Genomic DNA, 72,089 nt, shown 5'->3' with positions numbered 1-72,089 from the left:
TCTTCCGTTTATCCCAATAAACTCCTTTGTCAGGTCCTTAGATCTATCAATAACAATTACCAAAGTAATTGTCAAGATTTTGCAATCAATACTGTTAATCACAAAGAATTGTATTGATGTCGATCTACTCAACTAATCAATCAAATCTATCATAAACCAATTATAGTTGGATCTTTTTCCAGCCGAAACAAGTATTGTGCACACCAAAGATTATGAACCCAAATCAGAAATCTTCTTCATCTTCTTAGATCTTCAATAAGCACCTGCACACAATCAACTTCAATCTCTTGTGATCAATCACACATAGAACGGAGTCTGCTAACAATGGATTATTACAAGACGTCTTTAGATCTACAAACAGTCTAAAGATCCCCGTCAAAACTTCGATCTAGTTTGAGCGAATCTTATATTAGAAGAGAAGATTCTCAAGCACAAAAAAATTAGGTGAAATCAAAGTTCAACAACCGTTAGTCAATCAAATCAATCGAAAAATAATAATAAACCGCAATTATCTAGTTTCCCACCAACAGTACTAATAGAGCTTCTCAATCCCAAAGAAGTCTTTAAACCGATTGATCGTAAGAGATTTCGCATAATTAGATTACTTTCCTCTCCGAATAGGCGGCTCCACTAGTAACAACACGACTAGGTAGTTTTGCTATCCCTGAAGATTAGTTTGCTTGAAATGCAAACTTCAATATTTATAGACCAACGAAGTTTGGACAACAAGGAATTTCTAAAACCGAAAATATTCTCAAGATATACAATATATTTCCAAATTCGGTTTCCATAATTCCTGGAAATGCTTTGTCCAAATATTGACCGAAAATCTCATTAGAAAATCTCCAATTAGTAATTTCACATTACCAGTTTTTTTTCTTCTAAAGATATGCATTTTAATTGCTGGAAATTAAAAGCATATAAAACTAAAAACCTTAATTAAAAGATTCTCAATTTATTTCGATCTGGGATTCTCCTTTAGCTATTAAGGAATATCTTTGAACAATAAAAGATAAGCGTTACTGCACATGTTCAAAGTATGTCGACATCTTTACTTAGTAAATCCTCTTTTATATTTACTATCTTGGAATCGATTTGCCACACTTCCAAAACGAGTTTAAAATTGGTTCATCTGACTTCCAAGAACTATGTGATTGAGTATCCTATCAAATCACCAAACATGGGTTTCACGGTTCTACCAAAACAAGTTTCGGTTCTACCTCCATGTGGGTACTAGAATTAGTCATGCTAGTTAACAAAACTTGGTTGACTAGGTACTAGGATCGTTTCCCACATATATATGGTATCTAACTTGTATTTGTTGCACATGTCCATAGGATCAGTTCCCAATAACTAAAAACATGTTGCACATGTTCATAGGATCGGTTCCCAATAACTAGAAACTTGTTGCACCTCTTACAAGGATCGATTCCCCTTTTGTGATCGGTTGCACCTCTTACTAGGATCGGTTCCCCAATGACTAGAGTTGGTCATACCAATTACAATAAATCGATTATACCATCTCAGGTGATTACTTAGATCTGTTTCACTAATAAAATTCATACCAATACAAAAGGCAGGCCTTGCGAATAGTTTTACCAAGAACATAAGCAAGTCATGAGCGGTTATAGTAAACACACATATTGGTAATTCAAAAGATTTGCAACGAATAACAAATACCAATAAGCCTAGCGATTTCCTTTTCGATTCACAAACAAGTTTATGAATGTACTTCCTTTAAACGAATGTAAAACATTGTTTCCTAGAATGAAATATTCACCTCATACCCATACATAATCACAATAGCATTCAAACGATTATGTCGATGTCTTATATACGAAGTTCAAAAGATAAGCGTTATACTTCGTATTGTATTCCTTAATACTACGTCTAACTAGAGTGTAATCATTCATAGCTTCGCAGTTATGTTTTCAATATGCATGACTTGAAAGATACGTTAGAGAATGAACAGTTCAAGTCAAATATTACTAACCTCAAGTGGAAGGATGATGTCGTCATTGTAGCTCCTTACTTCTTCACATTATTCAAGTTTTCACGTAATACTTGTAATGCCTCATATCCTAATACTTTCAAGCTAACCTATACGAAGTTGAATCTAGTAAATAATCAAGCGACTCTTTAAATGAGTTTTGGTTCACTAAAATATGACAACTAAACTTGACATACCAATGCTTGGTGGGTTCAACCAAGCTATGCTCTAACAATCTCCCCCTTTGTCAATTTTAATGACAAAATTCTTACATCATATGGATAAACAAATTACAAGAGTTCATTACACATACGCTTGATTCCCAAATTCAACATCACAATAACCTGTATACATTCAATCCATAAATGTCGTTGTTGACATTATAATAACAAAGCTAATACTCCCCTAAAGGTAAGATATGTATATTTTCAATCCGCATGTCTTTGTTATTCTCTTATCAATATGATATGCTACTCCCCCTTAGTTTATGCTTTACTCTTTCGTTAGATATAACGTTTAAGCACCAATGTCCTTTCCCTTAGTGTTACCGAATCAATATAAATCAATATCAATATCACTTGTTTACTCCATATATTTCTCCGCCTTTTTATTCACAAAATGACAAAGGTACGAGCAAATAAATGACAAACCGAAAGGATCTTTCAAATATCACAAGACTTGCAACCTATAAGAGTTAAGCACGAGGGTTCCACACGCCATTTTTGATAATCAATATCAAAACCAAAACTACAAAGTAATTTTATTTTGATATGTTACCAAGGAAACAATTGCCCGATGCAATTTTCCATAACTGTTTAGCAAACCAAAAATCGACTAAGCACCTTAGTTCTTTTGCTAAACCGATTGCACAAATACAATCGCTTGTTCGATAAGACCAAAATAAAGATCAGAATTAACTCTATTTTTCTCATCAGGTTCTATTTATCCATATAACTTAGACTTTTCATTTTTAAACAAGACAAGTACTAGGTTAGTTAACTAGCATTTCTTATTAAAGCATTCGATTAGACTTGAATAACCGAAACCTCCACTTTGATAAGTCTAACTAAGATCATAATTAACTTAGTTTCTCTTATCCAGAATCAAATTGGACTAAACAATTCATCCCTAAAACCTTTTCTTTTGTTAAGCCATAAATAATTCATACAAACCAAATAAATCAACTTGCATAATTATTTACCTCAACCGGAAGCAATTGAAACAACATAGACATTAAAGCACCGCAATTGCACCGAAATTTTGTAAGCCTAAACGATTGATACCAAACAATAAATCAAGATAACAATAGTTTTTTTTAACCGAAAACAATTGAATCACATACACATCCATACACAAACAATGGAATAGAACATCAATTGTACCGAAATTTTGTTAAGCAAAAGCAATAAATATATGCAATAAAATCAGGCTTTTCTTAAACAGGAAAACGATTAACTAACAAAGTCGTTACCTTAATTTCCGCATCCTCTTCTCCATTAATGTTTTGCATCTTCTTCTTCCTAGGGAGAATTGATACTAAAATATCACTATGTTGTCATCCTCTTGCAAGAAAAAAGAATAACAACAACCAACCTTTACCAGAGAAAGGTTGAAAACCGGTTTTAACTTATGCAATGCAAAAGTTGAAACCCCGAAACACATATGCTTTTATGCTAAACCAAACGATTCAACATATTGTGACTTTTTCACATATTGTTTCAATCAGAACCCCTCATGATCCTTTGACAAAGCCTACCAACATGGACTAGAACTTAATCCTGCTAAACCAAAAAGACACCCAAACCATAAGGGTTTATGGTTCACATCATATGAGATAGAGTATTAAGGTCATGAAAACCAAAATCAAACATCCCATAAACATACATAACAATGATAATTTTTATAGTACTGAAATTAAAATACTAAAACTACTATTACACATAAAACCAGAACACGATTTTAAAGTTTTACAATACTAAAAACAAAATGTTCAAAAGATAACGCAGTCTTATGGTTACAACAAGGACCAAACAGATATATATAAAAGTCTAAGAACTTGAACTGGTGTCACTCAAGCCAAAGTATTCTTCAGATTCCGTATCCTTATAATCTTCAACAATCAGGGAGAGGTTTGAAGCAACTTCTGGATGCTTGAGAGATGCAAAGCTGACTTGGCGCTCCAAACAATCATTCCTCCTACTAAGACTTCGATAGAAGGTTTCAAGATCAGTATCTTGCACAGGAGTACTATGAGCAGCACTTGTGCTTGGTCCAGCACGAATTTTTCCCCTCATTCTATTGATAATAGTGTGATTATGAGGTTTAGGTACAAGTTTTTGAGAATCATTAGCACCAATTATAAAAACACTACAAATTCTTGTGATAAGACATGAAAAACCGATTCTCTTGCCACTACTCCAGACTCTTATCATTTGCATGATAATAAAACCATAAAAATTAAAATTAGGGGTACAGATTACCATATGGTAAATTAGTTCAGCCACATCTCCACTCCACGTTACCTTGTGCATATTGCTAGGTGCCAGATTGAGAACAACAAATTTTCCAAAGAACTTGAGATGTTTTGAGATCCCCTTGATACAAAGACTGTTTCCACTCCAGGAATTTCCACCAAGAAACTCAGCAATATGTTCTTTGTTGAAATCAATGCCTTGAGGAAGAAATGTATTTCCTGGATTGCAGCCCAGAAGATAGCCAATAACATTTCTATTAACATCGAAGCATCGTCTCCGAACCATGGTGAATAATCTACATCTCTTAGCATCCATAGCATACATGTTGCCATAAAATTCTGCAAAGAGACTGGGTGACCCAGTACAGTTCCCAGTGTGAATATCACCCCAGTCATTCCTGCTGTGATACAAACTCATATATTCTCGAAGTTCAACATATAACTTAGTCTCTAGTGGTGCTTCCATTATTTACCGACGATTCCTCGGTGTTTTGATTCTTGAGTCTTCTTTTCTCTTTCAAATGATTGAGTCTTTGTTTCAGAAGATTCAATTCCACAATCGATTTCGAGAGGTTTGACTCGAGCAGTTTTTCATTCACTACTGCAGTTTCCAAAAGATCACGAGCGATTTCAAAATCTCTCATTAACATAAGCATAAGCTCAAAAGAAATATGATTCATTTTATGTTCGTCTGAGAAGTAGCATTTGAACTCAAATGGAAAGGTTTCAAGTTTTCGAAGTTGAGATTCAATGTCAATAGTAGTTTCACCCATATATTACCGTGGACAGAAGAAGGATCGGTCATATAGATGGTTTATATAATAATCCAAACTTGGTTACCAAGATTGAAATACCTAATCACGATATTTTTATAAGTGAAAATATAAACTTTAGGAAACATCATAGAGTTTTTCCGAACCAGTATGACCTAGGAGTTCTGAAAATATTTTTCCCAGCTTTTCTCATGGACTTTCCAAAGATCGAAAGTATTTTTCTAAAAATAGAAAAGATATTCCAAGTATAGAAAAATAATTTAGATATTCAAGAGTATAATATTATACGTTTTTCATATTTGTGTGCTCTTTTAAAGAATTTCCCTTTTTATTTGAATTGAGCACATCTAGGGAAATTCCAAAGACCAACATCAGTTGTTGGAGTGAGCTAGCGATAGCTCAGAATTTATGGAACATGATCCCTCATGATATTTTTGAATATCTATCTCTTTGGGATTCTTCCAAGAGTAAACTTCTTTCACTGTGCCACAGCTGGAGTGATCTGATTTAACAGAATGATTAGATTGATGATCAAAATCATAAGCGTGACTTGAAGTTTTTTGAGTTGTGAAATAACCAGAACTCTTATATCGACCCAGGAATACCTTGGAATATGACATCATCATTTGATGAGATTGTTTCCTGGATTCTATTTTAGACAGTTGATCAACAACAAAACAGCATGATCTGAAATCATTTGTTTTTGTATACATGAGTTGATCTTTTTCTTTGTTTGAGAGATAATCATTGTCAGACGATCTTGACCGGATACTAGTCAACTGATTATCCCTTAAAAGACATATATCTTGATTCTTGTAAGTGGTTAGACTATTAGAATCACGATGTTGTATATTAGTTAAGAGATTCCGGGGATTAGAATCACTTATCCTTGTTTTAACTAATATACCTCTTTTGGCTTGAACAAAATCAAGTCCATATTCAACATCTTCATGAATCAATGATTCTCTGACGATCTTCTCGGCAGATGGATAATATTCATTATCCCTTAGATTATATTTTTCAGCAAGCTTTATGAAAAATTTAATCTCATTACTATCTTCTGAATCTGACTTGTTTGTCACAAGCATTTGTTTTCGTATTAACTTATCATGGTTAATATTTCCTTAGATGTGTTCTGAAAATGCGGGGGTCAAACAACCTCACCCAATATTTCGATTAGCAATCTGTATGGACTAACTCTAATATACTTTTAAGAGAATCAACTAGACAGTCAGACTCAGTCTTAATAACAAGTATATCAGCGAGTTAATATCTTTATCTCTTGATTTTAATCTGTAGATGGTGGATTTTCGACAAAGGCTAAAATCGTAAACCCATAATTATACGAACTCCTGATCCAGCAATCAGATGTGAGTATTGAGACACGGGTCTCTCATCGAATCCTCTGACTGAGAATACTGTCTCTCAGAGTACATGCAGATATGTAGTCTCTCGGCTGGACAACAACATATCTCATGAATACTGAACACTTCAATAATTATTTCTATATAGAATCACGAGATTGACGGCTCCTAGACAGCTTGCTATGCTAGTATAGAGCGATAACGTCTTCAGGATACAAACAACAAGTTTTCATTACTATATAAAGGATATGAAGCTCCAGCAAGCTCATGTCAGAATAATTAATGCTCCTAGACAGCTTTCACTGCTAGTATAGAGCCATAAGTTAATTATTCCTAAATTCTTGGATTCATCCATTGAATTTCCGAAAATATTCAAATATTTTCGCAATATTTCGGTACTTAAATCTATGGTTCTTCCCAGCAGAATTCCATGGGTTAGTAATAAATATTCAACGCACGGGTGTCTGAGCTACCTCCGAGTAAGCCCCGGCTCAAAAGGTGCAAGTGTACTCAACGATAATGCACTAACAATCACCGCACGAACGAGTATTTCAAAATACGACGAAAAGATGAACTTAGACAAAATAGGAAGGAAAATAATAAATAATTAAAAATTTGACCAAGGCGCCATGAGATTGGGCTCACCGAACGGCCGGTTGTGCCGTGGCCAATCCCACGCCAGTTTTATATTTTATCATATTTTTTGTTATTTTTCTTGATCTTATGAAAATCCTTTCATTTGAACAAATATCCTTCGTTTTGAGGAAACTCCTCAGTTTCATGGTGTTTCCTCTGCACCAAGAAAATAATATAAAATTGGAAAAAACATTGTGGGGCCGTGATTATTGGCCAATCGGCCATGCCTTGATCCCGGCCGGCCCCACACCTCATGGTTCCTCATTATTTTATTATTATTTCTCTAATCTCATGAAAACTCCTTAATCTCATGGTATTTTCACAAAACCATGAAAATATAATATAAAATTAGGGAAACTCGTGGGACCGGGCCCAGCCGATCGTCCATGCCTCAGCCGGTCCCACATGCCCCTTATTTTATTATTATTATTTTAAGGTTTCCTTGATCCCATGAAATTCCTTGATTTCATGGTATTTCTTTCAAATTATGAAAATTCCTTCAAATCATGGAAAATAATACACAAAAATTACATAAAATTAGGGAAACTTGTGGGACCGGGCCCAAGACGGCCGGCCATGCCCTGGTCGGCCCCACACGCCCTTATTTTATTATTTTAATATTATTTGCTTCCTTGATCCCATGGAAACTCTTTCACTTTAAGGAAACTCCTTAATTTCAACAAAATTCCTTGATTTCATGATATTTTCATAAAAGCATGAAAAATATTACAAAATTAGGAAAAGGCACCATGGGACCGTGGTCACTGGCCGGCCGGCCATGCCTTGGCTCCAGCTGTCCCACGCCTCATATTCCTTCATTTTATAATTATTTTCCTTCATCTCATGAAGTTTCCTCAGTTTCAGCAAAACCCTGGTTTTGTCATATTTTCTCAAATGGTTGCTCAAACGCACGCCAGAAAATATCAAGATTCTCAGGACTGAGACACGGACGTGTTGACGACGTGAGCATGTTACCTTGACCGACCAGGGTTGGATCTTTGGCTCGCAATGAGGCGGTCCCACGTATTTTCATGATTTGACCTAATTTGCGCAATTGCACGTATTAGGTCCAAAACTCTTCCAAATAATTTTGGAATTTCATAGAATGATCGTCAGTCGATCCCGTGACCACCCAGTGCCGGTTTCATGACCCCTTGGTAGGGATCTCACCCCTTCATAATTAATTAGGTTTTATCACCTAAGGCTCAGACGAGCATTTTTCGAATAAATGATTAAACCAGCATTTAATCATTCTTTCATCAACAAATAACCAACTCTTCAAGATACCTTGGTGTTTACTCACATGAGCACATGTGCGCTACATGGTCGATCTATGGTCTCATGTAGCCGATCCCTCTTTTATTTCATGGTTGATTTTGAAATAAACCATTAATTGGTCATCAATTGATCAAATTAGGGTTTCTGAGTCCAATGATCATAAGTCCAGATTCGAACACTAATAATTTTACGACGATCTCATGATCAGTATTCTTATTAATTATGCTCGGTTCAACTACCAGTATTCTAATTAATGTTTTATTTTGGTCACGCTATCAATAATTCATCAGACGAGCAACACTTGATCAGATAAGCAATATTTGCTCAAATCAAGGAATATTGGTTCAACTATCAATATTCAACAATTCATCGAATGAGCAATACTTGATCGCCTCAACTATCAACGTGATAATTATACCTCTGTCTCAACTGACACGTTCAATTCATGAGTTTCAGAACATTTTGCAAAATCATGTTCAACTCCGCAAATACATGGACTCATCGTCCCATAAAGTCATGAAGTCAATAACTGACTAATTAACCACGAGACGTCAATCGTGTCACATGGGGTATATTAACTAGGGTTTTGGTATGGCGGTCTACGGCATGTGTGTTCATACACACGATGGAATGTGAGCAAGTCGTGCAATCAGTTAAAGGAGTTAACAAAGTAGTGGATGGAAAATCGACCAAGTTTCCGCACGATGAGCAACTGGTTTCAAACACGATTTCCATTTCCCCACTCTTTGATTCCATCAACTGTCACACTTCATGGGATTATGGTGTCTACAATTCCAGCAATATAAATAAGTCTCTAAAATCATGATTGAATATACAACGATCTCACGTCTCACAGACAACACGAGATTAACTCAACATCTGAGTAATTACTCTCAACAGAGATTCAATCATTCAGAACTTATCTTATTCAGAATTCAGAACACACCCATAATCTTTGATTACCATTGATTCCATACATTTCTCAGCTTCCCTCCTACAGATCAACCCATCCTCTCTTGTGACCGAATTTACTCTGGAACGACCATTGTCTTGGTTTAGGCCGGAGTACTACATATTGATCTCTCGAATTCAAAGCACTCCCTTCTTGCGGTGCATCTGTGTGAGGTTGAAAATTTCGCTGGGTTCAAGGAGTCTCCTCCGTACGGTCGTTTCCTCAATCCCGTGAAAACCAGCAAATCGTTTTGCCCCATCTACAAAATCTTACTCAAGCAATCTGCGAGTCTCGATTAAATACAAGAGAGATAAACTTGTATGGTACCAAAGACCAATATCCAAGGATCAATCAATTATCCAATCAACAACCAAAGGTTGGATTTCACAATTGATCGATACAACGACAACCTGTGATATTTCAATAATATAAAAAATATAATGCGGAATAGAAATAACACAGAAACCAGAAGTTTTGTTAACGAGGAAACTGCAAATGCAGAAAAACTCCGGGACCTAGTCCAGATTGAACACCACACTGTATTAAGCCGCTACAGACACTAGCATAAAAGGTTTGTTCTGTCTTTTGATAAAAATCAAGGTGAAGAAGAACCAATTGATAAACCAGACTTATATTCCCGAAGAACAGCCTAGTATTATCAATCACCTCCCAATAATCTAAATCGTGTGTTAGTGAAACTAGATATTGCGGAATCACAAACGACGAGACGAAGATGTTTGTGATTTCTTTTTATCTTACCCTATCGGAGATATAATCTCAAGTCAATTATTCAATTGAACTCGTACGATACAAAATGGCAAGATCAGATCGCTCAACTACAAAAGAAGTAGTTTCGTCTGGCTTCACAGTCCCAATGAAGTCTTTAAGTCGTTAATCGACAGGGTCTCAAGAAGAAACCTACGATTAAAGGAGAATCGACTCTAGCAAACCAACTAGTATCACACAGGAGGTGTGGGGATTAGTTTTGCATAGTTGTTAGACGTCTCCTTATTTAGTTTTCAAATCAGGGTTTGCAATCTAAGTTACCTTGGTAACAAAGCATTCAATAATCACCGTTAGATGAAAAACCTGATTTATCCAAGCTAATATCTTTCAAGCGTTAGATCGCAACTTAGCTTGTCACACACAAATGAAATGTATTCATTTAGGTTTGAGTAACCGTACCTAAACGTGTACATTGGTTGGTTCACAAATGGTTGACCGATGGTTTTCCATATGAGTGCTTTCGTATTAACCATATTCATGTTTCTCATAACTAGTTCAAATGACTCATAAGAACTAATTCAAGAGTTGTTCAATTGCTTAGTCTTTATACATAGACACAATTGAAACAAAATAGGGTTGATTCATTTGAATCAATTCATGAACAATATACCCACGGTTTGCATAGATTGCATTCCTTATAATTTATTGTTTTAAGTCCGTGAACTACCGATTTGAGAAATAACTAGCTTGGGTACGCGTACGGGTATGCATACCTTAGCTACCGGATTTGAGTTGGCTTTAGTTTCCAAACTCAGCAAACTTTTTCGGGTGAAAAAGTTCCGCCAGTACGCGTACCTAAGGTGACTGGTTTTTGAGTTCGTAAACTTCAAACTCAGCAGAATTTCACGGACGTGAACATCCGCCAGTACGGGTATGCGTACCCAACCTGTCTCCTTCACCAATACTGCATGCACACATATGCACGCACTTGGTTTCCGACACATGAATTTATACACTAATGTGCGAACACACTATATGCTTACATCCATAGGTGGTTACATATACTCAACTCTACATTTCAATCATTGAAACATTCTTCTATAATGTTATAACAGTCGTTAGACATAAAGAATCGACTATCGCCATCAGAGCTATTTTCAATATTGAAACGTCATCATGACTTTCGTCACGCGTAAAGATGAAGATGGTTAAAGCAAAAGCTTACCAACACGTATTTCGAGAAAAATATAGGCTGAGTAAATTCGGCTCGAAATAACAAATGTGTATGTTGAAAACTATCATACTTATACGACTTTTGTCTCAAGAGTAGGAGATAGAGTAGATAGACTTTTGAGTGACAAGATGAGTTCAAGTCTCCACATACATTTTGGTCGAATGAAGTTCCACCGGTTCCTTGAGTAGTTCTTCGTCTTTGCAAGATAATCGCCATGGAGTCTGGAGCGCACCTATTCCTAACTATCCTAAACCGAGACTTAGTCATAAGTATATTAGAAATCAAGACATATAGTTTTGATCACTAACATTGACAAACATGCTTGAGATAGCAACGCATGAGAGTTCGACCGAGCAATGCTCTAACAATCTCCCCCTTTGTCAATTTTAGTGACAAAACTATCGATACATATGGATTACAAAATAAATAAAACTTTGTAGCTTCTCGTCCACATGCTTGATCTCCTTGGTGCTTCAACGTTACTTGAAAACTTCGTCTTTTCCAAGTACTCCCATGATTCCATAGATATTCAATTCAACATCATAGTTGTTGAAGTTCCGTAGCCATAACAATGAGAAAACAAAAGCTCTCGATCATTGCTATGCAATGTCATAGTATTATTACACAACATCAAAGTTCTCATATCACAACTTCGACAACAATACAATGGTGATATGTATCACTCCCCTTACTTTCGTCTCAACATGAAAAGCACTCCCCCTTACATAATGACCCGTAAAGCACGTAAATCATATGTATATTGTAGTGTGAACTACACATTAATTCTCCCCCTTTTTGTCAATAAAATTGGCAAAAGTACGAAAACGGGATCCTAATGAAATTTCCACGAAGACGCTTCAAGACCAAAGAAAAGTACATATCAACTTGTTTAGATGCAATCATAAAGCCGAGGATAAATGCATTCATCAAGGAGTTTATAAAGATACAAGATAACCCCTAAATAATTCTACATCCGGACTCCCCACAAAGATATGGAAATTAAGCGCAAGTTCAAAAGAACTCTTCCCCATTTGATGTCATTCCCAGGAGAACAACAAGAGCGACCTTACTTTTACAAGAAAATAAGGATTTTATTGGAACCAAAAATCATAAAGAAATGAATTTCTATATCCAAAAATTTCAATTAAACTAACTACAAGAAAACCCATGATTAATTTAATCGGAATACACAACCAAAATAACCACAAACGAATCTATGATTAATCTAGTTGGAAATGCTCGACATAAGAGAGCTTACGGAGCTACAACTAAGTTCACCGTAAAAGAATGATTAATTCAATCGCCTTATGCTCAATCACAAGAAAAACTTATGGAGCATTGCCGTATACACATAAAATATGGATCAGAAATGATCAATACTGCGGCATATACAAGGATTCATTCTATTTTCCATCACTATTTGCATAATGACATACAATAGACATAATCCTTCTAAACAAAAGATTTTAACCTATCTTCCATCAATAATTGACATAATAGGATTAACTTTTGTTTTTCAAAAGTTCATCGATCTTGTATCAATACTTGCATATCGACATATGAAAGAGATAATTTTTGACAACATATGGGACAATAGTAGTTCACGGACGCAAACATACATATCCCATAACATATTGCAATATATAAAACCATAAAGATTAATACTGCAAAAATCATCTTCCAAATAATTTTTCGAATTTAAATAAATAAACCTAAAAAATAAAGATGAAGAAAAAAAAAGATGGACATAGCTATGTGTACTCACAATAATGGCTATTCCAAACTCTAGTTATTCTTCCTAAAACATAAGAAATAAATTCTCATAAGAAGACTTTCTAGATATTAATAAAGTAAAACATCTACTTTAAAACCGATCACAAGCTAAATCAAAGTTCGCGTTCGAAAGCTTCGCGGGTTTCAAGGTTTTTGAGCTTGTGATTCATATTATCAACTGCGTCTTCGGAGAAGATATCCTTGTTGATAATTTCTTTAGCCTGTGACTTTATGAGACCAAGGTCAGTAGTAACCTTTTTCACCTCAGTTCTGATCACATCAAGATCCTTCATTGTATCAACAAGTTGCAGTTTTGCTTCCTCAAAATACTTAAGAAAGTCATGAACCACTTCAGCCGAAACCATATCCACATTCTCAACATCTTGGTGTGAGTACGTAGGCATAGTAGCACGAAGCATTAGGTGCACCTTCTTCTACAAGAGTTCTTTTCTTCCTCCCTTTCGATTCAATACCAAAACCTTTTTCAAGAAATCCCTTTGCAAAATCACCATAGATAGATGAAGAACAAGACATTCTTGATAACCCAGAGAATAACCTAGAGTATGCTACGTGATGCATAACTCAATAGGTCGGGCATTTAAAGGGTTTCTTAGGGAAGGGATTTTTAGGGTTACCTTAATTGACTCGTGCCAGTTACATGGGAACCTGTACGAGAACAATCTCAACCCAAGACAAAAAGGCGTGCGTACACAACCTTGTTGAAGGCTCTTGCAATCAAAATAACTCAAAAAAAGTCTCATAGAGAAGCAACTTTTTAGAGTACAAGAGTAGCACCTTGTTTAACCAATCAAACAATTAGAAATTTTGATCATAACAAACAAATACTTGTGCAAGCATTTTTGCAGGATACACATGGTAAAGACGATAAGAAGTCAGCATGGGAATCCGAAAAACACCATTGACAACAAGTATACCTGAACATATCTCTCAACCAGGATTTTTGTGTGAGAGATTTCAACCTTGTGACTAATTGGCACAAGTATGAGTCTCCCGCTCATTAAATGAAAAATTGTCTTTGGTTATCCTTCTTTCTTCGAGACTTTAGAGGGAACCCATTATGATGTGAACGGTTGTCATTACTTCTATCAAGACAAGACTCATAGTATTGATTCTTACCGGAATATTTTCGGCTGGAGAAGGTTGACATCCTGTTGACGATTTCTTTATAACCTTTAATAAACAACTTTAGGTTGTCATCCATGTGCACTCTTCACATGAAACATGAATCACTTCATTCAAACTTCCCGAAGAACATACTGGAAACACATGATTTAAGAAGAGGAGTAGTAGATGAAAACTACAAAACATTTTACTGAAATATATTATAGATTACCCTGGATACACATCATATCAACACATTACTTGCCCCATTTCAGGTTATATACACATGGAGCCTTTCTTTAATCAAGTGGCAGGGTATGCAGAGAAATTCTCATGCATTTATCCGGGTTGATATTTATGCCATGTACCAGATATATAATCATAGTAATGATGATACTTAGGGTTACTATAATTATTTCGTATCCTTTTCTTAAGGAGTGACCTTTTTTGACACTTAGAGTCTACATTTAACTCACTAGAAATTTTGTTATCAGCTTCTAATGAGTTGGTAGAGGAGCAAGTACGTAAATCATGTGCACATGATTTGATGGGTACATAACTTTTGTCAGAAAAATTCTTTTCCTCAATCGAATGGAGTTTTTCTAAGAGTTTAAAACACTTTAAAACGCTCTAGATAGATCTTTGTCAGTTGATCCATTCAGAAAATATTCCTCAAAAGACTAAGAGTAAATCTAGTGAGATTCTGTTCCTTTGACCGTTGACTACGTTTTTTTAACCATCTTTTATTAGAAGAACATGTAGTTTTTCCTTTGGACTGTTTTTCACTATCTAGGATTTTAGATGGAATATGATTATTATGAGTGACCATAGGTCTAGAAAATAATAATATCTGAACAGTCTTTAAGGGACTCTGGTTTGCATTACAGATGCCATGAGCAAGTCTCCCAAAAAGGTTTCCCATAGGAATAGACTTTTGAGGATCGGACAAACACAAACTTATAAGGTTTAAGGTTTTTGCCTTCTCTGATACCAATTGAAAATGCGGGGGTCAAACAACCTCATCCAATATTTCGATTAGCAATCTGTATGGACTAACTCTAATATACTTTTAAGAGAATCAACTAGACAGTCAGACTCAATCTTAATAACAAGTATATCAACGAGTTAATATCTCTATCTCTTGATTTAAATCTGTAGATGGTGGATTTTCGACAAAGGCTAAAATCATAAACCCATAAAATTATACGAACTCCTGATCCAGCAATCAGATGTGAGTATTGAGACACGGGTCTCTCATCGAATCCTATAACTGAGAATACTGTCTCTCAGAGTACATACATATATGTAGTCTCTCGGCTGGACAACGACATATCTCATGAATACTGAACACTTCAGTAATTATTTCTATATATAATCATGAGATTGACGGCTCCTAGACAGCTTGCTCTGCTAGTATAGAGCGATAACGTCTTCAGGATACAAACAACAAGTTTCCCTGACTATATAAAGGATATGAAGCTCCAGCAAGCTCATGTCAGAATAATTAATGCTCATAGACAACTTGCTCTGCTAGTATAGATCCATAAGTTAATTATTCCTAAATTCTTGGATTCATCCATTGAATTTACGAAAATATTCAAATATTTTCGCAATATTTCGTTACTTCAATCTATGGTTCTTCCCAGCAGAATTCCATGGGTTAGTAATAAATATTCAATGCACGGGCATCTGAGCTACCTCCGAGTAAGCCCCGTCTCAAAAGGTGCAAGTGTACTCAACGATGATGCACTAACAATCACCGCACGAACGAGTATTTCAAAATACAATGAAACGATGAACCTATGCAAAATAAGAAGGAAAATAATAAATAATTAAAAAATTGACCAAGGCGCCATGGGATTGGGCTCACCGACCGGCCGGTTGTGTCGTGGCCAATCCCACGCCAGTTTTATATTTTATCATATTTTTTGTTATTTTCCTTGATCTTATGAAAATCCTTTCATTTGAACAAATATCCTTCGTTTTGAGGAAACTCCTCAGTTCATGGTGTTTCCTTCGCACCAAGGAAATAATATAAAATTGGGAAAAACATTGTGGGGCCGTGGTTATTGGCCAACCGGCCATGCCTTGATCCCGTCCGGCCCCACACCTCATGGTTCCTCATTATTTTATTATTATTTCCCTAATCTCATGAAAACTCCTTAATCTCATGGTATTTTCACAAAACTATGAAAATATAATATAAAATTAGGAAAACTCGTGGGACCGGGCCCAGCCGACCGGCCAAGCCTCAGCGGGTCCCACACGCCCCTTATTTTATTATTACTCCCTCCGTTTCATAAAGACAGTTCGCTTTGACTTTCTCAAAATATTAAGGAGACCATACTATTTTACTTGACTACCCTTAGTTACTTACCTATTTTATTTTAATAAAAATGCTAGCAATAAAGACTATCCAAAATAGGTGTGAGAATTATAAATACGAAATTTAAAAGGGAAATTTAAAAGATATTGAATTTAAGAAGTATAAACTTTATAAGGAATCTAATTTTTAGAGTTAAATGTATATTTCCTTAAAAGGAATTAAAGATATATTTGTTTCCTCAATTATACTAATTTCTTTAATATTTTAGATTGGGTTACGTTAAAAATGGATTTATGAATATAAAGAATTCAATGGTATATTAGAGAGTTCATTGAAAAAGTATGACTATAAACAGAAGCTGGACACAATTTTGAAACTGACGAAAAATGAATACAGGACGGTCTTTCAGAAACAGAGGGAGTATTATTTTAAGGTTTCCTTGATCCCATGAAATTCCTTGATTTCATGGTATTTCTTTCAAATTATGAAAATTCTCTCAAATCATGGAAAATAATACACAAAAATTACATAGAATTAGGGAAACTTGTGGGACCGGGCCCAAGCCAGTCGGCTATGCCCTAGCCGGCCCCACACGCCCTTATTTTATTATTTTAATATTATTTGCTTCCTTGATCCCATGTAAACTCTTTCACTTTAAGGGAACTCCTTAATTTCAACAAAATTCCTTGATTTCATGATATTTTCATAAAATCATGAAAAATATTATAAAATTAGGAAAAGGCACCATGGGACCGTGGTCACTGGACGGCCGGTCATGCCTTGGCTCCATCGGTCCCACGCCTCATATTCCTTCATTTTATAATTATTTTCCTTCATCTCATGAAGTTTCCTCGGTTTCAGCAAAACCCTGATTTTGTCATATTTTCTCAAATGGTTGCTCAAACGCACGCCAGAAAATATCAAGATTCTCAGGACTGAGACACGGACGTGAGCATGTTACCTTGACCGACCAGGGTTGGCTCTTTGGCTCGCAATGAGCCGGTCCCACGTATTTTCATGATTTGACCTAATTTGCGCAATTGCACGTCCAAAACTCTTCCAAATAATTTTGGAATTTCATAGAATGATCGTCAGTCGATCCCTTGACCACCCAGGGCCGGTTTCATGACCCCTTGGTCGGGCCCTCACCCCTTCATAATTAATTAGGTTTTATCACCTAAGGCTCAGACGAGCATTTTTCGAATAAATGATTAAACCAGCATTTAATCATTCTTTCATCAACAAATCACCAACTCTTCAAGATACCTTGGTGTTTACTCACATGAGCATATGTGCGCTACATGGTTGATCCATGGTCTCATGTAGCCGATCCCTCTTTCATTTCATGGTTGATTTTGAAATAAACCATCAATTGGTCATCAATTGATCAAATTAAGGTTTCTGAGTCCAATGATCATAATTCCAGATTCGAACACTAATAACTTTACGACGATCTCATGATCAGTATTCTTATTAATTATGCTCGATTCAACTACGGCACGTGTGTTCATACACACGATGGAATGTGAGTAAGTCGTGCAATCAGTTAAAGGAGTTAACAAAGTAGTGGATGGAAAATCGACCAAGTCTCCGACGATGAGCAACTGGTTTCAAACACGATTTCCATTTCCCCACTCTTTGATTCCATCAACTGTCACACTTCATGGGATCATGGTTTCTACAATTCCATCAATATAAATAAGTCTCTGAAATCATGATTGAATATACAACGATCTCACGTCTCACAGACAACACGAGATTAAATCAATATCTGAGTAATTACTCTCAACAGAGATTCAATCATTCAGAACTTATCTTATTCAGAATTCACAACACACCCACAATCTTTGATTACCATTCATTCCACACATTTATCATCTTCCCTCTTTTAGATCAACCCATCCTCTCTTGTGACCGAATTTACTCTGGAACGACCATTGTCTTGGTTTAGGCCGGAGTACTACAGATTGATCTCTCGAATTCAAAGCACTCCCTTCTTGAAGTTCATCTGTGTGAGGTTGAACATTTCGCTCGGTTCAAGGAGTCTCCTCCGTACGGTCGTTTCCTCAATCCCGTGAAAACCAGCAAATCATTTTGCCCCATCTACAAAATCTTACTCAAGCAATCTGCGAGTCTCGATTAAATACAAGAGAGATAAACTTGGGATGGTACCAAAGACCAATATCCAAGGATAAATCAATTATCCAATCAACAACCAAAGGTTGTATTTCACAATTGATCGATACAACGCACAACCTGTGATATTTCAATTATATAAAAAAATATAATGCAGAATAGAAATAACACAGACACCATAAGTTTTGTTAACGAGGAAACTGCAAATGCAGAAAAACCCCGGGACCTAGTCCAGATCGAACACCACACTATATTAAGCCGCTACAGACACTAGCCTACTACAAACTAACTTCGGTCTGGATTGTAGTTGAACCCTAATCAATCTAACACTGATTCAAGGTACAGTTGCGCTCCTTACATCTCTGATCCCAACAGGATACTACACACTTGATTCCCTTAGGTGATCTCACCCACAACCAAGAGTTGCTAGGACCCAAAGTCGAAGACTTTAGTAAACAAATCTGTATCACACAGAAAAGTCTCCAAGGATAGATAAATCTGTCTCCCACTGATAAACCTAAAAGTTTCGTTCTGTCTTTTGATAAAAATCAAGGTGAACAAGAACCAATTGATAAACCGGACTTATATTCCCGAAGAGCAGCCTAGGATTATCAATCACCTCACAATAATCAAAATCGTATGGTAGCGAAACTAGATATTGCAGAATCACAAACGATGAGGCGAAGATGTTTGTGATTTTTTTTTATCTTGCCCTATCAGAGATATAATCTCAAGTAAATTATTAAATTGAACTCATATGATAGAAAATGGCAAGATCAGATTGCTCAACTACAAGAGAAGTAGTTTCGTCTAGCTTCACAATCCCAATGAAGTCTTTAAGTCGTAATCGACAGGATCTCGAGAAGAAACCTACGATTAAAGGAGAATCGACTCTAGCAAACCAACTAGTATCATACAGGAGGTGTGGGGATTAGTTTTTCACAGTTGCTAGACGTCTCCTTATATAGTTTTCAAATCAGGGTTTGCAATCTAAGTTACCTTGGTAAAAAAGAATTCAATAATCATCGTTAGATGAAAAACCTGATTTATCCAAGCTAATATCTTTCAACCGTTAGATCGAAACTTAGATTGTCACACACAAATGAAATGCATTCATTTAGGTTTGAGTAACTGTACCTAAACGTGTACATTGGTTGGTTCACAAATGGTTGACCAATGGTTAGCCATATGAGTGCTTCCATATTAACCGTATTCATATTTCTCATAACTAGTTCAAATGACTCATAAGAACTAGTTCAAGAGTTGTTCAATTGCTTAGGTCTTTATACATAGACACAATTGAAACAAAATCGGTTTGATTCATTTGAATCAATTCATGAACAATATACCCACGGTTTGCAACGATTGCATTCCTTATAATTTATTGTTTTAAGTCCATGAACTACCGATTTGAGAAATAACTAGCTTGGGTACGCGTACGGGTATGCGTACCTTAGCTACCGGATTTGAGTTGGTTTTAGTTTCCAAACTCAGCAGACTTTTTCGGGTGAAAAAGTTCCGCCAGTACGCGTACGGGTATGCGTACCTAAGGTGACTGGTTTTTGAGTTCGTAAACTTCAAACTCAGCAGAATTTCACGGACGTGAACTTCCGCCAGTACGCGTACCCAACCTGTCTCCTTCACCAATACCGCATGCACACATATGCACGCACTTGGTTTCCGACACATGGATTTATACACTAATGTGCGAACACACTATATGCTTACATCCATAGGTGGTTACATATTCTCAAATCCACATTTCAATCATTGAAACATTGTTCTATAATGTTATAACAGTCGTTAGCCATAAAGAATCGACTATCGTCATTAAAGCTATTTTCAAGATTGAAACGTCATCATGACTTTTGTCACGGGTAAAGATGAAGATGGTTAAAGAAAAAGCTTACCAACACGTATTTCGAGAAAAAGATAGGCGAGTAAACTCGTCTCGAAATAGCAAATGTGTATGTATGAAAACTATCATACTTATACGACTTTTGAGTGATAAGATGAGTTCAAGTCTCCACATACCTTTTGATCGGTTAAAGTTCCACCGGTTCCTTGAGAAGTTCTTCGTATTTGCAAGATAATCGCCATGGAGTCTGGAGCTCAACTATTCCTAACTATCCTAGACCGAGACTTAGTCATAAGTATACTAGAAATCAAGACATATATTTTGATCACTAACATTGACAAACATGCTTGAGATATCAACGCATGCGAGTTCGACCGAGCAATGCTATAACATGTTCCACCAGAGAACTAACAGTGCTGAGCTATTTATCATGTTTAGAAAACAAACATTCTTTCTGAAGTATATCATCTTCTTTCTCTATGTTAATTTAACCAGACATGGATTGAATTTCTTATAGGTTGGATCGCACAAAACAAAGATTGTTAGATCTTTTTCGTGTTTGCCTTCTTTGATACCAATTGAAAGGGCGAGGGTACCTAAATATACCTCAAGCTAAAACTTTTCCACATATAAGTCCTTTCTACGAAAGTGATTGTCTATGGACTGAGTCGAGAGAACACAACTAATCGGTTCACACTTCGTGTGATCGTCTATAGATACGAGATCGAGACAATACAACAACGAAGTATGTTTACTTGATAAGAGGTTCAGACTTAACCAAACACAATAGGATTACTATCAAGTAAATAAGAATTAACGTTTGTGTAATTTACTTTGAATTATAATAACAAACAATTATAATTGCGGAAAATAAAAGTAAATGACACAGCAAGATTTTGTTAACGAGGAAACCGCAAATGCAGAAAAACCCCGGGACCTTGTCCATAATTGAATACTCTCAGGATTAAGCCGCTATACAAAATCAAACCAACTTCGTATAGTTGAGACCAAGCAACTAAACCTATAGTTCACCTAGTTCCGTCTGTATTCCCACGCCTCCAACTTATGAATAAGTCACGTACTTGGAAAAATTCTGTTGGTTCGTATTCCAAACAGTAAAGGAACAACAAATCTGTTTGGTAGCAACTCTTTTCAACCAAATGATGTGAGTTCGACAAAGGCTCTTCTGTTCATCTCAATAAACTCCTTCGTCAGGTTCTTAGATCTATCTTATTATCAACTACCAAAGTAAATGTTAAGATTTTGCAATCAATACTTTTAATCACAAAGAATTGTATTGATGCCGATCTACACAACTAATCAATCTAATCTACCACAAGGATAAACCGATAATAGTTGGATCCTCTTATACCGAAACAAGTATTGTGCACACGAAAGATTATGAACCCAAATCAGAAATCTACAATATCTTCTTTGTCTTTAAATCTTTGTAGATCTTCAATAAACACATGCACATAACAACTTGAATCTCTTGTGATCAATCACGCACAGAACGGAGTCTGTTAACAATGGATTAGCACAAGACGTCTTTAGATCTACAAATAGTCTAAAGATCCCTGTCGAAACTTCGATCTAGTTTGAGTGAATCTTATATCAGAAGAGAATATTCTCAAGCGTAAACAAACTAGGTGCAATCAAAGTTCAACCACCGTTAGTCAATCAAATCAATCGAAAACAAAAGATAAACCGCAATGATCTAGTTTCCCACAACGGTACTAATAGTGCTTCTCAATACCAAAGAAGACTTTAAACTGATCGGCCGTAAGAGATTTCGCCTAATTAGGTTACTCTCCTCTCTGAATAGGCAGCTTCACCAGTAACAACACAACCGAGGAAGTTTGCTGTCACGAAGGATTAGTTTGGTCGAAATTCAAACTTCAAGTATTTATAGACAAGGAAGTTTGGACAGCAAGAAATTTCCAAAACCGAAAATATTCTCAAGATATGCAATATATTCCAAATTCGGTTTCCATAATTCTTGGAAATGCTCTATCCAAAATATTGACCGAAACTTTCTTTGGAAAATCTTCAACTAGTAAATGCACATCACTAATTCTTATTTTCCTAAAATAAAATTAAAAACTTTAAATAAAAGATTCTTAACTTATTTATGTTTCGATACTGGGATTTTCTTCCTTTAGCTAATAAGGAATAACTTTGAACAATTAAGGATAAGCGTTACTGCACATGTTCAAAATATGTCGACATCCTTACTTTGTAAGTCCTCTTTCATACTTACAATCTTGAGACCGATTTGCCACACTTCCAAACAAGTTTACAATTGGTTCATCTGACTTTCAAGAACTATGTTATTGATCAAAAACACTCAATCACCAATCATGGGTTTAACGGTTCTATCAAAACAAGTTTCGGTTGTACCTCCATGTGAGTACTGTGCATAGTCACACAAGTTTTCCAAAATTTGGTTGACTAGGTACTAGGATCGGTTCCCTACATATATATGCTATCTAGCTTGAATATGTTGCACATGTCCATAGGATCGGTTCCCCTTTGCCTAGAAACGTGTTGCACATGTCCATAAGATCGGTTCCCCTTTCTGCTAAAACATGTTGCACCTCATACAAGGATAGATTCCCCTTTGTGATAGATTGCACCTCTTACTAGGATCGGTTCCCCTTTACGCAGAGTCGGTCTTACCAATAACACAAAATCGATCATACCATCTCAGGTGATTACTTAAGATCGGTTTCACTAATAAAAGTCATATCAATACAAAAATCAGGCCTTTGTGAATAGTTTTACCAAGAACACAAACAAGTCATGAGCGGTTATAATAATCACACATATTGGTTGTTCACAAGATATGCAATGAATAACAATACCAATAATGCCTGGCGATTCCTTTTCGATTCACAAAATAAGTTCATGAATTTACTTCCTTAAAACACATGTAAAACATTGTTTCCTAGGATGAAATCCTCACCTCAAACACATACATAATCACAGTAGCATTCAAACGATTATGTCGATGTCTTATCTACAAAGTTTAATCGTTAAGCAATAAACCTCGTATTGTATTCCTTAAACTATGTCTAACTAGAGTGTTCATCCTTCACGTTTTGTTTTCAATATGCAAGACTTGAAAGATATGTTAGGGAATGAAACAGTTCAAGTCAAATATCACTAACCTCAAGTGGAAGGATGATGTTATCGTTGTAGCTTCTTACTTCTTCACTTCTTCTAGTCTTCGCGATACTTTTAATGTCTCATATACGAAGTTGACTCTAGTACATAATCAAGCGACTCTTTAAATGAGTTTTGATTCACTAAAATATGGAAACCAAACTTGACATACCAACACTTGGTGGGTTCAACCGAGCTATGCTCTAACAATTAACTAAATAAAGTCATGTACTAACATCGAAAATCATTGTTGATAGAGTATCAACGGTTTCATCAGAGAAGGTGAAATTTGGAGTACCTCTTCTATAGTTTTCTTTCGAACCATCTCCACTAGTGAAATTCCTATTATGCACGTTGTTATGATTGTTATAGGAACTCGTAAATTCGAACAAGAGAAGAAGAAACTTACAATCGAAATTCCCTGTTGATGTTCGAACTCTCCTTTCCGAAGTGTAGTTGAGGAAGATCGCAAGTACCCTTTGAGATATGAAGGAAGAGAAACCAAAAACTTGTTTTGAATTCAAGAGACAATCAAAAACATGAATTTTTTAGTTCGGATTGAACTGCTCTCTTTCATTCGGTTTATACGAAGAAGATGATGAAAAGAAAACTTTCTTTCTTCGTATATATCACCGAACCACGTGTCGTTGCATATTCGATTTCCCGTGAATTGGTTCTAGGGTCTAACCATGGATCCGAACCTCTTTCCTCAAGTGGGCTAACCAGTTTGAGTCCGACGGACTTTGTGGGCTTGGAGTATGTTGAATTTTCAACGATACTTCTATGAATTTCGACAATATTAGTCATTTGTTCCTCTTTAGAAACAATATTTGTATGTGGTATGTTGACACAAATATCTGACTTGTTTTCAATAGAGTTTGGACACAAATCCATGTTGATATTATCTAGAGAAAAATTCATGCAGTAGTCATGAAGATATTGGCTTCTTTAAGACATTGGTTCTCTAGAAGCTTGTTTTATGGACCCCAGTTCCAAAACAAAAGTATCCACTTCATCCTGTAATTGTTGACTATCACTAAGGATTTTACAGGTCTTTTTGAAAGACTCGTCCTCCTTTAACTCGTAAAGTTCGAGTTGACAGATTACTGATATGTTTTTCTATTTCAACGAACTCAATGAGTTTTCGACTCATTTTGTCTTTGGGATCTTCAGTGATTCTCAGATACAATTGACATTCTTCTACAAACCAAATTTTTTTGGAACGTAGAGACTCAGCAATTTCATTGTTTGATATTTCTTCAAACAATTTTGAGTCATCTAATCTTGGTCTTGCATTAACTGAATCCGTCATAGATTCAAATATTATAGGATGGATCGCACCAAACACAGATTGTTAGATCTTTTCATGTTTTCCTGCTCTGATACCAATTGAAAAGACGAGGGTACCCAAATATACCTCAATCTTAAACTTTTACACCTATAATTCCTTTTTCCAAAAGTGATTGTCTATGGACTGAGTCGAGACAATACAACTAATCGGTTCACACTTCGTGTGATCGTCTATGGATACGAGATCGAGACAATACAACAACAGAATAACTTGTGTGATTGACTATGGATACAAGATCGAGACAATACAACAACGAAGTATGTTTACTTGATAACAGGTTCGGACTTAACCAAACATAATAGGATTGCTATCAAGTAAATATGAATTAACGTTTGTGTATTTTACTTCTAATTATAAAAAAACAACTATAATTGCGGAAATAGAAAAGTAAAAGAAACAACAAGATTTTGTTAACGAGGAAACCGCAAATGCAGAAAAACCCCGGGACCTTGTCCAGAATTGAATACTCTCAGGATTAAGACGCTATACGAAATATAAACCAACTTCGTATAGTTGATATCAAGCAACTAAACCTATAGACCACCTAGTTCCGTCTGTATCCCAGCGCCTCCAACTTGTTAATAAGTCACGCACTTGGAACAATTCTTTTGGTTCGTATTCCAAAAAGGAAAAGAACAACAAATTTGTTCGGTAAAAACTCTTTTCAATAAAGTGATATGAGTTCGACAAAAGGCTCTTTCGTTTATCCCAATAAACTCCTTTGTTAGGTCCTTAGATCTATCCAATAACAACTACCGAAGTAATTGTCAAGATTTTGCAATCAATACTTTTAATCACAAAGAATTGTATTGATGCCGATCTACTCAACTAATAAATCAAATCTATCACAAAGATAAACCGATTATAGTTGGATCCTTTTCCAGCCGAAACAAGTATTGTGCACGCCAAAGATTATGAACCCAAATCAGAAATCTTCTTCGTTTTCAAATCTTCTTAGATCTTCAATAAACGCCTGCACACAATCAACTTGAATCTCTTGTAATCAATCACACACATAACAGAGTCTGTTGACAATGGATTATCACAAGACGTCTTTAGATCTACAAACAGTCTAAAGATCCCCGTCAAAACTTCGATCTAGTTTGAGTGAATCTTATATCAGAAGAGAGGATTCTCAAGCATAAACAAACTAGGTGCAATCAAAGTTCAACAACCGTTAGTCAATCAAATCAATCGAAAACTAATAATAAACAACAATTATCTAGTTTCCCACCAACGGTACTAATAGAGCTTCTCAATCCCAAAGAAGTCTTTAAACCGAGCGGTCGTAAGAGATTTCGCCTAATTAGGTTACTTTCCTCTCCGAATAGGCGGCTCCACCAGTAACAACACAACTAGGTAGTTTCGCTGGCTCTGAGGATTAGTTTGCTTGGAATGCAAACTTCGATATTTATAGACCAAGAAAGTTTGGACACTAAGGAATTTCCAAAACCAAAAATATTTTCAAGATATGCAATATATTTCCAAATTCGGTTTCCGTAATTCCTGGAAATGCTTTGTCCAAATATTGACCGAAAATCTAATTAGAAAATCTCCAATTAGTAAATGCACATTACCAATTTTTATTTTCTGAAGATATGCATTTTAATTGCTGGAAATTAAAAACATATAAAACTAAAAATCTTAATTAAAAGATTCTCAATTTATTTCGATCTGGGATTCTCCTTTAGCTATTAAGGAATATCTTTGAACAATAAAAGATAAGCGTTACTGCACATGTTCAGAGTATGTCGACATCTTTACTTAGTAAATCCTCTTTCATATTTACTATCTTGGAATCGATTTGCCACACTTCCAAAACGAGTTTAGAATTGGTTCATCTGACTTCCAAGAATTATGTGATTGATTATCCTATCAAATCACCAAACATGGGTTTTACGGTTCCACCAAAACAAGTTTCAGTTCTACCTCCCTGTGGGTACTAGAATTAGTCACGCTATTTACCAAAACTTGGTTGACTAGGTACTAGGATCGGTTCCCACATATATATGGTATCTAACTTGTATTTGTTGCACCTGTCCATAGGATCAGTTCCCAATAACTAAAAACGTGTTGCACATGTTCATAGGATCGGTTCCCCATAACTAGAAACTTGTTGCACCTCTTACAAGGACCGATTCCCCTTTTGTGATCGGTTGCACCTCTTACTATGATCGGGTCCCCAATGACTAGAGTTGGTCATACCAATTACAATAAATCGATCATACCATCTCAGGTGATTACTTAAGATCGGTTTCACTAATAAAAGTCATACCAATATAAAAGTCAGGCTTTGTGAATAGTTTAACCAAGAACATAAGCAAGTCATAAGCGGTTATACTAAACACACATATTGGTAATTCAAAAGATTTGCCATGAATAACAAATACCAATAAGCCTAGCGATTTCCCTTTCGATTCACAAACAAGTTTATGAATGTACTTCCTTTAAACGAATGTAAAACATTTTTTCCTAGGATGAAATCTTCACCTTATACCCATACATAATCACAATAGCATTCAAACGATTATGTCGATGTCTTATATATGAAGATCAAAAGATAAGCGTTATACTTCGTATTGTATTCCTTAATACTACGTCTAACTAGAGTATAATAATTTATAGCTTCGTAGTTATGTTTTCATATGCACGACTTGAAAGATATGTTAGGGAATGAGACAGTTCAAGTCAAATATTACTAACCTCAAGTGGAAGGATGATGTTGTCGTTGTAGCTTCTTACTTCTTCACATTGTTCAAGTCTTCACGTAATACTTGTAATGTCTCATATCCTTATACTTTCAAGCTAACCTGTACGAAGTTGACTCTAGTAAACAATCAAGCGACTCTTAAAATGAGTTTTGGTTCACTAAAATATGACAATCAAACTTGACATACCAACGCTTAGTGGGTTCAACCAAGATATGCTCTAACACTCTTCTTCTCTTTTCCTTTATTTGTAGGTTGAACAAACGAAGGAACACCATTTGTATTTGCTTCTTGAATTTCATTTATTTTTTGGGAAACCACAAGTGTGTGTTCACTCACTTCTTCCCTTGGCCCACCAATGCCGAGTGCACCTTTTTTTCTTTGCTTTGAACCCGATGAAAGCTTTTTATAACAGGTTAGAGTCCCCCCATGACTTGGTTGTCGATTCCTAAAACATGTCAACAACTATGTTTAATACATATATAAAGTAAGCAAAGATCAAAATATTAAAAAATTGGGATGCATAAGGCAGACTCAGAAATACCTACGGTTGGAAAAAGGTTCAAGTATAACTACCTACGGTTAGGGCTATATTTCTTAGAAAACTAAACCTACGATTTGGAACACAAACCGTAGAAAAATTCAGGGCTACCTATGTTGGGATGTCTATTCAAATTATAATTACCTACAGTGGGGAAATTCTTGCTAAATTTTTCACATACAATTGGAACATCAACCTTAGGCAAATTCAAGGGTCACCTACGATTGGGATTCTTTTGCAAAATCACTACCTACGGTTGGGATCATAATTTCTTGGGAAATTTGCATACGGCCAGGAACCCCACCATATACCTACTCGATCTCGGGGAAGTTCTCTACAATGAGAAATTTGTCAAAATATTAATTTTCCAACCATATGCAGTTCTGAACTAAATTTTGAAAACTTAATTTCGTCGAACTAATCTATACACGTGAAACTCTTACTTGATTGAAGTCATTTCTGGTGGATTAACTGGTGTTTGAATCTCTTGATTATTCAATTCTTCTTCGTCGTTATTTGGTAGTGGATTATTTGAACAAAGTGATCCAAAATTTGGATCCTTAGTTTTGTTTGTATTTGTCTCTTTCGCTCTGATCATCTTCTTATGTAGAGGTTTAATCAACGATGAATAATAATTTTGAGAATCGACGATTATTCCTCGTTTGGAAAGAAGAAAAGGAAAAAAAGGCGATGAGAGAAGAAAAGAAAAACTGTTTTTTCTTTCAATTTGAATTTAGGTTTAGGAATTTAATTAAATTCATATTGGATATTAAAATGTGAAGGGTTTTTTTGATATTTTTGTTATATATTAAGGAAAAAGGAAATCACATGTACGATGATAAAAGAAAAATAATTGGCAAGTCTAATACAGAAAATGGAAGGTTATTTGTTGCCGGTCAGAAAGTCAAATCAGGAGTCAACTCTTCCATACAAGTAGGGCAGACCGTATCTGCCCGACTTTTGTTTATCCATTTGATTATGCACTCACTGTGAAATAGATGCTCACAAGGAAACCTTATAACCTTATTTCCTTTCTTAAATTCATCCAAGCAAATCACGCACCCCTCCGCATAGCCACCATCATCAACCATGTTCTCATCCAACTTCTTTATACGAATGGTCTGGAAGATAGAAATCATACGTGATTGAGTCTCTTCTTGATCTTCATTATTTCTGCGTTTCAGCTTACAAAACTCCATATGGAATCCAGCGAGTTCCTCTTCTACTTCGTTGTTCCAGTAGTGATGTGCTACGATTAAGTGTTCTACTCTTACGACTATGTTTAGCACGCTCTTCTTAGACTTAATATTGCGTCTGGCAAGTTTATTACCAAACCTTGATACAACCCGCTTAAAGAAATTCCAAAACCTAGCCTTAGAGGGCAGATTATCTAATATATCCATAGATGAAAGTGGCCCGACACTACAATTACGAAAGATATCGGAGGCTAATAAGTCGACGAAGCTAATCTGAAATAGTTTTACAATCGTTGGCGTAAACAGTTCACGGGCTTCCACTGTTTCTCTAGAACCAAGGTCGAATAGTAAATTTTTTCTCGTGAGATATACAATTTGAGCTCTTGTTCTAAATTGAACTTCAACAAAAACTTGTGTCTCATCATATGGATTCTCCACCCTAGTTCTCGAACATACCGTGGTTAAAGGTTTTATACGGACACACGAAAAAGTGCTAATTGCATCATTCTCTTTAGATGTATCTTCCACGCTAATGGCATCATTCTCTTCCATACACGACGTTGAACCTAATTGCTGGTAAATCCTTAATTAATAAGTAAAAACAACGGACAAAATCACAAGTTATTCAACGATAGGATGGGTGCACAGAGAGCCCTTACCTTCTCACAGTTGCACAGCCGTCACCCTTACTTCAGCCTATAAGTTACACGTCTCTATTTATAGTCTGATGGTGAAGGTGATAACTGGAAGCCAAGTTAATACTAAGAAACTAGTCAGAGTTAGAAAAGGAATTTTATCTGTATTCCCAAATTTGAAATTTCTTTCAAATATTTCGGATTATGCATATTTCTACGTTGCGGCATCGTGGAGCAAGTATAGGAGTCGAAACTGCAAACTACAGTCCCACCAAAATTTTCGAGAAACCATGTTTGGTTTTTCTTGCGTTTGAGCACCTAATTTACCAAAGATTCATCAAAAATAGAATATAGATCATCAAAAATATTTTATTTTCTCGAGATATGTGCATATCTAAGATGCAACATCTAAGGGCTATAAGGTGAGCCCTCATATTGACTGTCACGAGGGTGACCTCGTCACAACATGACTCTTCAGTGGAGTACATGTTTTTTGATATTAGATGAACGGATAATCTATAAGATCATTTTTCTCCAGCAAACCACTTTGACCCATAAATTTCCGGTGAACAAAATTTGTCATGTTCCAAATATGTTCCAAATTGTATAATTCATTTTCGGTGATCAAAATATGTTCCAATATGACAAAACTCTCGTACAACAACTCAAAATTTTCCTACGGGATTAAAAGTATATTAAGTAAAGTTGATTTGATTTCTAAAAAAATAAGCTTAAAATTTTGGACACTTCATGAACCATTCACAAACGAAAGATCTGCAAAACCAAAAAATACAGTTGTTCTAATAGGCTTATTAATGTCTGGCGGAAGAAAGAGCGTTCAGATATCTTAACAACTATCCGGTAGTTTTTTCATATGTTCGGTTGAAGATTTTAAGGACGGGTGTAACTTAGAAAACATTAATTCTGGACGGACCGCTTGAAAACCGTCTAGACAGGTGAGCCCCATGGTTGGGGAATAACAGGGGGTCCCTTAGGAGAAGTAGTGTGAGGGGACGTTTTTTTTAACCTCCAATGATTCGCATTAATTATAAGGATTTTATGACATGATCAATCCGACGACGTCTTATAATTTCGGAGCAAACTTTTTTATTCACGAATTTAAAACTATTACTAATATGTTTTTCTTGTTTAAGGAGAATCAGAAGTGAAGGTAGAAGATGTAGAGACAAGAAGGAGAATATCTTATTATGGAGATTAGTAGTTGTAATACATATAAAGGGGAAATTAGATGGACCGTGCATCCATGGGCCGTATGCCAAAACTTTATACATAGTGCTTCATATATAGTGTTTTGAATGTAGTTCTTCAAATGTCGTTCTCTCCTTGATGACTTGTGCCAAAATCAATTTCCTTACTAAAACTTTGACAAGGAAAAACCCAGTGGGATAAAACTTTGGTATAACTCTTCACATGTAATGCTTCACATGTTTTCTCGTACTTTACATGTAGTTCATCACATGCAATGCGATCTTCAAAGATCGACGAGTCTAAGTTAATTGCCTCATTAAAACTTCATCAGGAAAACCCTGAGGGACAAAACCTGAACTAAAGAAAAAGAGTACAATATTAAGCAAACCTAGAACATAGTTGTACTCGAATATGTTTCCTCATTAAAACCTTGACAAGGAAAACACAGTGGGATAAAACTTGAGGAAAGGAAAAGAGTACAACGTGACAGATGCAAGTAAAGGTGATTCGTTGCAGATGATCACTTTTTTTCGTTGAAGTTGACTAGTTGTTTCACAACTCCTAAGACAGAAAATCCTCGTGGGAAAGACTATATGCTTAGTTGGGAAATTACTTCCCTGTGTTTGTTGTTGTCTCATTAAAAACCTTGCCTAGTAACAAAACCCTGTGGGAAAAACTATTCTCGATCGAAGGGAAAAAGAGTACAACACAACTTCAATATCGAAGTAAAATATGTCGATATCATATCCTTGGATCCTCCCCCTGATTACTTTCACAGTTGTTCCAGACATTTCTTTTGTCATGTGCTTTTCTCCCCATGATTACTTTCGTTGGAGAAGAGATTATTGTTCCTTCATAATCAACAACCTTTGGATTGAAGTTCTTTTATCATACCTTTTTTTAATATATTTACAAGGATAAAACAAATCATGTCAATGGTTACTTTTGATTACATTCATTATACCATTCCGATGACGTTGTGTTGGCGCTGAGTTATATCTAGCTAACAAGTTCACTGAGGATGTAACATTTGGTCGAGTACATTATGCTTAGTACAATAATGCGTCTATTATACTTAGATAAGGAAAATTAATATCCCGACGCAACTTCTTCATCTTCCTTTAGACAAATTGGTCATTTACTTACTGTTAGAGCATAGCTCGGTTGAACCCACCAAGCATTGGTATGTCAAGTTTGGTTGTCATATTTTAGTAAATCAAAACTCTTGTTAAGAGTCGCTTGATTATGTACTAGAGTCAACTTCGTATAGGTTAGCTTGAAAGTATTAGGATTTGAGACTTTACAAGTATTGCGAAGACTTGAAGATGTGAAGAAGCAAGGAGCTACAACGACAACAATCATCCTTCCACTTGAGGTTATTGATATTTGACTTGAACTGTTTCATTCCCTAATGTATCTTTCAAGTCGTGCATATTGAAAACAAAATTGCGAAGCATATTTGAACTCTAGATAGACATAGTGTTAAGGAATACAATACGAGGTTTATTTCTTAACCATTGAACTTTTTAGATAAGACATCGCCATAATCATTTGAATGCTATTGTGATTATGTATGGGTATGAGGTGAGGATTTCATCCTAGGGAATAATGTTTTACATGTATTCTAAGGAAGTAAGTTCATAAACGTGTTTGTGAATCAAAAAGGATGAAATCGCCAGGTGTTATTGGTTTTGTTATTCATTGCATATCTTATGAACAACCAATATGTGTGATTGAGCATAACCGATCACGACTTGTTATGTTCTTGGTAGAACTATTCACAAATGCATGACTTATGTATTGGTATAACTTTTATTAGTAAAAGCGATCTTAAGTAATCACCTGAGATGGTATGATCGGGTTTGTGATTTTATGTCTGACCAAATATGGGAAAGGAGAACCGATCCTAGTAAGAGGTGCAGTACATCAAAAAGGGGAACCGATCCTTGTATGAGGTGCATCAAGGTTTATAACAGAAAGGGGAACCGATCCTATGGACATGTGCAACACGTTTTTAGGCAAAGGAGAACCGATCCTATGGACATGTGAAACACATATAAGTTAGATACCATATATATGTGGGGAACCGATCCTAGTACCTAGTCAACCGAATTTTGAAAAGCTAGTGTGACTATGCACAGTACTCACATGGAAGGTAGAACCGAAACTTGTTTTGGTAGAACCGTTAAACCCATGATTGTGATTGAATGTTATTTGATCAATCGCATAGTTCTTGAAAGTCAGATGAACCAATTCTAAACTTTTTTAGAAGTGTGGCAAATCGGTTTCAAGGTTGTAAGTGTGAAAGAGAACTTACAAAGTTAAGATATCGACATACTTTGAACACGTGCTATGAATGTTTATTTCTTTAATTGTTCAAAGTTATTCCTTAATAGATAAGGGAAGAGAATCCCAGGATCGAAACATAAATAAGTTAAAAATCTTTTAATTAAGGTATTTAACTTCATTTTTAGGAAAATAAGAATTAGTAATGTGCATTTAGAAATTAGAGATTTTCTGAGAGATTTCGATCATTATTTTTGGACAGAGCATTTCCAGGAATTATGAAAACCAAATTTGTGATTTAATGAATATCTTGAGAATATTTTCGGTTTTGGAAATTCCTTGGTGTCAAAACTTCCTTGTCTATAAATACTTGAAGTTTGCCTTTCTAGCAAACTAATCCTCCGTAACAACAAACTTCCTCTTTGTTGTGTTGTTACTGGTGTAGCCGCCTATTTGGAGAGGAGAGTAACCTAATTAGGCGAAATTTCTTACAACATTTAAAGTCTTCTTTGGGATTGAGAAGCTCTACGAGTACCGTTGGTGGGAAACTACATAATTGCGGTTTATCTTTTGTTTTCATTGATTTGATTGACTAACGGTGGTTGAACTTTGATTGCACCTAGTTTGTTTATGCTTGAGAATCTTCTCTTTTGATATAAGATTCACTCAAACTAGTTCAGAGTTTCGACAGGGATCTTTAGACTGTTGTTAGTTCTAAAGACGATCTTGTGATAATCCATTGTTAACAGACTCCGTTCTGTGTGTGATTGATCACAAGAGATTCAAGTGATTGTGTGCAAGTTTTTATTGAAGATCTAAGAAGATTTAAAGACGAAGAAGATATTGAAGATTTCTGATTTGTGGGTTCATAATCTTTGGTGTGCACAATACTTGTTTCGGTAAAAAGAGGATCCAATTAATAATCGGTTTATCCTTGTGATAGATTGGATTGATTAATTGAGTAGATCGGCACCAACATAATTACTTGGATTAATAGTGTTGTTGGCTTAATCTTAAACGATTACTTCGTAATTGAACATAAGATAGATCTAAGGACCTGAGGAAAGAGCTTATGTTAAGATAAACATAATAGCCTTTGTCCGACTCATATCACTTGGTTGAATAGAGTTGATACCAAACAGATTTGTTGTTCCTTTACTGTTTGGAATACGAACCAAAGGAATTTTTCCAAGTACGTGACTTATTCATAGTCGGAGGCATGGGAATACAGACGAAACTAGGTGAACTATAGATTTAGTTGCTTGGTCTCAACTATACGAAGTTAGGTGTAATTTTGTGTAGCGGCTTAATCCTGAGAGTATTCAATTCTGGACAAGGTCCCGGAGTTTTTCTGCATTTGCGGTTTCCTCGTTAACAAAATCTTGCCGTGTCATTTACTTTATATTTCCGCATTATAATTGTTTTATTATAATTAAAGTAAATTACACAAACGTTAATTCCTATTTACTTGATAAGTGAATTCTATTGTGTTTGGTTAAGTCCGAACCTTTTTATCAAGTAACATACTTCGTTGTTGAATTGTATCGATATCGTATCCAAAGACGATCACACGAAGTGTAAACCGATTAGTTGCATTGTCTCGACTCAGTCCATAGACAATCACTTTCAGAGAAAGTACTTATAGGTAGGAAAAGTTTTAGCTTGAGGTATATTTGGGTACCCTCGCCTTTTCACTTACATTTGAACCTCGACTAACCATGTGAGTGCTAACAGGATGCATGTCCTTATTGAATTTCCTGACAACTTTAGACCTGTGCAAACTGGTGGAATAACATACCACAAGCTCAATTTCCGATCGAGCCTTCCCCAGGTTTCTCAAATCAAATTTGGATCTAGAATAACTTGTAGGGATCTCTTATAAAATTTGGATTTATAGTAACTCTCTCATATCTGTGAAGACTTGGTACAAGCTATTCAATTCTGTTGGTATAATCACTTTAATCCATGCTGGTCTCAATTCAAATTTTCTTATACTTATCCCTAAGATCAAAGGTGCTAAAAAACCAAATCAATTTAGACCCATTGGTTTAAGAAATTTCTGCTTTAAAATCTTTACTAAGATCACTACCTTAAGAATGAATACCATTATCTAGGGCTGTCAATGGGTACCCATTACCCGGAACCGGATCCGGTAGACTTGGGTCCGGTTCCGGGTCCTAAAGTTGGACCCATTAGCAACTTAAGACCCGACGGGTAATTACCCGATTGGACCCGAATCTAAACGGGTCCAAACGGGTAATACCCGTTGGGTACCCGCGGGTATCGGGTACCCGTTTATTCATACTTTTATTCGTGTTTTTGCTTTGATATTTTACTCGTTTTAAATTTTTGTCTTACATTGAATCTTTATTTAGTACATTAATAAGAAATAATAATAAATTTTATAAAAGTTATTTAAATCTAAGCCAAAAAGAGACAAATATTAAGTTTTTGAGGTTTTTTTAATAGTTTTCTTAAGACCCAATGGGTACCCGGGACCGGTATCCGGGTATTTAAACGGATCCGGTTCTGGGTCCACAAGTGTAGGAACCGTACCCGGAACCGTTAGGATCCGGATCCTACCTTTATAAGTAGGGTCCGGATCCGAGTCTAGTGATACCCGGGAGGACCCGGACCCGTTGACACCCCTACCATTATCCATAAAGTTATCTCTCCCCAACAATGTGCATTCATATAGGGTACAAACATTCATGAACAAGTTTTATTGGAATATGAGCTTGTGAATGAAATGAGTATTAAAAGAAAATGAGGAAATGTGAGATTAAAATTAGATATATCTCAGGTTTATGACACCCTCAGCTGGGATTTTTTAAGTTATGTCATGAAAAAATATGGTTTTTCTGGAAAAATTTCCACTTGATTTTTGTGCTGCTTCAGACAACCAAGATTTCTATCTTACTAAATGGTGGTATTATTGGATACTTTGGAGTGGTAAGAGGAGTTAAACATGGTTAACCCTTATCTCTTAGCTTATACATTTTGGTTGCTGATGTTCTAAGTGGGAAAATTTACCAATTCATCCAAGAAGGGAGGATTCATCCTATGGTTATTAGAAAAGGTATTTATCCTTCTCATCTATTTTTTGTTGATGACATATTTATCTTCTGTAACGGATGCAAAAAAAAAACTTTAGAGCACTTAAAGAATCTATTATTAGAATATCAAAATGCTTCAGGCCAACTTGTTAGTGCTGCTAAAAGTAAATGTTTTGTTGATGATACTTCTACTACCAGACAACATCAGATTGCACAACTTATGAATATGAGGTTATCTTATTTTCCTGATAAGTACCTAGGAGTAATGGTTCCAGGGAAAATAAAATCTGAACATCTTTGGTCTTTTGTTGATATGCTTCAAAGAAGGTTAGCTAATTGGATTGTTAAATTCTTAAATTTCCAGGCTAGAGTTACTCTCATTAAGTTTGTACTAAGTAGTATCCCCATTTACAATATGTCTATATATAAACGGCCTAGAAAAATAATTGAAGCTTGTGAAAGAATCCTAAGGAATTTCTTATGCAATGGAAATGCTGAAGAGAGGAAGTATATAACTATTTCTTGGGAGAAAGTATGTACACCTTTGGAGGAGGGAGGCATGGGCATTAGGAGACTTGAAGATATTAATAAAGACCTTTTGAGGAAATTATTATGGAAAATTGTTAACTCTGAAGAAGATCGGGCAAAACAATTTCTAGCAAAATTCCAAGATCAACATGGTAAATGGATTACTTATTACAAACAATCATTTGTTTGGCATGGAATTAAATGGATCTTACATGATTTTGGTAACAACTCAAGATGGTTAGCGGGCAATGGGGATAATATTTCTGTGTGGAGAGATAACTGGATTCTAGAATCAAGTATAATCAGCCAGTTTCTTGAAAATGCTTATCCAACAAAATATTAATATGAAAGTAAACAGGTTGATTCAGGACAATACTTGGGTTATACCTGGAGAAATGCTTACCTTTTTCAAGACTGAAGATTTACCTACTCTCTCATTGGAATCAAATAAATTGATTTGGACTGCTACTGAAAATGGGAATTTCTATGTCCATAGTGCAGTCAATGTAATCAGGAAAAAACAGCCAAAAATGAGATGGTTTAAGAAAATTTGGAAATCTTGTATTCATCCTTCATTGCAGGAAATGTTTGGAAGATAACCAGGGGTGCTTGTAATTTAGATGAGAATGTGAGGAAAAGGGGAATGTCTCTTGCCTCCAGGTGTTACTTATGTCACAAAAACCAAGATTTAATGAGCTATATCCTCTGGATTGGAACTATGGACAACTTCTTTGGAATTGGATTGGTGACACATTTGCCTTCAAAAATCCAAAATATTTTGATGATATTATTAATGTTTGCAAAAATTCTAGCTCTGTGATACAAGAATTATGGTGCATTGCTGCATCTAACATTATGGTGGATATCTGGTTTACTAGAAACAAGGTGTTTTTTGGGAATTTTGCACCTGACTTGAATAAGGCAAAGAAGAAGATATCATGAATGATTCATGAATGTGAAGCTAGACTCAAGGATTTTATGCATAACTCTGCTTATGATTTACAGATACTCAAATTTTTTGATATAATATGTAGAAAGGTGAAATCTTCCAGAGCAATTGAGTGCACTTTCTCTCTTCCTGAAGATGGAAATATTTTAGTTTGCTGTGATGGAGCATCTAGAGGGAACTCCCGATGTGCTGGATATGAATTTGAGGCTAATTTTTTGATGACATGTTCTTCTTATAAGTCTATACACTCCCACCAAAAATGAGAGCATTCCGAGATGTATAAGACCACCATCTACCATTTTGAATATCAACCGTTGAAGATTAGCGGTTGAAATTAAAATTTGTGGATGGTGAAGTTTCGTATTTCGGAATTCTCTCATTTTTAGTAAGAATGTAGAGTTTTATACGAGGAACATGTCTCCAAAATATTAGCTTTAAATTCATTGTCGGTTATGTTTGGTAGAAAAAATGATAACCATGTCAACGGATTATGTCATTATAACCATGTCAACTGATCCTTCCCATTAAAGTAACTCCAGCCAAATAATCTAGAACGACTTTTTGGGGACCATGGTTTTTTTGGGGGACCATGGTTTTATTTTGGGTAAAGGCATTAGAAGTAATTTCAGGTCACCCCATATCTAGTTATTTATTTAATACCTAATCTACCCTCTTAATTAATTTTAGGTTATGATTAGTGAATGATTTAGTTAAAAACAATTTGTGAGATTAAATTAAAATATGGGTTTATTATTAGTTGAGTAGAATTATTGAGAGAGTAGAGTTAGAGAAGATGAAGGAGAAAACATGGAAAATAAATTTTTTTCCAATTCACTAAGTTTGAGTATTCAAATGATGAAAACTCATCTGATTCTTCATCTCCATCCTCTTCGAGAATATTTGTTAATCTTCAAAATGATCCGGATTTGAAATGGATTTTGAACAGTTCGGTTACTATATATGAAGAACAAGTAACCGAACTCATCTGAATTTGTAGTTCGGTTGCCCCGTGAGATGAACAAGTAACCGAACTCATCTGAAAGTGCAGTTCGGTTACTTGTTCCAAACACGCAGGTTACCGAACTCTCAAATAATAGAATTTCTAGGAGTTACAGCGTTATGTTCGGTTGGTTCTCAACTAACCGAACTTTGGTGTACAAAGTTCGATTGGTTCGCAAACTGCATGCACTTTTGATCTAACCGAACTTTACGTAATATAAGAGTATATAAGTTTACAAAGTTCGGTTCTTTCGCAAACTTGAACCTAACAACTAACCATCCGAACTCTGAGTTCGGTTTCTGCGATAAAATTGTGAAATTACCGAACTTAACAAACAAAAAAAATGTGAAGTTCCAGCGTCTATTGGCTAAGTTCGGTTACTTTGGAGTTTTAAAAGTTCTTGCGAACAAACCGAACTCTATTGGCTAAGTTCGGTTATTTTGGAACTCAACATAGTGGCCACAACAACGCAGTTCGGTTAGACTGGATTTGTTTTTTTTTTCGGTTCTAAGGGTGGAGTTCGGTTACTTTGTAGTTTTAAAATTTTTGCGAAACAACCGAACAGAGAGTTCGGTGACTTAGTTTTAAATCCAATAAAACTGAACTGTTCTTCGTGTTCTTCATTTTCAAGAAGTTCGGTTAGTAAACTAGGGTTTTTTGGAAAATCTTCCTAACCGAACATGGATCTGTAACTCCTATTAAAACCCTATTTTGATGATTTCTATTCGATTGAAGAAATCAAAATCAAATTAAAGTGAAGGATTTGTTGAAAAATACCTCCGGAGTGGTCCCATGGCAGAATCAGGTTGCGGCTGGCGTCTTTTATACTCGATAAAATTATTATGTAACCGAACTTAATTGTGATTGCATTGATGTTGTTACATTTCTTAAATAGGCGGTGGCGATGGTGGTGGGAGGAGGTGGTGGTGGTAATCGGTGGTTGGTGGTGGTGATAATCAGAGGTGGTGGTGGTGGTAATCGGCGGTGGTGGGCAGTGGTGGTAATCGGTGGTTGGTGGTGGTGATAATCGGAGGTGGTGATGGTGGTAATCGGCGGTGGTGGGAGGAGGTGGTTATATATATAGGCGGTTATTAGGTTGGTTTTAAATTAAATTAGGTTAAGGATAGGTTAGTCATTTCAACATTTTATGACACCCCTTATCACTGTAGGGAAGGTGGCCTAATAAAACCATGTTCCCCTCAAAAAAAACCATCGTCCCTAAAAAAAAAAAATCATTCATAATAATCTAGTAGAAATAGAAACTAGTATAATCCATTGGGCTCTGCAACAATGGAGGTACGAAGGAGATAAACTAGAAACAGAAACGAAAAAATCAAAAGACACAAAAATAACAAATGATTTGCTTCAGTCGTAACATCGTCACCGGTCCATTCCCATCTTCCTCACCAATACAATTACACTTCCAAAATCAAAACCTTCCACCAAAAAATTCTTTGAAAACCCAAAATCCTCCTCCCAAGAGGTCAATAAAAATTTGGGCAAGAAAAAGTATCATACAAGAAGAAAATGAAGAACCCATTGGAGTAGAAGAAGTAACAGCAAAAGGATCAGGAACAACAGCAAGAGGAAGAAGACTACTGAAAGTAAGAGAAGAGAAAAGGAAAAGAGAATATGACAGGATTCATAACTATCCAAGTTGGGCAAAAGTACTTGAAGATGCCTGTAAAGATGATACTGAACTTCGTGCTGTACTTGGTGATAGTATTGGTAACCCTGAATTAATGAGACAAAGGGTTGAACAAAGAGTTAGACAAAAAGGTCGTGATTTTAATAAAACTAAAACTGGGTCTGTTCTTGCTTTCAAAGTCAGCTTCAGAGAGTAAGTTTTACTAAACCCTAGATAGATGGGTACATAGATAGAGAAGCAGTTCATTTTATTTGGCTTGTTTTAATGGTCAGTGAAGTAGTTAATTTGGGCTTAACAATCTAATTGTAGTTGTTTGTGTGTCAATTGCTTGCAGTTTTAATCCAATTGATTCTCACATTTGGTTTGAGTTGTACGGAGCTCCTTCGGATAGAGATGTTGAATTGATTGGTAGTGTAAGTAGAATTTTGTATGTCTGTGATTGTTACAATTATTTCTGAATTAACCTTAAACCCTAAACCCTAACATTGACAATTGTGTGGGATTGTGGATATTGCAGGTTATTCAGTCATGGTATGTGATGGGACGCTTGGGAGCTTTCAACTCTTCTAATCTTCAGGTTTACTCACATACCCATATGTTTTGTTTTCAGTGATTTAGTATGCAGTTTGAGAGAATGATGTGAATTTCCTGAACTTTTACTGAGTAAATCTGTTATGCATTATGATTCTGGATTGTCGGAATTCCATTAGGCTCTGTCTAAACAGTCTGCAGTTAAACTAGTATATGGTTTTGGGATATAGCTAGAAATGCTTTTTAAGTTTTCGTAAAATGTATGCAGTTGGCTAATTCATCCATGGAGCATGATCCCACTTATGACGCAGACAAAGGTTCTACCGTTATGCCTTCATCCTTCCATGATATCGGTGATGTCGAATTCCAGGATAACTGGGGACGCGTTTGGTATGAATTGTTTGTTTATTTTGTAATGTGTTGTATGTTTAATTTCGAAAGTCTGCACACAGTCTATATGTGAATAGGCTAACATATTTGATTCGTCAAACAGGGTAGACCTTGGAACATGTGATTTCTTTGCCATTGATGTTCTACTCAACTGCTTAACTGTGTTGAGCTCAGAGTAAGTTCTTTTGATGAACTAGGTTTACATATTAACTAGTGAGTTTCAGTTTAGGTTCCTTCACCTGAATTGTTGTTCAGCATTCTTCAGAAAGACCATTATATGAACCGTCTTTGCTGACTTAACTTCGCTCCATCTCAGATACTTGGGCATTCAACAAGTGGTTTTTGGTGGTCGGCGAATGGGCGACTGGGAAGAGGGAATGACCAGTTCTGAATATGGATACAAGAACTTCAAGATATGAACTGACGTATGAGTGTCTTTTTCTGTTCAAACCCTATAAGTAGTAGAGACTAACTACATACAAGCTCAAAGGAAATGTTCATCTGCCTCAGAACTTCCTATACATTAGTTTGGGATCCTGTTAGAAAGGGTGCATACAATCTGAAACAAGTCGGGGCAGAATAGTCTGACAAACACGATGAAGCAAGTTAGTTTCTGTTCTGTCCATGCGCTTATTTTGATGCCATGATGTACCATTTTGAAGAACTGTATTTGTACACTGCTCTTGTAAGAAATGGTTCAATAATGCAACAGTGAAGGAAATTTTGATATTTCTCTTATGAATGTAAAAAGAATTGTTGATTGAATCATCAGTACATGTTCTAAATATTGTGGTCCCTTTTTACAGTATTATGGCACGAGGAATCTGAATTGAATTCCTTGATTTCCTTGTATCAATATATTTAATCAACAAATTTTCTGGAAAGTGCGCTCTCTTGCTTTTCAATCTACTTTTGGGCAATCCCAGTTCTGCTCATAACCAGAGGAGGTAAAAGTATCATGGTCCTCGCATCTTCTCAACAATGTTTCTGCCCTTTTCTTCAATATGTCTCTTCTTTTCTTCGAATTTCTCAGACACCTTATTCCTCAAATCCATCATTCTTGCTCTCCTACTGCCCATTTTCTTAGGATTTGGATCCTCATTGAAAGATCCAAACTGTCTTTCCCTAATCATGGACTCGGATAGTGGTGATTGATTCTCCTCTTGGCTCTCCGACCTGCTGTAACTATATGTCTCATTATGTGACTCGTCCTTAATTAGCAACGGAGCTTTCAAATCTTGTAAAGAACGGCTGCTGCTTGTGGATTGATTAGTGGAACTTGATGCAGATAAACTAGGTTTTGAAGAAGATGACAATTCTTCAGACTGCCCATTCCTTTGATGTAGGCTCTTCGCATTTTCGTAATCCTTTACCTCTAAATAATTACTGCTACTCGCCTGTTTATCACTACTCTTCCTACCTTCTTCAACTATGGTTTCAGATTCCTCTGGTTGACAGTTCGGTAACTCAAGCGCTGCAGGATCACTAACCACTTCCTGTTTAACCCATATAAAGGGAGCATCTTTACGAGGAATCCAGTCATCCTTTTCAGCTAACATCCATGGAACACATACACCTTCACAATTTGGAAGAACTAACATATCACGGATTGCTGCCTGCAAAAACGGTAAGCGTATCAAGCAAAAGAATGAAAAATTGCACTTACGCGCTGAATCATCTTCTTTTACTGATCTTAGTGATTTTTATGAATGCATGCACCTAATGATCCTAAGCCTCCAACTACAGTTTACATATACAACCTTTCTTGAATGGTCAAGGTACAAATTTGATGAGGATTCCGGGCCAACTACTTCCTTTCAATCATGACAATAGAAATAACGAACAAAACCAGAAGCAGGAACACTGACTGACTGCTTACCTTAAATCGGTTTCCGAGTATCACAGCAACATGTCCACTGGTAATTTTGTGGTCTCCAACCGAAGAGTCCAGGTCGAACTGAATGTGAGGCATTGATGTGAATCCAAACCATAGCTGATCAGAAGGAGGTGGCTTTATATGAATTCGCAAGGTTCCTCGAACCGATGCAATCCTTATACCTAAGCTAATGGGAACCTGTAGAAACAAAGCATTCAGTTCAAACAAAGTTGCAGAAACATTCCAGGAACTTGCAAAATTTCTACAGCAGCCATTGCTTTTTAAATGAGAACTTATCGATCACATAAGTTGACTAGTAGACCGCCTAACCTCAATAAGACAAGGGGGTCCATCACATTTATTAGCTATGTTTTGCATGAAGAGCTCGATATTTAAGACAAGGGGGCACAAAAGTAGTATACATGAAATGCACCAGATTGAATTCCCACAAGGATTTCTCATTCTGGATTTATGGCATATGGTCAGATATTCTCAAGGCTAGACAACTCCCAAGCGATGCAACTGGAGTAGCTCCACAAGCTATGATTGTAGCAAGTAAACTAAGATACACTTGCACCTTGGCTAACTTGAACGATTTCGAACCCTTTATGAGAAGTACTTTCAATGGGCTCCGAGAAATTTTTATGCCTGGAAGGCAGTTTTCTTTTTTTCTTCTTGTGGAAAGAATAACATGCGGGATATTTCTGAGCTTTACAGTCCAGTCTCCGGTTCTTGGTCACATAAAGAATGGAATTGGCTCTCAGGAATTCTGGATTCAATAAGAAGATGAGGAAGGGGTAGAAGATAAAACTGTGTTAAGGATGATGTGCCATTATGAAGAGGGGGCAAAGAAGAATCTATTTTAGTACTCCAGTTGATGGTCTGATTATACAGTGAGAAAGAGAGTTGCAAAGAAAAGATGTATGAGAGAAATTTATTAGTAGAAAATACTGCCGCCATTTCAAATGTTCAACATTTCTACTAAAGACAGGTAAAAGCAGAGCACTTATTGCTATTATTTTATTCATGCAAAGCCAGATTGTTGGTTGTGAAGTTAGAATTCCAAGTATTAAAACAATACTATCAATTGATTAGCAGGCAAATTTGATACTACATGCTAAAACAATTTCCGGATTCGACCTTGACTCGATTCTGATCATTGGTGTAGACATGGTCTTGACTCAGCTCAAGATCTCATTCTACTTAACCAACCTCGGTCCATAAATCATGTGAGACATATAACAAAAAGTCAGATGCATACATTCTGTAATCAGTGATATGACTACTACAAAACAATACTAAAAACCCTTAAAAAGTAGGAGTTGATAGCATGTCATATATCAACTACATCTACATGAACTAAGTGATGTGACCGAACTATCATTATTAGCTTGGCTATACTTAATCCAATTTTATCCAATTAAATCATTGCAACATCCCTCAGTTTATTTTTAAATTAGTTCAGTAAACAAACTAGTGCAATGATGAAAATTTGCTAACCTGTGAAACATGGTTGGCAACAGAATTCACAATAGATTTCCACTTTGAAACATAAGGCGATTTCCAACTACTGCTCTTTGAGAATTTTGTCTCATCTGCATAAGGAGCAAAGTAGATGCATTCTTTTAAGAAAACGTAAAAAATTCAGTCTGATACACCAATTTCCCTGAATCTAAAGAGGCGGGCATACAAATTAATTAAACAAAGTGTGGTAACCCCGAAAGTAAGGGTGATAACTTCCAGGACTGGCAACCAAACAAAAGAAAGTCATTTTAAACGAGATTGTGGAAGTTTGGGACTACATAACACATTCTATTCAACACATCACTAAAATCACCATAAAGATATGTGGAATGTCAAGAAGTTTTTTGAATTCACGACTGCAAAATCCTTCGTAAAGAAAACTAAACTTGAAAACAGAGATTGTGCATGAACTGATAAAATTAATTATCTTGTAACTCTTCTAAATATAAAAGGTGCAATTCAGGAAAATACCCAGAATAAAACATAACTTAAAGACCATCAACTATTTCTAAATGAAAAAGTAGGGAATATTTATGCTTACCATGCTTGTTCTCCACTTCTTCTTTCTTATCTATCTCATCAACTATTTCTCCAGAAACTAATGACTGGAAACCTTCTAAAAGATCTGATGTAGCCCTGCCAACAGAATCTGACTCCAAACCTTTATTTATGATACCCTTCTCAAAACCAGGCTCACGAACTTCAAGTCTTGTTTCAACATCTAACACTAGGCCACCTGAATATTCCAAGTCCAATTCAATGGCCCAAACCTCATTCATGTCCATTGGAAGAACCCTCATGCCATGGATGTTAGGCGGGAGAGTTCCAAGATCTAAACCTGTAAGATTTACTCCACCGATGTAACTAGGGGTTCTCAAATTGAGTAATGTTCTCTGTTCATACCAATAAAAACAGTTATCAGCAATATATATATTCTAATAGTGCACATGTATTTATACGTGATATATAAAAACATAGATTTTCAATTTAATCACGGGGAATTAGGGAAATGCTAGATTATTTTGGCAGACAAAATTACTCAACAAAACGATAAGAACCTTCATATGGTATTCACAAACATAAGACACATAAGATGAAATCCTGCGAAGTTAGGTGAGGAAACAAATTTGTTGACAACTATACATTGTTAAGAATATCTTCAGCGAGGAATTTTTTTTTATGACAAAGGGTGCTGAGTACTCTTATTTTCATGAGTTTACATTAGTTATTAATCCTTAAACATCCTTCCACGAATGAAATCAGTCAGCCAAAAACATATCATCATCCAGGAAATGCCACTTGTTTATGTTATTTTCAAATCCACAACTTTGCTTTGACTACCAAGGTTCATACAGTTATAAAGTTGAAGGTCAAATTTTTAAATCTAGGAGCTTTAGAGTAAGTCAGCCCAAAAAGAGTATACGCTATGCAGTGTTGGGTGAAGCACCTCCACCAATCTCTCTTTGGTCAGATAAGAAATCTCATGATTCCACTCACACAAAAGCATACAGGTGCATATTTAAGAACAGAAGAGATTAAGACTACCTGGATCCTTTCTTGTATGGAGCTTTTTATCGCATCATTTCTTTTGGTGTCGAAAAATAACCGTGAAAGTAGCAAATTGCAGCAAAGTGTTCCTTCATCAACACCAAATTTGTCATCAAAATCTGCATCTGAGGTCACGGAGGCTTGACTTTGGCTTACTGAACGTGAAAGCACGGGATCCTCATCCAAGGAACTGCTAGTAGTCTTTTCTGTCAAGGGATACCTAACAGAACCGGTTAGCCCCACTAAATCTTGGGCTGAACGTGACTTCTCACCCATCTTCCTCTCTTCATGAATTGATGCCGACACACTATTTCCCTTACTATCAGTGCCACTCTTAGAAGCCTTTTTTGCAAGTTTTTTTAGAAAGCCACGAACTTTTGACGTAGAACCATCATTTTTAGTAGTTCTATCCATGGGCTCAGCAGAGAACCCAAAAGGATGTTTCTTAAGAGAAGGATATCCTGCATTTAAAGATGTAAGGTAATTGTAAAACTCCTTGTTCAATTTGGCATACCAATTAACTCTTTCCTTGCCATCACGTGTAGCAAGACGAAGGGCCTTACACCATGATTCCTTCTCCCAGGAAGTTTCAAAATATATATAAAAACTTTTGCTTCCGTTATACACAGCTGACGTTTTGCCCTCCACTTTAACTGGGTATCTTTTTGCCCTACAATCCCATATAAAACTAAATAAGAGCTCAGGAGTCAGGAGACTAAATAAAAAACTCATACATGAAGCCTAACATCCAAACTCTACTAAAACACCAAGTTAAACTGTTATGAAAACAAGGAATTCATTCAGGAATCAGGGTTTAAAGAGGCAATTGTTAGGTCCCTGCCCTGCAGAGTACAAACATCAACAGTCCATCTGTCAAGGATACATCACTCAACTTGTACCCAAGGTGATGTTTTGGAATTGACTTCATCGGAGGCGTACATCACCTCTTCACCATGAGAGTGACTGTGAATTCGTGATTTCACATTCTGCGATCACCCTAATCAAGTCAAGTTTGTCCCTTGTATCACACAAGTAGAACAGATAGGGGAGGACAGCATTTCAGAATCCTCCCGCACAGGGCAGATGAACATCCTATACGACATGACAAATGTAATTCCACACTTTCCTACTAAGTAATTAATGGGTTTGCCTTACATGTCAACACAAAGAAGCATAAGCAGAAAGTCCATTTTGAAAAAGGAAACTTACCACTTCCTTGAGGAAAGATTTGATGCTGAAACAGATAGTACCATGCAATCAACAAGATCAATAGTAACCTGAGAACCATTTGAATTGGTGATAATAAGTGAATGGTCCTTAATCTTTGCATGTTTTTTGACAGGAGTGACCTCCACTATCTCCTTCTTGTTTTTTTGATCCTTAGGTAACTTGTCCTTGGCCCCTACTTTCGCAAGCTTTTCCGGTTCTAATATCCAAATCACACCCTATGATAAAATTCAAAGCAAAACAGAATCAATAAGCTGCTGCAGTTAAATAAAGAAAAGATAAAAATAAAAACCTGCGTAAAACTAAGTGGAAAAAAACACAGTGATAAAGTTTATGAGCAACCGAAAGAATAAAAAATCAGCAGATCAAGATTCTTATAGCATATAAGCGCATGGACGCTAAACTTTAAGCTGTAATTCATCCTCTTAACTACTTCTAGATTATTAAACGTCCTTCTCCATGGAATTCAAGGAAACCTTTCTGTATGAAATTTCTCTTTTAGTTTCTGCTTTTGTTCAAACTGCAATATTGGTAGGAAATGCCCCCCAGAGTTGTTGCAGGAATTCTAGAAAACCAAAAAGGTCAAATAGAATAGAATAAAGTTGGACTGCTTACTCATCATTGCAAAATTGAAACTGGTCAGTGGGGGCTAACATAGAGAAATAAAAACTGTGGGGTTGAAATGTTAGCTACTGAACCAGGAACTGGTTCTCCTTCTCTGGCTATGTATTAAACATAACAAGGCATCTTGTGGGTAACCAGTTCAAATAGAGGAACACCAATAGCACCAGTGTTTATTTTCCTATACACCGGCAGCATTTTGTCCTTTCTATTCAGTAGTTCATATGAAGGTACACAGCATACGACCAATTATGGGAACTTGAAAGAAGAATAACGAAATGTATATCATAATAAAGTCACAAGTAAGAAATATATTGTTGTTCAGACACAGCCTGAGTTGATAAATTAGTTGAATCGATTTTTAATATAAGCAACTCCTCAGTGATAACACAGAACAGGTTTTAACCTAAATCCATGAAACAGAATGTCTTTTTCTTTTTCTGTAGTGTAGAACTAACTATAGTGCACATATAGTTACGTGATTTCAGTCCATATCATCCACATATGCACACTAAACCTATCCAACGAAAACGAAGGATTACCCATACAGAAGCGTATATGTAACTCTATCCTGCATCTACCTAAATTCTCACATTCCACATTTTTGCTTCAAATAAAGGAATCTCAGTATCAATAAACTAAAAAAAAATAGAGCAGTAGAAAGACACTAACAGTCACGTCTAACAACCACTCAGTAAGTACAAACAATTGGTTTGATAAATTTTACTACCACTTCTACTCATTACATCCTCAAGACTGCGTATCTTCTTCCATTACACAAGATGACCCCCTTTCACAACACTTTCACATCACCACTTTAAAAGTTAATCGGCTAACTCATGATGACAAATGTGAAGGTTGAAAACATGTACATTTGAAAATTGGAAGAAACATCTAAACTAAAGTTCTTTATATATCTACATCAACTTCTTCTCTCCTTTGTTCTTCATTTTCCTTTACTTTTTTCTCCACTAGTAACAAGACCAGTGGCATTGCACCATGATAAATATGCCAATACCAAAAGTTTCATTCATAGCCACAATCCCTAGGCACAATGTTCTTGAAAATACTCAACTGCCAATACCAAAGGTTTCATTCACTATATTGCAAGAAAATACACACATGGGGTGCATAAAACGACAACAAACCTTCAACAGTTTTATACACCAAAGAGTCAACAAAATCGATACCAATCTTTCCTACTTCTCTGAACATTCTCCCCCCAAATAATATGAATGCCATATTGCTCCATGTTTAGTGGGAACACATGATAGACATTGATTTCAACAGCAAGAATCACAAGCACCAAGAAACCAACAATTTCTACGGCCAATTTCCTTCTAATTTCAACAACAAAAAATTACTAAAAAAAAGAAAACCTAAGAATTGAGAAGTGAAAAACTTACCTGTTTATTATAAGAGAACGAAAGAGATTGTTGAGGATCAAGATCTTGCTGAACCAGTTGAGATTTGAACTCATATTTCTTAGTTAATCGATGAATAAGATGATACAACACAAATGCTTCAACAGCAACGATTGTAAGGGCTCCAAGAAAAAACCCAAAGAATAAAGATAATAACATCGAATTCGATTGATTGAATTTAAGAAATAACTCTAAGAAAAACCCCTTTTCAGAGTTATCAAAATCGGGTTAAAGTTAGGAAGGAATTAGGAGAGAAACTTCTTCCATTATTGAGAGAGTATGGAGCTTTGTTTTGTTTTTCTCTATCCGTATTTAAGAATGACTGAATCAGAAAAAAAAATAATATATTTATTTTTTTTGTAGTTAATAACAGAATTTGATCATTCTTTTTTTTTTCTTTTTGTTTGAGAAGCAATCTTTTTTAGTATTAAAGTAAGTTGTTTAACATACTGCGATATCTTTCGGAGTATGTCTCTTCTCCAGGGACCAAGCACTAGTCAGTTCTTGGATGGCTTTGGATTTTAACACCTCGGTTTACTACTTACGGAACAGTAAAAACGACCGACACTGGTCGGCCGTGGCCCGTGGGGAATGAATGTGCCGCAGTCAGTGGGGAGTTCCTGGTGATCGTACCACGTCACCGAGATCCTAAAATTTGTATATCATGCTCTTGGGCTGCATCCTTAACAACCAACTATAAGGAGTTACCTTTGGTAATTATGGGGTTGGAACCCCTTTTTGCACGGTGAAAGAGAACTTGTCAACCATCAGATCACTTGATGGTTGACATTATTATGCATGTTAAAAATCTGGATTTGTTACTTGATATTCAAATTAATCAAAATGTGAAAGTGCGATGTAGGTTTTTTTTTTCCTTCTTATTTTTAGAGTACGCTCTAAATCGGAATCAAATATCATGTCAACCTTAAAAATAAATATTACGGACAATTACTTTATTTTTATAGTTTTATATAGATATGATAAACTTAGTAAAATTTGATAATCTTTATAGTGGCCTTGATTTCAAAGGTTCAGCTTCCATTTCAAAGTGAAAATTATCTTCCAGCTAGGACTCCTAGAAATAAGACGTGATTTCTCATGGCAAGGAGCTTAAGGAAATCTAAAATTATATGATTGTTAAAAATGGAAAATAATATATTACTTTATTAACCAGTATCACTGTAGTACAGTGGTAAAGTTTCTGGGTGATCATACCAGTGAGCTGAGTTCAAAACTCGTCAGCATTAATTTCTCTACCAATCAAAAAAGTAACTACGCTCAACAAATTTTAGTTATACTAAATCTAACGTGTGTTCTAGCCTCTTTATAATTTTATTTAACTCGTGGGACAAGTTGTACAAAACCTCTAATAAGGGTACCAATTAATTTGGGATATACCAAATTGTATGTAAGACACTAGGTCTAAACCCGTGCCGTAACGACACGGGCAAGGATATGTTTTTCAAATGTATCCATCGATTCATACGTGCCGTAATTATCTGAGAAGAATCGAACCGATCGATCCATGTCTAAATTTTTTGAGGAGTTGGTTAATAAACGTGTCCTTATCCTCGAATCTTTATTATTGTGTATGTAAGTCATACAACCCTTTGGGACAAACATAGTTAATTGTTAGAGCAAATCCTATGGAAGTAGAACATTACTTCGTTCACTACTTCAAAAAGATATCATCAAAGGTCATTCACCAAACTTGTAACAAAACTAAAAACACCTAAAATTACTTTAAAATCAATTAGATTAATCTTGCAAAATCTGTTAGCATTAGAATTTAATTTTTTATTTTTGATATAAATTGTTGGGTTCCCAATTTACGTAGATTTGTGTTCATTCATTTTTAAAAATTTTAATAATATTTAATTCTTGATCCATTTCTTTTCTTGTCTCTTTACATATTATCATGAAATATTTCTCAAGCATGCATAATTACACGAAGTTGGGAGAAATGACAAAAAAACAGAAATCATGACAAAAAAGGGGAATAAAGAGAGATGTGAGAAACTGAATCGATTACAACTAATTCACGCGTAGCCTTGCATAATCCCATGAAGTAGGGGAGAAATAATGACAGAAACAGAAACCATGACAAAAAAGGGAATAACGAGAGATGTGAGAAACTGAACCGATTACAATTAATTCGCGTGTAGCCTTGTGTTTGGTCAATTTTTTTATAGGTTTCATTTTTCTTCCTGCCCCCTACCCAGCAAATCTTAAAATCACGATATCTTCTTTTTTGGAAAATTCTGGCCTTTAAAAATTGTTTTAATTCAAAAAAATAATTAAAAAAAGTAATTTGAAAACTAAAATCAAATTAAAACAAAACAAAGAAAAATAAACCAAGGGCGACTAAATAATTTAATTTACCTATCTTAGGACACCTTTTCTCACCATATTGCCGCTACTTCTTCCACCACCACATTATCGTCGCCACTTCACCAGTCTCACCAATACCCACCACCATTATTCCCACCGTCGATCCACCACCAACACCCACCATCACAACCACCATTAGTGCTTAATTTACCTATCTTAGGACCCCTTTTCTCACCCTACTACCACTACTTCTTCCACCACCACTGTAGATGGGGCAAAACGAGTTGATGGTTTTTACAGAATTAAGGAGACGACCGTACGGAGGAGGCTCCTTGAACCGACAGAAATGCTTAACCTCACACAGATGCACTGCAAGAATGGAGTGCTTTGAATTCGAGAGATCAATCTGTAGGACTCCGGCATAAACCAAGACAATGGTCGTTCCAGAGTCAATTCGGTCACAAGATAGGGTGGGTCGATCTGTAGGAGGGAAGCTGAGAAATGTGTGAGACCAATGGTGATCGAAGATTGTAGGTGTGTTGTGTATTCTGCGTAAAGAAATAAGATAATCTCTGATTGATTGAATTTGCTCTGTCGACAGTAATTGCTCGGACGTTGAGATGTTAATCTCGTGTTGTCTGTTTGATGAAAAGATTGTCATGTTTTCAATCATGATTCAGAGACTTATTTATATTGCTAGAATTGTAAACACCTTGATCCCATGAAGTGTGACAGTTGCTGGAGTCAAAGAGTGGGGAAGTGGAAATCGTGTTAAAACCAGTTGCTCATAGTGCGGAGACTTGGTTGATTTTCTACCCACTACTTTGTTAACTCCTTCAACTGATTGCATGACTTGCTCACATTCTCATCGTGTGTATGAACACACGTGCAGTAGACGCCAGACCAAAACCCTAGTTAATATCCCCCATGTAACACGATTGATGTCTCATGATTGTGGAATCTGCAAGGCAGACGTGTATTTAGTTAGTCAGTTGCTGACTTCATGGGACGATGAGTCCTTGTATTGCTGAGTCGAACGTGATTTGCAAATATTCTGAGACTCATGAATTGAACGTGTCTATTGAGACATAAGTATAATTGTCGAATAAATGTTGATAGTTAAGGTGAGCAAATATTGCTCATTCGATGGATCGTTGAATATTGATAGTTGAACCAATATTCCTTGGTCTGAGAAAATATTGCTCATTTTAGCAAATGTTGCTCGTTTGATGAATTATTGGTAGCATGACCAAATAAAATATTACTTTAAGATACTGGCAACTGAACCGACTATAATTAATAAAATGCTGATTATGAGATCGTCGTAAAATTATTAGCATTCGAATATGGAATTATAAACCTTGGACTCGAAACCCTAATTCGATCAATTGATGATCAATTGATGGTTTATTGAAAATTAACCACAGAGTGAAGGAGGGACCGAATATATGGGATGATGGGTCGACCATGTAGCGTCCAGATGCTCGAGTGAACAAAATACCAAAGTCTCTTGAAGACCAGTTGGCGAAAAGATGATTAAATGCTGGTTTAATCATTTATTCAAACAATGTTCGTCTGAACCTTAGGTGATAAAACCTAATAAATTATGAAGAGATGAAGGACCGACCAAGGGGTCATGAAAACCCGCCCTGGTTGGACACGGGATCGACTGACGATCGTTTTATGAAATTTAAAATTGTTTGGAAGCATTTGAACCTAATGTGAACAAATTAGGTCAAATGATGAAAGTATGTGGGACCGACCTCTTGTAAGCCAAAGAGCGGACCTTGGTCGGTCAAGGTAGTATGCTCGCGTCCCCAAAGTGTTCGTGTCTCAGTCCTGAGGGTTTTGATATTTTCTGATGTGCGTTTGAGCAATCATATGGGAAAATACGAAGAAATCAGGGATTTTTTACTGAAACTGAGGAAACTTCATGAAAAGAAGGAAAAATAATAATAAAATGAAGGAATCATGAAGTGTGGGACCGGCTATGGCCAAGGTGGACGTCCAGCCAATGATCCCGTCCCATAGCATTTTTCTAATTTTATCATATTTTTTCAAGATTTTATGGAAATATCATAAAATCAAGGAGTTTGTTGAAACTAAAGAGTTTTGTTGAAATCAAGAAGTTTTCTTGAAGTGAAGGAGTTTCAATGAGATGAAGGAAACAAATAATATTAATAATAATAAAATAAGGATGTGTGGGACCGTCTTGGGCATGGTCGGCCGGCTAGGGTCCGGTCCCGTGAGCTCTCCCTAATTTTATGTATTATTTTCATGATTTGAAGGAATTTTCATAATTTGAAGGAAACATCATGAAATCAAGGAATTTCATGGGATGGAGGAAACATAAAAAATAATAATAATAGAATAAGGGGCGTGTAGGACCGGCTAAGGCCCGATCCCACGAGTTTCCCTAATTTTATATTATTTTTCATGGCTTGAAGGAAATATCATGAAATTAAGGAGTTTTCATAAGATTAGGGAAATAATAATAAAAAAATGAGGAATCATGAGGTGTGGGATCGGCCACGACTAGGGCATAACCGTCTGGCTAGTAGACACGGTCCCACGACACCTTTCCCAATTTTATATTATTTCCTTGATGTGAAGGAAACACAATGAAACTGAGGAGTTTCCTTAAAACGAAGGATATTTGTTCAAATGAAGGGATTTTCATGAGATCAAGGAAAATAATGAAAATATGATAAAATATAAAATTGGGCGTGGGACTGGCCATGGCACGACCGGCCGGCCGGTGGGCCCAGTCTCCCAACGCCTTGATTAATATTTTATTATTTATTATTTTGTTCCTATTTTGCATAGGTTCATCGTTCCTTCGTGTTTTGGAATGATCGTTTGTGCATTCAGGTGCTCGTTAGTGCATTATTACTGACTACACTTGCACCATTTTGGTCGGGGCTTACTCAATTGTCGCTCAGATGCCCGTGTGTTGAATATTTGTTACTAACCCATGGAATTCTGCTGGGAAGAACCATGAATTGAAGTAACGAAATATTATGAAAAACGTAGAATATTTTCCAGGGATTCAATTAATGAATCTAATGATTAGATATAATTAATTGATGGCTCTATACTAGCAGACATGCTGTCTAGGAGCGTTAATTATCTGAGAATTGAGTAATATGAGCTTGTTGAAGCGTCAAATTTCCTTTATATAGTCAGGGAAAGCATTGTTACATCCTGAAGACGTTATTGCTCTATACTAGTAGGCAAGCTGTCTAGGAGCCATCTAATCTTTCAATTCTATATAGAAGTAATTACTGAAATTGCTCAGTATTCATGAGATATGCCGTTTCCTCAGCTGAGAGACTACACATCTACATATACTCTGAGAGACAGTATTCTCAGTCAGAGATTCTTGTGGCATGAACTTTCATGCTTCGATGAGAGACATGAACCTCAATACTCATCTGATTGCTGGATCAGGAGCATGTATAATTATGGTTTTACGATTTTAGCCCTTGTCGAAAATCCACCATCTACAACCACATTATCGTTACCATTCCACCACTCTCACCAATACCCACCACCATTATCCCCACCACTGCCCGCCATCATAACCACCATTAATGCTTACTAATATGATTAAATAAACTTATTATGTATCAACAAAAATATATTCATTTGATTAATTAAAAAAACATTTATTATGAAATATCAATTGAACATTTATTATTAAATTTTAATTAAACGTGATCGTTTATAACGGTAGATTTATGTTCTGTAAGTATAAATTTAATCGTTCTTTATCTAGCCTAACTTGTCCAAACTTTGTTTTGTATTCTGGATATGTAATTAATTTTATTTTAATACCAAAAACCGTGATTTATTCGATCGGGTACTATAAAGAGCCGGGATCCCATTTGGGTGATCCAGTGGTCATGATCATATTATCTTATATGATTTAGTATCCTCCTCAAAATATTTGTTTTTGTCCTTACCAGTTATGCTAAAAACAACCAACTACATCTATCACAATAAAATGTTACCCATTTTGTAAAGACACAAAATTATTATTGTTCACTACTATTCACTAACATCCACCATCGTACGTAAAACCAACCACGCCCACTATTTTTTCCACCACCACTAATGTTACCACCTCCACCACTCACAAATACCCGCCACTGTTTCCACCACCCACTGCTTCTTTCACTACCACCATTAAAAATTATTAATATAATTTTTAACCGGGGTCACTGTAGTACAATGGTAAAGTCATTGGGTGATGATACCAGTTACCTGAGTTCGAAACTCGCCAGCACCAGATTCTTTGCCGATCAATATGTATATATATAGTTTTTAATAAACTTATTTATTAATAAAAATGTATATATTAGGTTCATTAAATGAACATTTATCATGAAAAATTAGTTAATCATTCATTATGAGCAATTAATAAGACACCAATTAATAAAGTATTTATGATAGTTAGTTGAAAAAATCACGACCGTAGATTTATCCTCCTAGACAAATCTCAGCCGCTCTTTATCTAGCCTAACTTAGCCAAGCTTTGTTTTGTATTCTAGAAATTATAATTGGCCTTGGGAATAATACACCCCCAAGCAATATATTACCCCTTGTTAGCAGTCTTGGCACCACAAATATGTTTAGTGAGTCCACGGTACATGTATCCGCACATACATCGTAACCGATCCAAAACGAAAACTGTCCAAACAAGGACGAGATTTTTTTTCCTTAAGCTTAGTTAGGTCAACATAAATCTTGGGAGTGTTTTAACCTCGATTGCAAGAACTACATAAGTTGCCACTAATGTGAAGAAATTAATGTAGATTTTGGAACACAATGGATGTAGCAAAGAATAAGTTGGTAGAATAAATTAATACCAGTGTTGGTATAATACAGTAATAAATTTATTAGGTGATGATATTATTGATTTGAGTCCCAAACCAACACCAATTTTTTACTGATCCAAAAAGATTAAAAACAAATGTGAAGAAATTAATGTTCATAGTGGAAAAATGAGCTTCGCAAGGTAACTAACCTCGTCCCAAAATGTACACTAACATTTATTTGGTCTTTGGACATCGTTGAATATTCACTCCATTCGTTACAATAACTTACAATTATTTTGATTTAATGGTGTTTCCAGTTATTCTTTTTTTCCTTCTTTCATTTTTCTTTTTAGAAGGTTAACAAGTTGGAAATTTTTGTATACTAATTGTTAATACTGGACCGTTAGTTACCATAAATGAACTAGTAGCTAACAGTGAGTCATGCCACGCATTTTCATATGAAAAGTATGAAAGTTTTAGTTGGGACGAAAATTGATACTATTATCATATTGATAAAGAGGGAGATCCCCTCACACTTCTATATTCACACTATCTCACACTTTAGACATTATATTTGGTACAAAAGCCAAACGGTAGCACATTTGACGCTAATATTTTGCAGATATGTTCGTCTTATAAAGCTCTACATACACACACTAGCTGAGCAAATTTCGGAACGTATAGCTCCGCCATCTACTACTTTGAAAATCAACCGTCGAAAATCAACGAAATTTCAACGGTTAAAATTAAGATCAATAGGTGGTGAGGTTTAGAAATTTGGAACGAGCTCAATTTTTTGTTGGTTTATAGGGTTTTGTTAGACGAGCATATTCCCAAAATATTATCTTTAAATACTGTACCATTTATGTTTTATCGAGAAAAATATCTCCCAAAGTGTGAGATATTGTGAATATAAAAGTGTGAAGGGATCCTCCCTCATTGATAAAAGGAAAAATTATTTATAATTGTCAATATTCTCCTAAAGATTAGTCCTTAGTTCAAAAATGGAGAACCATCAAGTGGTCTAATGGTTTTCATGTTCCCTCCCACTGCTGAGATAGGAGTTCGAATTCTGCAATTGCCAAATAAACTCTCATAAGCTTTTTCTGCTTAGATATGCTCACTAGGAGCGGATTTGAGGAGAACAAGCCTTCTTTTATCCTCCCTTCTTACTAATTATCAGTCTTTTTTCGATTTTCAGTAAATTGTATTATGGTTTCTTGTTTAGAGTTATTTTTGTTATTGTGTTCTTCAAATCTTGTAAGTTTCTGTTTATCGTTTAAAATAAAAAAAAAACAAGTTCTTGTTGATTCAATAGTAGATCTCTTGCAGAAGAATAACTTTTCTAACATCAATGGGTACCACTTTAAGAAAAACTTGCTTCACAACGGTTTCAACAACTCCTTCAACAGACTCATCGACAATAACAACCACAAGAAGAGCTACCAAGACTCCAATACCGACATAGATCTGTACTAATCGATTTCAGACTACTTCGACCGTTCTAAGGGACACATGTCACTTCTATTGTTACTTAGATAATTGTTACAATTGTTCTTTTATACAAGAGATTAAAAATCCTTTGTTTAAGCAAAATCCTTGGTTGGATCTTTCAAACTATCGCACTGCTTCTACAATGCAGAGTGCAAATTTAATTTGTTTCAAACAAAATTGGATTTTTATATATGATATTGTTACATAGTTAGGTTTTCAGAGATATTTGGAACAGTTGAAATTATAGAAATTTTTGTTGTAAGAAATTTGCGGAGTCTCCATAACTTTGATGATTGTCATCTTATCCTTGATCACACATGTAATGATTCTAATTTTCAATCGGTTTTGAAAATCAGAGGGTACCAAGTAAACCACGCACTTTTCCGTGCGACAACCTGTATGGAAAAACCTAATACAATTGTAGGTAGACCAACTTAATGATCCTTGACAATACGTATATAAAGTTTATATCTCTATCTCTTCTCAATCAAAAAGTCTATACAATGGAGTACGTGAATCTAATTGTTAATAAGAGTACTTGCACGATTCCAAAAACCAATATCCAAGATCAATCTAGTCGTATCCAAATATTCATATCGTAATTTTACCAAGTGTGAGCTTGTTATCTATCTTTCAAGATACTAATTCTACAAGAAACAAGTCTCGTAATCAACTTTAACTATATAGACGTATCTACTAGAATTCAATACATACTACTTGTGTATATCCTATTATAAAGATAAACAATATAAAACGGTAAGGGAAAAATACAAGTGTTAGAGCACTGCTCGGTCAAACTCGCAAGCGTTGTTATCTCAAGCTTGTTTGTCAAGTTTAGTTGATCAAAACTATAGTCTTGATTTCTAGTCTACTTATAGGAGTTTCGGACTAGGATATATTGTGTAGTTGAGCTTTAGACTTCACGGTGCTTACAACTGAAGACGAAGATCTACTGAAGAACTCGAAGGAACTTCATCAACAAAAGGCATGTGAAGACTAAAACTTATCTATCACTCAGGAGTCTATTATATTTTATTTTATTCTATCTCCTATTGAGACAAAATTCGTATACTGATATAGACTTTCATATCATACACATTTTTTTATTTCGAGCTGAGTATATCTCGCTTATCTATTTCTCGAAATATGTGTTGGCAGCCTTTTGCTTTGGCTACATTCATCATTATTCTTGACGAGTTTAGTTGAAAAAAATTTATTTGTTGGAAACTAAATAATAAGTCAAAAGATGATCATGTGGAAATTGCCTTGAAAAATCTTACATGATTTGTGTGAGACAGTCATTCAATTTCGAATTGGAAAGTTTCGTATTGATCATTCGATCACTTGAAAATTGCTTTTAAACTAATGGTTTGTGTGAGACAGATGTTGTAGTCTTCTAAGAATGTTTCAATGATTGAAATGGGAGTTTAGCACTAAAACTCATGTCTGGAAAACATCACAGTATGCGTACTTAGTGTACAAGCTGTGTTGGTATGATTCAGGTCCGGAAACCAAGTTTGCATACCAGTATGCGAACATGCGAACGATTTTAACTGTTAAAGTCCGAGAACCAAGTTTGCATACCAGTATGCGAACTGTTCTACCTGAGTTAGGTCCGGGATGACAGTTTGCGTACCCGTTTGCAAACTGTTGGACAAGACCAAAGTCCGGAACTAAAGTTTGCGTACCCGTTTGCAAACTTAGGGGTCAAACTTCTAAAATCAGTTTAGTATGTTTACATACTCATTAACAAATATAATTGTGAAATAAGGAATGCAATCTTTGCAAACCGTGGCTTAATGTTCGTGAACTGATTCTTTTTGTACTTTGTACATTACGAATCATTCCGATTTTGCTTCAATTGGATCATATATACTTCTATGTGATTGTCAACAATTGAACAACTTTATGAAACACAATTAGATTCATTTGATTATCTTTCATGATTGATTGATCATCATAGTTGATCTAAATGTGTTAAATGAATGTGGCTAAGACAAAAGTGTTCATATGGCTAAATTTGGTTAACTATTATTGAGCCAACTAAATATACATGTAACCATATCTAAATGAAAGTATATTTCATTTGTGTGTGACAAGCTAAGACCATCTAACGGTGGAGAGAGATTTCTTTGGTTTCAAGCAGACTTAGCTTGTATCTTAAATCATATTTTTATCTAACGGTGAATGTGGAATGCTTTGTTTCTAAGTTAACTTAGAAAGCCCTGATTTGAAAGGCTATATAAAGGAGAACTCTAGCAATTGGGAAACCTAATCCCCACACCTCCTGTGTGATACTAGTTGCGACTAGAGTCGATTCTCCTTTAACCTAAGTTTTTCCTAAAACTATTATAGGTTAACGACTTAAAGACTTCATTGGGATTCTGAAGCTAGATCCAACTATTTTCTCTATAGTTGCATATTCTGATCTTACTTGTTCTATCGTGTTGAGTATTATCTTCTCTAAGATTTTCTCGAGATTTATCTCCGATAGGTAAGATATAAGAAGCAATCACAAAGCTCTTCGTCTCATTCTTTGTGATTCCACAATGACTTGTTCTACTACCATATAGTTAAGTTATTGTGAGGTGGTTGATATTTATAGGCTGTTTTTCGGGAATATAAGACCGGATTATCAATTGGTTCCTATGCACCTTGGTTTATCAAAAGACATAACAAAACTTCATAGGTACTTTTGTGGGAGACAGATTTATCTATCAGAATAGACTTATCTATGGGAGACAGATTTGTTTATAAGTCTTCGACTTTGGGTCGAAGCAACTCTTACTTGTGGGTGAGATCAACTAAGGGAATCATGTGCAGAGATTCCTACTGGGATTCAGAGGTGTAAGAAACACGATTGTACCTTGATCAGTGTGGGATTGATTTTGGCTCAACTACATTCTAGTCTGAAGTTAATTTGTAGTAGGCTAGTGTCTGTAGCAGCTTAATACAGTATGGTGTTCAAAACTGGACTAGGTCCCGGGGTTTTTCTGTATTTGTAGTTTCCTCATTAACAAAATTTCTGGTGTCTGTGTTATTTCTTTTCCGCATTATATTTGTTTATATAATTGAAATATCACAGGTTGTGCGTAGTTTAATCAATTTGGAAGTCCGACCTTGTTTGTTGGGTAGTAATTGATTGACGCTTGAACATTGGTTTTTGATACTGTTCAAGTTATTTCTCATATCAATCGGGCTAACAGATTTATATTTGTTCGATTGTATATTGTATTGAGAAATAGAGATACAACTCTTGGATATATTTCCTTGATTGAGTCTGACTGTCTAGTTGATTCTCACGGAATTATATTGGAGTTAGTCCATACAGATTGAACGAAATATTGGGTGTGGTTGTTAGACCTATGTTTTTTCAATTGGTATCAGAGAAGGCAAACACGTTAAAGACCTCATAAGTCTGTGTTTGTAGTGTGTATACCAATATTTCGCTATACAGAGGAGAAGGGACAGAGGTAGATGACATATCTAATCAGCATTAATCAGTGGTCGCATATAAGATAACTGTGTAGCCTCGCTATACAGAGGAATCCAAGTGACAGAGGATACCTTCGTAGATCTACTTTATCTCGCCCCAAGAAAGGATGTCTCGACGGCTAAGATGAAAGAAGTAAAAGCCTAGTCTATGAAAGAGCAGCTGGAGAAGGGACAGAGGTAGATGACATATCTAATCAGCATTAAATGCACAAATCTCTTATCTACACGCATAACAAGGCACGTGGAGAGAGGTGATGTGGCGGAACCAGATTGGCATAGGCTGGCGGTGAACGAAGGTACAATCTGTACTGAGGCTTGGGAGTTCCCGAAGGAACGTGGGTCAGTTGAGGTAGCAGAGTTCGACTGGAGAGAGCACGCGGCGAACGAAGGTAGCATCTGTACTAAAGGTATATCAGGAAACGATGGACCCAGAGGCAACAAAGATATACTTGGAGCAAAAGGGGCTATAAATACCAAGCCTCACCAACAAACCGAGGGAATTCAATATCTAGGAGAGAAGATCGAGTCTTAAGATTATACCTCTTTAATGTTTAGAACTTAAGTATTTACTTCAACTTGGGTTCTCTCTATTACTTTGGGAAGCATTTAAGATCTTTGTAACCGCCATAACTTAATACAAAACAACCACTCATTACCCCGTGGACGTAGAGGAAAGTCGAACCACGTAATCTCTTGTGTCTCATGATAACTTAGCAGCTTTTACATTATCTTTGTATTCTTAGTTGTCATTGTGATCTTGAGTACCCTTTACTACTTAGCATTATCAGTTCAATAGAGGAATCAATACTACTTAGTATCTGATTCTCTGAGCTGTACACATTATGTAGACTACGGGAAAACGAGTAGTCACAATTTGGCGCTAGAAGGTTTTGGTCACCAGCTTGAGTTTTTATATTCGGTCATTTATTTTACTTATGCATCTTCTTTAAACGAAGAGATCTGAGCTCAACAACGATGAATATCACTTTGTAGTGATGGGTTCGTCCGTTGTTTTCGCAAGTTCTTTGAGTTCATAGCCTCTAAAGACTAGCAATCTCACGGATCTACACAACTTTTCAGAAAGAAAAACAAAAAACTACTCACAAAACGCTAAAACTTTTGTTTTGTACTAAAATAGCCTTTTCCGACAAAGCATCCTTTAGATATGAGTACCTCAGACTGCAGAGGAATCTCAGTAAAAGTTTAAGGAAAAAAGATCTTCTAAAGCATTTAATAACCCTGTTTTTTGGGAAGATCTGACACCCTTTTTTGGTTTTCAACGTTTAAGGTTGTTTCTTCCAAGGGTGTCATAAAAATTTAATACCCGTCTTTCCAAATGTCATTTTAGTCCTTTTTCTAAAAAAGCTGCTTAGACGTCTTCTGTGTCAGAACATTAATTGATACTTTTGACGAAGGCACCCAAGTAGCATATTTTTGTCATTTTTTCTGTGACTACAGGATAGAAAAAACCGAAGGCATGCAGAAACCAAGTGATGTACCAACAAGCTCACGACCAGCAGTCACACGAGGAAGATCTCAAAAGCCATCTCAAGCAAATCAACGAGCGGAAGCAGAGGACGGGCAAAGTGAAATAGCACGGAGGACGATTGCTAACAAACCACCTATTCCTGCTGAAGGGATGGGGCAAACATTGGGAGCTCAACCACTTTACGACATGCCGTTACCAGAGCATCCCAATATCACGCAGCCACCTGCGGCCAACGCAGGGTTACCCAGAACCTTAGTTCCTACAGGACGAGGGTTGGGAAACCTAACTCCAATCCAGATAGATCTGGACGCACCGATCATAGAAGAAGGAATGGATGACTATGAGGATCCGGCCGACATCACTCCTCAGGGTGGTGGAATCCACAACGAAGAATAAATAGCAGTACAAGTAGCATCTTTGCTACTACGAAACAAGGAGCATGAGGATGCAATACACGTGATGGCTCAGGAAAAACAGAACCTGAAGTACATGCTAGACGTGCAAATCGAAGGTTCCCAAACTCACCCTCCGCTAAAGAGGCGTGAAAACGGAGCTATCTCAGGAAGACGAAGGGTGGATCTCAACCCACCAAAGGCTAACCCAGCAGGGGGAGCCAGAAGAACACGCCGTGATCCAGATGAGACGGATCCAACATACAAGCCCTCTCAGTCCTACTACAATGAGAAATTTTTCATAGATGCTCACAACGTGAGCATGGTTATGGAGCAAATGGAAAAAATGTGAAAGGAGATGCAAGGACTAAAAACAGGCCACACAGGCGCAAGACTAGAAGAGGTACTACAAGAAACGACAACATCTCTGTTGTCTTTTCGCATTTTGAGGGAACCCATCCCTCCGAAATGCCATGTGCCTACATTTCAAGCATACAACGGTACATCCGATCCCGCAGCCCACCTACGGTACTACACTCGTGTCCTTGCCCATTGGGAAAGAGATGAGGTAGTACTTTGCAGGTACTTCCCGACAAGCTTGACGGGATCAGCATTGGCATGGTATGACAATTTACCAGCAAACTCAATTGACTCCTTTGAGAAATTATCTACGGTGTTCTTGGAGACATACATGTACAACAAGTCAACAAAGGCATGGTTAGATAGGCTATTTGCATTAGCTATCGGACCCCAGGAGACACTGATGCAATACACATACAGGTGGCAAAAAACATGTCAAGCAATAAGGAAAGTCAATCCAGAAATTAACATTAATTGTTATAAGTATGGGCTTGACAGAACCTCAGCCATATTCGTGGAGCTTCACAACCGAGCCCTTTATTCCGAAGGAGAACTCAGGGTTGTCCAAGACCGCTACATCAGACTCGAAGAAATCCAGAAGGACAACCCCAGGGTACAAGCAAAGACAACAACAGGTCCGCAACGAACCAACTCTCTGGAACCAATTCCGGAGATACCTAAGAGGCAAAACGAGACCGGGGGCAGAACCAGCTCTCGAGACAAAATATCAAAATACGGAGATGGCAAAGGTAGAGGAAAATGAAGAGACGAGTACGTAGATAATATCTACACAAAGCTAAACACCACATTCTCCCACATACTAAGCAAAGAAGGAGCACAACTAGGCTTTCCCTACCCTAACACCAGGGGAAAGCAACCAGATAAAACAAAGGAGGCTAAGGAATATTGCGAATACCACCAGTACTACGGGCATACAACTGATACATGCTATCACCTAAGGAACACGATCCAGAGATTCATAGACGAAGGCAAGTTCATGGAGTACGTGCAGATGCAACCAGCGGATACTGAGGTAGCCCCCAAGAAAAGGGTAGAACTACCTCAGGACGACAAATAAATCAACATGATTACCTTCTCCAGTGGAGGTCAGGAGGAGCTACTCGAAGACATCCTCGAGTTAGCTCGAAACAGGAGAAAGCGAGAAGCCCACAAAGTGTTTAAACTAAGCGGACCACCTGCTATCACTTGGGAAGAATGGATGTCCACGCCATTAACATTCTCAACAAAAGACGTCAATCAGGAGGTCGAGATGCACAATGATCCACTTATGATCATTCTTCCAATACATTGATGGAACGTCACGAAGGTCCTCGTTGACGGGGACAGCTCGTTAAATGTATTGTTTTACGAAACCTACCTACGCATGGGTTTGACAGTGGAGCAGATGGACTTTTCCACTTGCACAATATACGCTTTCAATGGAGCAGTCTCTAGACCAAAAGGAGAAATCGTCTTGCAGGTACGTGCAGGACCCTTAGTAACAAATACAAGGTTCTGTGTGGTGGAAGCACCTTAGGCCTACAATGTAATCATGGGAAGGTTATGGGTCCATAGATTACAAGGAACATCTTCGACATATCATTAATACCTTCGATTCCCTATACCCATGGGTGAAATGGAAATCAAGGGTGACCAGCAAGACGCAAGGCTATGCAATCTAGCAGAGGTTAGACTCAACAAAGAAAGAGCTTCTGCCCAGCAGCACGAAAGAAAAAGACGAAAGGCAAACACTAAAGAAGTAAAGGACGGAGCCTTCTCAGTACCCGAAGCCACCGCAGCTCCGGAGACAAGCACATCTGCCACTCCAGGGGCTAACGTCTCTGCCAAATGACAATATAGAAAAGCACTCCTCAACGTCCTCAGAAACAAACCTTCTCACCGGTGGAACCAACAAAGAAAATCAACATCGGAACGGAGGTGGAACCAAAGATGGTCAATACCGGAACTTTACTTGAATAGGAAGAGAAGATGCAACTACAAAGGCTATTAAGGGACTACGCAGATGTCTTTGCGTGGTCAATGGAAGACATGCCTAGAATTGACTCGAATTTGGTCTCCCACCACCTTCGGCTCAAACCATAAATACCACCATTTAAGTAGCGCATCCGTAAGGTGGCAGACATCTACCATGAAGCGGTAGAAAAGGAGTTACAAAATCTACTAACTGCAGGATTCATACGATAAGTCAAGTATCCCACATGGATATCCAACATGGTGATCGTACCTAAGAAGAACGGAGGTGTACGCATTTGCATCGACTTTAGCAATCTCAACAAAGCCTGCCCCAAAGACAGCTACCCGCTGCCAAACATTGACCAACTAGTCAATGCAACTGAAGGTCACCAGAGGCTATCCTTCATGGATGGATACTCGGGTTACAACCAAATCGCCCTTGCAGAAGAAGACCAGAGCATACTGCGTTCTTTATCCCCCGAGGCTTGTATTGCTATACAAGGATACCTTTTGAATTAAGAATGCGGGGGCAACATACCAGCGATTGGTAGAAAAAATATTTAAACCATGGATAGGCAGGATACTGGAGGTCTACGTGGACGATATGCTTGTCAAGAGAAAAGAAGCGAAACACCATCTATCAGACCTAAGGAAAATATTCGAAGCCATGAGAAGTTTTCACATGAAGGTAAACCCGGAGAAATGCACGTTCGGGATAACCTCAGGAAAATTCCTAGGATACTTGGTAACTAAGCAAGGAATAGAAGTGGATCCCGAAAGGGTCCGAGCAATAATGGAAATGCCATCTCCACAGAAAATAAAAGGAATACAAAAGCTAAATGGAATCTTAGCTTCCATGGGAAGATTCATAGCAAGATCGTCAGACAAGTGCAAATCATTTTTTGATACACTAAGGAAGGAAAGCATGTTCATGTGTACAACGGAGTGCGACCAAGCCTTCCAAAAAATCCAGGAATATTTGACTTTGCTACCTATCCTACGGAAGCCGGAGCCAGGTGAAATTCTCACCTTGTACTTAGCAGCAACAAGCTACGCTGTGAGCGCAGTATTAGTACGAGACCAAGGACAAGGAGAGAATCCCATATACTACATCAGCAAAACACTCAGTTCAACGGAGCGTAATTATACCAAGGCGGAGCAGCTCATATATTCCTTAGTAGTGGTCACACAGAAACTAAGGATATATTTCGACGCACATACCATCCGATTCTTCACAAAGGCTCAAATAAGTCAAATCCTCGACATCACTGAGATAATTGGAAGGGTGGCAAAATGGAATTCCATGGTCAAACAGTTCCACATAATCTTCGAAACTAGGAAGGATAAGAAATCACAAACCTTAGCAGACTTCCTAGCGGACCTACCTCTCAACGACGAAGCGGAGATAGATGACATCCCAGGAATGGAGGAAGACAAGCAAGAACCAGAAGACCTCTTGGAACCTCAGAATTCACGAAGATGGGAGATATTCGTAGATGGCTCCTCCAATGGAGAAGGCGCAGGCATAGGGATTATAATAACAACCCCTATCGGAGACCGACTCATCTATGCGTTCAGGTTAGAATTCGAACAATACACTAATAACATCATAGAATACGAGGCGGTCATACATGGTCTACGCTTGGCACGGGATCTAGTCTTGTCAGATGTTCGTTTGACTAGTAGTCATTAGACAAATCGACCTCAAATATCAAACTTTGGATCCGGTATTATCTTCGTACCTAAACCTAGCACAGGAGCATGCGTCAAAAATTAACAACATTACATTCAGACATGTCTGTCGAAAAGATAACAGACATGCAGATGCCTTAGCATTCATATCATCGATGCTAAGGGACAGAAATACCACCTCCATGAAAATTGGAAGGGTATATGAGCCTTCTACAGAAGGACCAATCTCAGGAGTCGAGGAGGCTATGGTTGTTCAAACTCGATCCATGAGAGAAGCTGAAAAAGGAAAAGAGGACGAAGAAGAGCCAGATAACGAAGTCGAAGGATGACAAAGATCAACCTATGTCGGACGAAGACAACGAAGACATCGAGGACGAAGCGGAAGATGATCGGAGGATTCCAATTCACCAATACCTTTACAAAGGTACGTTACCAGCAGATGTCAAGGAAGCTCGGAAGATCGAATCGAAAGCAACAATATACAGCCTGCGTGATGGCATACTGTATGGAAGGTCATTTCTAGGACCCTTGATGCGATGCCTCTCTTGAGATGAGGGTAGAAGGATACTCCATGATATACACAACAGAGATGCCGGCAATCACAGCGGAAGAAGGTCCTTGGCAGTCAAAGACAGAATGCAAGGATATTACTGGCTAAGCATGGACGAAGATTCAAAAAACGTGTCTAAGCGTTGTGATGGATGCCAACGCTTTTCCAGGAAAATTAAAGCACTAGCAACAAAACTCAAATCAGTCATCAGCTCTTAGCCATTTGTCAAGTGGGGGGTTGATATCGTCGGACCCTTGATAGAGGGAACCTCGAAGAGAAGATACCTTATTGTGGCTACGGATTACTTCACCAAGTGGGTGGAAGCAAAGGCTTTGGAAAGGATTAGAGACACAAATGTCTTTAAATTATTGTTTTAACAAATCATATGCAGGTTCGGGATACCAGCCGCCATAGTCTCTGACAATGGCAAGCAGTTGCAAGGAAAGAGCATAAATATGTTCTTCGATACTTTCAACATTTAGAAAAACAAGTCCACTCCTATATACCCTAAGATAAATGGACAAGCAGAGGCGACTAACAAGACAATAACGATGAACTTGAAAAAAAAGCTAGGAGCATACAAGAAAAGATGGTGCGAACAACTGCACAATGTCCTGTGGGCCTGCCGAACTACAAGAAGAGCGGCCACGGGAGAAACTCCATTCCTGCTAACCTACGGAGCCGAAGCTGTCATCCCAACAAGATAATTGTGACTACTCGTTTTCCCGTAGTCTACGTAATGTGTACAGCTCGGAGGATCTGATACTATAAAGTATTGATACCTCTGTTTAACTGATAATTCTAAGTAATAAATGACATCTAAGATCACAATAATAACGAATAACATAGATATAAGTAAAAGATTCTAAGTTATCATGAGACATAAGATATAACGTGGTTCGAAATTTGTCTACGTCCACGGGGTAATGAGTGATTGTATTGTATTGTATTAAGTTTGTAGTGGTTACAAAGATCTTAAATGCTTCCCGAAGTAATAGAGAGAACTCTAGTAAGAGTAAATACTTAAGTTCTAAACATTAAAGAGGTATAAGCTTAAGACTAGATCTTCTCTCCTAGAAATTGAATGCCTCTAGTTTGTTGGTGAGACTCGGTATTTATAGCCCCTTCTGCTCCTGGTATATCTTTGCTGCCTCTGGGTCCATCGTTCGCTGATATACCTTTAGTACCAGTGGTACCTTCTTCCACCACGCACTTCTCCAGTCGTATCTTGCCACCTCAGCTGGCCCACGTTCCTTCAGGAACTACCCAACCTTAGTATAGGTTGTACCTTCGTTCACTGCCAGCTTCCGCCAATAAGGTTCTGCCACGCCTTCTCTCTCCACGTGCCTTGATTCATGCGTGTAGATAAGATATTAGAGCATTTAATGCTGATTGGATGCGTCATCTACCTCTGTCCTCTTGCCAGCTGACCCTATGTAGACTAGACTTTTTCCTTCTTTATCTTGGTCGTTCACGTCCACTTTCTTGGGATGAGATAAAGTAGATCTGTGGAGGTATCCCTTGTTACTCAGGCTTCTCTGTTTAGCGAAGGCTACACAATTAGGTATATATGCGTCCACTAAGATCGTGACACGTGCTCCACAAAATATTGGTATTCACAGTTTGCCCATTTTCTTTCATCTTCTACCGTTTGGTAGAAATGGAAGAAAACTTCCGTTACACCGCCAATTTTGCACGTACCGATTGGGTGGTCCTTACATGCAATAACTTCCCCTTTAATTTCGGGATATCCAATTTTTTGGATTTTCCAGCCGCCTATAAGAAGAGAACAAAGAGAAGGGAATTTCATTAACTCCCTTTCTTTTACTTCTTCGAACTGTCGCCTTCTATCTCTTTCATCGAGATTTTATTTTTCTGCTAACTGTTCTTCTTTTTCCTTCGATTCTCCGCATACTTTGGCTCCACTGCGTTGATCGTACAAGTAAGTGTTACTCGTCTTTGGTCTTGATTTCCTCCATGTTTGCCTCTGTTGCATCGCTGTTGGAATAGGAGATTCATTGATGTTTACTTCTTGTGCTTGCATGTAAAAATCCTTGCCTTTTTTCACTTGTTTATGTCGTATGGGAACTTGGGTTTTGTTCCATTTTGATTTCTGATAATGGTTTCGGCATGATAGCTTCTCGCCTGTAACTTTGATCATGCGATCAAAGGTTTTTTCTTTTGCACCGTGACATGTTCAAACTGGTCCTTTTGGTTGGTTTATAGAAAACCCATGCCCAAAGTTTCCAGTTTCTGCCCCTGATTTTCTTTTGAATGCACTGTAAGTTTTCGGCCGCCATTGTTGATGAAGAAGTTCTGCCTGGTGGTTTCAGGTACAATGAGTCTTCCAAAGAAACCTACGCGGAAGGGGTCGAAGGTGTCTTCGTCGACTGATCCTCCTCCGCGAATGGATCATCCTGATGCTACGCCATCTCCTCCTCCTGAGGATCCTGAGGTGCCTGCGGGAGCTGATATGGCTACGGATGTTGAGGAGGATACAAAGCCTGAGGCTGAAGAGTTTTCCATTGAGGATCTTCCATCTCCTCCTCCTCATTATGAACTGCAAAGGATGACGCTTCGCGACAAGGATAGCTATTCCCATCTATCTTTACCTGAGATTGCTAAGTCATTTCGTCTTCACAAGTTTGAGATTTTCTTCGTCAATGGTCCCGATGTTCTCAGCGAGTCTCTCATTCGAGATTTTCCTTATGATGAGAACCATCTTTTGATTAGCGTTGGCCAACTGGCCGCAGGTATGCTTCTTCCTCTATATAGTAGAAAGGATCCTTTCTATTACGACGTCTTGTCCACTAGAGATGACTCGGCGAATAAGACCCAAATCCGAGGAGTTTACCAGTATACTGGTAATTATTGGCGTGCTCTCCGTGAAAGCTGGTATCGTAGCAAGGGAAAGACCACTTTGAAGTCCTATGACCCCTTTGCTGAATGAAGGTCTAAGCAGGAGGATTATACCCCTGCCAACTTCAATGCCACATATGCTGATGCAATTCAGAAAAGTAATCTTCTTCCTTGGAGTGTTGGTCCTCGTCGCATCCATGTTACCGCTAGGCAACTTAGAGAAGGCAACAACCTTCGCTTGCTTGAGGAGATTGATAAGACTGGTTTGACTACCATACCTTATTCCGCTAGGCTGCCTTTGCCAAAGGATGACCGCATCCGTCTAGATCATGATGATCGTTGGGATCATACTCCTCTTCGTGTAGTTGGTCCTTGGGATTATGGTTTTACCACTGAGGATCCTTTAGTTCCTCGTTCAGCTCGTTCTTTGCCTGAGAAGTATGACGGATATCAACCTTGGATTTTTAATCATGCTTCTTCTCATGAGGTACCTTTGCTGTTTAAATATCTTCATCTACTAAGATGCCTTTATTAACTTTAATATCTTCGTTTTGATGGTTTTCTTTTGCAGTCTGCCCC

The 72,089-nt window shown here is 36.8% G+C and overlaps 2 protein-coding genes across 2 annotated transcripts; one reads left to right on the top strand and one right to left on the bottom strand.

Moving 5' to 3' along the window:
* The first annotated feature begins 40,520 nt into the window (after positions 1-40,520).
* LOC113299657 lies at positions 40,521-42,576 on the top strand. The gene is made up of 6 exons (XM_026548728.1): positions 40,521-41,105; positions 41,248-41,326; positions 41,431-41,490; positions 41,713-41,834; positions 41,938-42,009; positions 42,151-42,576. Exons 1-6 carry the CDS (start codon positions 40,621-40,623, stop codon positions 42,251-42,253), a joined length of 921 nt encoding a protein of 306 aa, XP_026404513.1. The 5' UTR covers positions 40,521-40,620; the 3' UTR covers positions 42,254-42,576.
* Positions 42,547-50,464, bottom strand: LOC113299656 (testis-expressed protein 2-like). The gene is made up of 7 exons (XM_026548727.1): positions 50,037-50,464; positions 47,992-48,227; positions 46,780-47,452; positions 45,776-46,127; positions 45,211-45,305; positions 43,714-43,908; positions 42,547-43,450 (listed from the first exon to the last, which is right to left on the bottom strand). Exons 1-7 carry the CDS (start codon positions 50,211-50,213, stop codon positions 42,791-42,793), a joined length of 2,388 nt encoding a protein of 795 aa, XP_026404512.1. The 5' UTR covers positions 50,214-50,464; the 3' UTR covers positions 42,547-42,790.
* Positions 50,465-72,089: the final 21,625 nt, after the last annotated feature.

Source organism: Papaver somniferum, chromosome 7, assembly GCF_003573695.1.
Source record: "Papaver somniferum cultivar HN1 chromosome 7, ASM357369v1, whole genome shotgun sequence".
In the NCBI taxonomy this organism is placed as follows: Eukaryota; Viridiplantae; Streptophyta; class Magnoliopsida; order Ranunculales; family Papaveraceae; genus Papaver; species Papaver somniferum.
Note: the sequence above shows the minus strand (reverse complement) of the source record. Positions and strands in the feature narration are given on the sequence as shown.

What these genes read in the sequence shown, in the direction of transcription:
- LOC113299656 (XM_026548727.1), bottom strand. Translation starts at nt 50,213, where the DNA reads ATGTTATTATCTTTATTCTTTGGGTTTTTTCTTGGAGCCCTTACAATC. An exon ending in AATCTTTCCTCAAGGAAGTG is followed by an intron (nt 47,453 to 47,991) that starts GTAAGTTTCCTT and finishes ATGGGATTGTAG; the next exon opens with GGCAAAAAGATACCCAGTTA. An exon ending in TTGCCAACCATGTTTCACAG is followed by an intron (nt 43,909 to 45,210) that starts GTTAGCAAATTT and finishes TTGTTTCTACAG; the next exon opens with GTTCCCATTAGCTTAGGTAT.
- LOC113299657 (XM_026548728.1), top strand. Translation starts at nt 40,621, where the DNA reads ATGATTTGCTTCAGTCGTAACATCGTCACCGGTCCATTCCCATCTTCC. An exon ending in ATGTTGAATTGATTGGTAGT is followed by an intron (nt 41,327 to 41,430) that starts GTAAGTAGAATT and finishes TGGATATTGCAG; the next exon opens with GTTATTCAGTCATGGTATGT. An exon ending in TTAACTGTGTTGAGCTCAGA is followed by an intron (nt 42,010 to 42,150) that starts GTAAGTTCTTTT and finishes GCTCCATCTCAG; the next exon opens with ATACTTGGGCATTCAACAAG.